Source organism: Periplaneta americana, chromosome 7 (assembly GCF_040183065.1).
Source record: "Periplaneta americana isolate PAMFEO1 chromosome 7, P.americana_PAMFEO1_priV1, whole genome shotgun sequence".
NCBI classification, from domain to species: domain Eukaryota; kingdom Metazoa; phylum Arthropoda; class Insecta; order Blattodea; family Blattidae; genus Periplaneta; species Periplaneta americana.
Genome location: NC_091123.1, coordinates 168,079,168 through 168,151,256, shown reverse-complemented (window position 1 = coordinate 168,151,256; position 72,089 = coordinate 168,079,168). Strand labels below are relative to the sequence as shown.

The 72,089-nt window shown below is 36.8% G+C and overlaps 2 protein-coding genes across 2 annotated transcripts; one reads left to right on the top strand and one right to left on the bottom strand.

The window, feature by feature from the left end:
* Window positions 1-18,255: 18,255 nt before the first annotated feature.
* On the top strand, window positions 18,256-37,903 carry LOC138703683 (venom protease-like). The gene is made up of 7 exons (XM_069831782.1): window positions 18,256-18,384; window positions 22,385-22,564; window positions 27,327-27,421; window positions 30,447-30,565; window positions 33,423-33,682; window positions 35,375-35,553; window positions 37,725-37,903. The coding sequence occupies exons 1-7, from the start codon at window positions 18,315-18,317 to the stop codon at window positions 37,893-37,895; spliced, it is 1,074 nt and encodes a 357-aa protein (XP_069687883.1). The 5' UTR covers window positions 18,256-18,314; the 3' UTR covers window positions 37,896-37,903.
* Window positions 37,904-44,547: 6,644 nt separating this feature from the next.
* Window positions 44,548-49,046, bottom strand: LOC138703682 (cytochrome P450 4C1-like). The gene is made up of 2 exons (XM_069831781.1): window positions 46,970-49,046; window positions 44,548-45,164 (listed from the first exon to the last, which is right to left on the bottom strand). Exons 1-2 carry the CDS (start codon window positions 48,248-48,250, stop codon window positions 44,709-44,711), a joined length of 1,737 nt encoding a protein of 578 aa, XP_069687882.1. The 5' UTR covers window positions 48,251-49,046; the 3' UTR covers window positions 44,548-44,708.
* Between the last annotated feature and the right edge of the window lie 23,043 nt (window positions 49,047-72,089).

The following is a 72,089-nucleotide window of genomic DNA, read 5'->3' as shown; positions in this document are numbered from 1 at the left end:
TAGTAGTTGATAATAACGTGAAAGGTTCTGTTCAGTGTTACAAGAATGTAAGTAACTGTGCAGTGAACACTACATTTTTATAGCTAATTGTACTGCCCACTTCCCTTTCTGTCTTCTTCAATCCCAAAAAAACGTTATTCACAGCTCTGTATCAGTCCTGAAGGGAATGCGGTACTGCTTGAATGGCCAATTTTTATGGTACAGCTGGTTACTTGGCAAGTAAGGAATATAGACTACTTGCAACCTTATTATAACACAAATACATATTTAAATTTCTATCTAATTTAAACACCAATTTTTGCAAACAACAAAGCAATATTATAATTAATTACGATAAGCGAGTAACAATTTTACGTTAGCTTGTGCAAAATTAACTACAACTATTTAAATTCTGAATTTATTAGCTAACCATACCCTGCGACCTCAATTATGTAGAAACACGTCTAAAAGAAAGAGAAACTCTAAGAATTTTATTCAATGCATGTGAAGTTGACTGTTCACTCACTACGTTGCGCGACAATCGACTAAAGCAAAATGGCGACTCCGCAGCAGCGCGCACAATCCGTATCCTAGTATGCAAAGACGAAATCAATCATTACGTGCAAAGAGAATACGGACGAGATGGACCTGATGATGATGATGATGATGATGATGATGATGATGATGATGATGATGATGATGATGATGTTGTTGTTGTTGTTGGCACGTTGGACTGCCGAGATGCTTGGCGAATTGATTTACACGGGCTGCTCTGATATCCCGCTCGAATTTCTTCCATATTCTCTTCTGAAACGTCGACGAGAACGTCCGGATTGTTTTTTTTTAACACTTCCAGTCGCGAGAAACTTCTTACGCCATGCCTTAATGATTATCCCATCGGGTTATTTTTAGTGCTGTTGATCGTTCAAAATATTTAATCGATTAACTATTTGAATTTAATCGATTAATCGATACATTAATCAAGTTTTGATCGAGTTGAACATGTTTTAATATACTGTGATACACAATTATTGTTAAATTTAACTTGTGTTCGGTGATAAGCATAATTAAATGCTCAATATTTGTATATATTGTATCGTTATATTACAAAACAACTATTTTAATTACTTACTAACATATTTATTATGAGGCTTATAATTTATTGTGTCAATTTCTCCGGGAATTTTTTAGACAAACATAAATAACAAAAAGTATGAAGACTCACCTAGTAATACTGCATCATCCATGATTTTAAAAATGTGAGTGCATTCACATGCTCCGATTTAAGTGCCGCTCTACGTTTAGTAACAATGTTTCCTGCATCACTGAAGACGAAAAAACTTTTTTTCTGTCAAGCACTTCTCCACGATCGTTCAATTTAAATCCAAACGTTTCACCGAATTTACCGCTCAAATTCTCATATGACATAGTGGAGTTAACACTTTTCACAAACACACAACCAAACTCAGTACAGAAACTGCAACTGCAAAAGTACAGCGGTCGAAACAGAAGCCTGACCCCTATTGTAATCGAATTACCAGATTTTTAGAAAGAGGAGAAGGTAGTTACGCTCTCACTTGCACACAGTGTAGACATGGCTATTGTATAAGGGATGAGGGGGACGAATCCCAGAAAAGTATGTATTTCATATGCTAGGAAGATGAGCTGACAACAAGGTGGAAGTTTTCTTAGAAAACCATGAAACTTAACAAGGATTTCACATTGTGTTTCAACTTTCAATAGAGGTAGACTAGGTCATTGTCCTCATATCTCCATCTCTTTCTGAAGTGTTTGTGCAAAGATTTTACCTACGCTACCTGGTTTACAGTCAGAAAATAACAGCAGTATTGTGCTATTAAGTAAGCAATTTCAGAGAAAAATACTGTCAGAATTTTTAGTATGAGTTTGTATTAACAAATAATTAATATCAACTGCAACCGATTAATTTTAATCGACTCGATCATTCGATTAAATATTTTGATCGATTAATCTTACAACAGAAATTGATCGATTAATCGATTAGATTAATAGATTAAATCCCACAACAGTAGTTATTTTACGATGCTTTATCGACTGCTCTGGTTAGCTAGCGTCCAAGTGACATGAAGGGAATTATGCCGGCGAAGTGAGTCCATGGTCCAGCGCCGGAAGTTACCCAGCAGCTGCTCTGAATGGGTTGAAGGAAAAAACCTCAACCAGGCAACTTGTCCGAACCTGGATTTGAACCCGGGCCCGCTCGTTTCTATGCCAAGCATTCTAACGTTACTCGACAGCAGTGGACACATTGCTTTAAGACACGCCGTTCTTTTTGTTATTCTTCACCACTCCACGAACTTTTTATCGGCTCTTTTATCTCAAGATTGGTTTTGACCTAATTCCATATGTGAACATTTTAAAATCATTTCCCAGGTGTGTCCCGTGACGACACTCCCTCGGCCAAATATCCACCCAAGGCAGCATTCGAACGTAATGACGTCACCTCAACTGCGCTTCAGCCTTTGTTTTCTATATCACAGTCGGAAAATCTGGCAACTAATTGCTGTTGTTCTAAATGCGGCTCTCTGTCCTGGAGGGTGGACGATCATTGCAGGCTCGTTACTTGAAGGTCGTGTATTTCCTCGGAAGTGCTTTTGTCGTCCATGATACATCGTATTAATCTCATCTAACAGGTTCTTATTTCTGTTGCGTCAAAGCTGGAATTCATGTAAGGAAAACGTTAATGTGGTAGTGAGAAGAAAATAAACCGGGCAAGTCAAACAAGCGCGTGACATGCGAGATTATTATACACTTCTTCAAAGATAACTAATTCCTTAGATTTTCGAGTGATAGAGGAATATAATATAATATAATATAATATAATATAATATAATATAATATAATATAATATAATATAATATAATATAATATAAATATAATATAACATAATATAATATAAATATAACATAATATAATATAAATATAATATAATATAATATAATATAACATAATATAACATAATATAATATAATATAATATAACATAATATAACATAACATAACATAATATAATATAATATAATATAATATAATATAATATAATATAATATAAATATAATATAATATAATATAATATAATATAATATAATATAAATATAACATAATATAATATAAATATAACATAATATAATATAAATATAATATAATATAAATATAATATAATATAATATAATATAATATAATATAATATAATATAATATAATATAATATAATATAATATAATATAACATAATATAACATAATATAATATAAATATAATATAATATAATAATATAATATATAGTTGAAATAAACAAATTCAGTGCATGTATTAAACAGTATTTTAATAAACGTGTGTATAAAACTGTATCCAAACCTATCTTAATGAAGCGTAGGCTCTCACAACAAAGGATAAGAAGAGATTGGAAGTCGCACAGATGAGTTTTTAAGATCCTTGTAAGAAAACAGGATCAGTAATTATTCTGATATCCGACAGCAACAGATGAAGATAACGGCCACAACTGCCTAGTTAATGTTGATTCCTGAATTTGCTCAGAAATTGAAGACTTCCCCGGAAAAGGATGCGACATCAAATTAATGAAACATGTGGCTTTGGTAGAAAAAAGTAATTCTGAAGCATTCATTTGTAACAATAAATTATTCCCTCCCTTCAATTTTTTATTTCTCTATTTCTTTTTTTTCTGTTTGGCGGTTTCCTTCTTCATTCATTTTTGACATCTCCATTCATTCTTTTATATTTTGATATTTTGATCCATTTCTTGATCGTTCTATTTCTTCTTTTCTTTTTCACGTTTACTTTTTTCTACATTTCTTCCTCCATTTCTTGATTTCTCTATTTATTCTTTTCTTATTTAGTGTTCTCTTACTTTATACATTTCTTGATTGCCCTATTTCTTATTTTTTCTTTACATCTTTGCTTCCTTCCCACATTTCTTGATTTTTCTATTTCTTTTGTTTTTTTCATTTACCTTTCTTTCTCCAGTTCTTAATTTATTCATTATCAAACTTGAAAGACACATTAATGGAATTCCAGGATAATAGTGAGCATGAAACAAGAAGAGCCAGATCTCGTGTTCCGGCAGCTACAATGCATTAAACATTTGTCTGGGATACGTAAATACCTTCACTCACTCACACACTCTTTCTCTTTGATATGTACTGCAAATGTAGCGATGGGGCCCATTTTTGGAATTGAAGCTTGGGAAAGATCTGTAAACCCAGGATCCTAATACGTTTGATGTCTTCTCAACTAAGCATATTTGAAAATGTTTGGTAGAAAAGGTGGGCTGTTACATTCCTTTGTTAGGAAACATATTATGGGTGTTTTCAAATCCAGTTTCACCGCTAAGAAAGAATGGATGCTTTTCTCAAAAGCAAAAATGATACGTAATTATCGCGGTAAGTTCGTATTTTTTTTTTCCGAAAAAATTAATTATCTAGCTGAAAAGTATCTTTTTCGCAAAAATTCACGAGGTAATATATTGGGATTTATGCCTGTTGTAACTGAAAGAATTTCAGGGAATAGTTTCATTTATTAATTTAAAAAATAAATGAGTCATCAGATGACTGAATGGTCTCTTGTAGTTCAGCAATTATTCTTGATGAGAGAACTTAGTTGAGTAAGAACATTACCTTGTCAAGAAAAAGTTAGTGTATTCGCCAATATTAGGCCTACATACATTTTTAGTAGATTATTTTACGACGCTTTATCAACAGCTTAGGTTATTTAGCGTCTGAATGAGATGAAGGTAATAATGCCAGTGAAATGAGTCCGGGGTTCAGCACCGAAAGTTACCCAGCATTTACTCATATTGGGTTGAGGGAAAACCCTGGAAAAAACCTCAACCAGGTAACTTGTCCTGACCGGGAATCGAACCCGGGCCACCTGATTTCGCGGCCAGACGCGCTAACCGTTACTCCACAGATGTGGACGCCTACATACATATTTACAAAGCAAGCTCATTATTTATTGTTACTGCGAGAATCTGTGGCTTGTAAGGTAAAATTGCCATGACAACCCCCCCCCTCCACACCGCTGACTACATAGGCGCCGCTACAGCGCAATTTCAGTCCATTCAACAGTGGCTAATTACGCTTTACAAATAACGCATTATTACAGAATGATCACTGATTTATCCTCTACGTTGGTGCTTCAGTTTGTGGCCCAGTTCGAGGCTTCTAGACGTCTTGGCAGGGCCAGTTGACTGCCAGTCAACTCATTGGCTGGGCCATGCTGACGTAGGTCTTGGCACCAACAATTTATTTGAAGCTCTACTCCTCAGCTGTATGTAATTTTGACTCTGTACATCTTTCAGAAGCTCGATGAAACGGTGTATGTTTGGGTTGCGTTTGTTGCCAGTCTATTTAATTTGGAGTGAAAAGATTCGCAGCTGTTTGTCGTGCGATTCAAACTGCTTCAATAATGTGCCCAAATATGGGAAGGAAATATCGTTATCAAGTCATCTGTAAAACAATCGTCCACTTCCTCAGGCCTCAAGAATAGAAATCCGAAAAATAATTTCACGAAATTACTTTCTTCAGAACTTGAAATATAAATCTGCCGAAACCCCAAGGAAGACAACCTATGGTAACAGCTTTGGCCAAGACGGAAACGGCACCAACGAGTTTTTATTCACTCCATACTGAGAATGCAGCAGTCTGTATCGACACCTCAAAGTCGATGTTATGTTTTATTTAACGACGCTCGCAACTGCAGAGGTTATATCAGCGTCGCCGGATGTGCCGGAGTTTTGTCCCGCAGGAGTTCTTTTACATGCCAGTAAATCTACCGACATGAGCCTGTCGCATTTAAACACACTTAAATGCCATCGACCTGGCCCGGGATCGAACCCGCAACCTTGGGCATAGAAGGCCAGCGCTATACCAACTCGCCAACCAGGTCGACTCTCAAAGTCGATAAAATACATTCTCGTTGATAAAGATTGGAAATGCAGGTAAACTGACGCACCAGATTGTAACGGATTACGGACCAAGCTGACGGCGGCCCATGACACAATGCGTTACATCTGTTGAATTTAAAAGTGAATATGTACGAATTGCATCTTTGGGACATTTTTAAGCCTTTTGGTGCCTGGTACAGTGTTCGTGTTTCAAAAAGATTGTGAGATGGTAGGGCAGGACATTAAATGCACCAGAAGGGCGTTTCATTTCAAGAAACTTGCCTACCTGCAGGGGTCAGCACTTCTACAATGACATAGCTCTGGAAGGAGGTTTCGACAGACATGAATTCCCCATCTCAAATGTCCTGTCCTACTGCCACACCAAATTTTTTTACAATCTTTTTGAAATACCCTACATAGGTTTATTCACATCCAGGTGAAAATCTTAACTGTACGACAACTCCTGGAAGGAGGCGCTAAGTCGATACCCGAGTACCCACGAAAGAATTAACTTTGCAAGGAACTCGAAATACCCGATAAACCCTGCTGCACTCCAATCCCCTTTGGTAATCAAGTTGACTTAGGAATCCTGCTGATTTGTATAATTGCTTTCTGCACAGCTGACACGAGTAACAGTGAAATAAGATATATTGGCAGGACACACAGTGTGCCTATTCCGAGATACTCAACCCACTGTAATATATTTATGCACCACAGTTTTCAAAGTATCAGATATTTGAATACAGACCTCTTCCTAGCCATTCAAATCACTGCGGTCCTTTCGAACTTCTGTTAGTTACATTTTTCAATTAACTCCTGTAGTGCCCTACAAATCAGCTGCGTACCAAGCTATTCTTACGCTTTGGAACGAGTTCGCACCCATCAGTACCCGACAGCAATTTGCTGTTGCTAGACAGCGAGATAAATTAATAAGGCCGGTGTAATATTTCTTCAAATGACAGATCTAATTAATTCTCTGAAATTTAAGAAATGAAAGTTGAATTGCACAGAATCTTGGCTCGTTAACGCACAATAGCTCTCTGCTCGTCAAAGCGAAACGTCAAAAGACGAGGCGAGGCGATTTATAGAAAGTGTGAACAATAGGCCTACAGGCTGCCAGCTATCTGTTACACGCAGGGGTTTAGTCGTAAATAAAGCAGTACTAGGGCGTTTCGCGAAGAGTTTATTATGATCATTATTATTATTATTATTATCATTATCATCATCATTAGGTTTTATACAGACTGCGTATTAGGCGGACATTCTAATTTTGACCTATACAGGCCTACAGTATCTATTATAATTTTCTTATTGCGTTACATCGTCCATGGAGAGTAGTACCAAATGATCCCATTTTGAAAACCGTTAGGCATATCTACAGTATCGGTATGTACTTAATTCGTTGTTTTCCTGTTTGTGAACACCCCCTGCGTTGGGTGAGTGGTCAGACTTTCAGTCTGTCACGTAGGCGATCCGGGTTCGAGCCCCGATCAGGTCTGGGATTTTTAATTGAAAAATCCATAGTGACACTTGTGGCGCACAAGGTCGCAGTTGGGTTTTCTCGGGTTCTCCCGCTTCCCCATATTAGGCATCTGTATCATTTCGTCAACATTTCTCCATTTCGTCATCATTCCATAGCATTCCCCGAACGCCGGCTGGCGACGCACGGAGGAGGCTGGCCTAGAGACGAATGGGATGGCTTGCTCGAAACCTGGATACGCAGCGAACCTTAGTGTGGTCAGCCCGTGTGGATTTGGAAATGCACCAAGGTTGAGGTTAGCGCAATAGATCTTAAAATGTTTCAGTGCTGGGTCCCTCCTCCCTCCCTAAAATTCAATTCCATTCCTTTTATGTGAATTCTTACAATGAATAATCATAATTTCAAGATAATTTAAACATCAATTCTTCATCACAAGGAGAGCTTTCCGTTAACTTTCACTGTGATGGGAGTGAGCATCACAGAGACTGCAAGACAACAGAGCGACAGAATTACGGCTGACTGAGGAAGAGGAAGTGGGAAAAGAGGCTAGTGTATGCAGGTTTAGGTGCGCAAGTATTGCTGTTTAGTCAACTGTCCGAGGACAGGTTTGAACCATATAAGGCATATCTCATGAAGCAACTAGGCCAGGAGATAATGGGTAGGGTGGGAAGTTCATTTCCCCCTCCAATGCATACATCGCTGATTAGCTACATATTTCACTAATCAGACTTCAGATACATATAAACAATTTGTTCTTCCTCTGACACATATCGTCAAGTGAGATGTACTGCCTGATAATAGATGTACCTACATATCAGCCAGAACCTCAATCAGAGGTAATGCGCAGGTATATACGGTATTATATATTTATTTATTATTAATTATTTTTATCTATTGTTATTTATTTATTATTATTAATTAGACTATTTATTATTATTTATTTTTAATTATTATAATTTATTATGATTATTGATGTTTATTATTATTATTTATTATTTTATTATTAATACTACAACTACTTATTAATAATGCCACTGCTGTTACAGGCTAGATGCTACTAATCAACATTATACAAAATTGAGTAAGACTCAGATAGACAATTATAATTTTAAGAAGTAGAAATAAAGAAGCAGGGCGCTTCTAGAAGTCCCGGGGGGCGCCCTGACACGACTGCAGCCCTCATTACAGCACAATGTCTTGAACAAAATGGGCCCAGTTTATCTTTTATCTCGTGCTACACTTTTTGTAGGGTAGAGAATAGTGATGATCAGGGAACGGATTTATATGGACTAAAAATATATGAAATATGTAAATATATATGTAGTTATTTTTACCAAAATATGGAATTAAATATGGATTTTTACCAAAATATGGAATTAAATATGGACTTAAAATTATAAAAAAATGACTATGTACGTTAAATATTGGTACATTTTAATCAAACTAAACAAAAAATATAATGGACGTACCTTATCTTCCAATGTAGTTTCAACAAAACACAATTTTTATTGTCTGTTACCATAACAATAGGTTACAAACATTTCTTTCAAGTGCTGAAAAGTGAATCTTCTTCTATTGTCTCTGAGGATAGATTTATACTGACTAAAAGAGCGTTCGACGTCACAAGAAGTAACTGGTACATAATTCAATTTCACAATGTCTGCTGGGGATAAGTCCAAGTTAATCTTCACTGTTGATTCACCACTCATCACAGCAACAACCTTTTGTAGTTCTTCATATCCAGGGTTTTTTGAAAGTACAGTGTCCACCTTAGCTCTTACTGCATCTGCAACTTTACCTCTACCACGATTCAGTTGTTCCACAGTACTATTTATAATTTCAAAACTTTCAGATAGTGAAAGGTGCCTATTTTGGAGACTTTTGAGCGTTTTTATGATGCATGAAAATGTATGCTGAATGTGAGCTAAGTCATTCTTCACACTTATGTCACAGGTAACTGTTTTCGCAGTATCAATTGAGACTGCATCTTCAGAGTCCAATGCAAGGAGAACATTGTTAATAGAGTCTATATGTTCGGCATAATATTCAACTGCTTCTAGCCATGTACCCCATCTAGTTAAAATTGGCTTTGGTGGCAATGGAATTTCAGGGTACATTTCTTTCAACACGTTAACTCTACTGGGAGCTTTGAGAAATACTTTTTTCACTGATGAAATCAACAAATCTACTTTAGGGAAATTGTCTCTGACCACTTCTGCCACACGATGAAATGCATGCGCCACACAAGTAAAATGAGTCAATTTAGGATATACAACAGATAATGCTTGTCCAGCTTTGACCATATAAGGGGCAGCATCGCTAATAAAGAATAACACATTATCGTACATAATACCCTTTGGCCACAGGATACCCATAGCTTCGTTGAACAGTTTAACTATAGTTTTGTTATTGCACTTTTCTAGAACATCACAATGTAAAAGAATTCGTTCAGAATATTGTTTACTTAACAAACCGATAACTACATTACCAACAAGTCTACCTTCTTTGTCGGGAGTCTCATCAATGGAAACCCAAATTGAACTATCTTTAATTTCATCTCTTATCTTCTGTATTGTCTCATCGTAGATGGATGGAGCATACGTCTTCCTAAGTGTTGACTCATCCGGGATTGTATGTTGAGTATATTTTTCAAGGAATTCCCTGAAGACCTTATTCTTTAGTTTGTAGAGAGGAATATCAGCAGAGATGAGAGAACGGCACAGGTCGATGTTAAACTCAGATCTTACATTCGATGTTGTTGGTTGTGTTAAAAACAATTGTCTCTGCTTGGAATTTAGTTGTTTGTTGGCCTGATGTTTACTAGTTGTAATGTGTTGTTGCACCAGGAACTTTTGTGTAGATGATACTGCACACTGACACAAATTACAAAATAATATTTTATTGTCAGTTGATAAACCATCTTCTTTAAATTCTGAAATGTAACTTGTTAGTTTTGATTTTAAATTGACTGAATGACGTACTTTTGGCATATTTACCGTCTTTATAGTATGATTTACAAAACTGAACCTATGTGTACTCTGACTGGCATTTAACTGTTGAGCTGCACAACTGAAGTCTGTTAAAAATTTTAAATTAAATTAATACAGTTTTGTAACTTACTTTCCCATTGTTGATAGGACTGCTAATTTTCAAATAACTCTGATGTTAAAGGGATTACTGAACATGTGTTTAAATCTCTATTGTTGAAATGTATTTTTAAAAGTTAATGGAATTTTGTTTTGTTTTATTGTTAAACCTAATATAATATGGACTGTTTTATATGAAATATGGAAAATATATGGAAATTAACGAAAATATGTACTAAACTCTAAAATATGGAAAAATATGGAAAATAAAAGTAGGATTTTTCAACCCTACACATTGTGAAACATAAAGATAATGCAAAATATAAATTATATTAGCTTTATAAGTAAATATGTATTTACATATAAATCCTTTCCCTGGTGATGATCAAGCTAACGTACAGCAAACCGACGCTGTGGAAAGCAGCTGAAGCGCTGTCTGTCCTGACACACTTCGCCTGTCCATAAATTAATGTCAGTAACCTGTGAACGGAACCTCGCCATGTCCGATAGGCTAGTGACATCCTCAGCCACGTTTAAAGGCTCATTCACAATGAAAATTAAACATAACGTAAGCGTTAGCTTAACGTTACAGTAAAATCAAGAAGTCATACCATCATTGGGAACATAAACATAACAGCAAACATACTTGGTAACCATGGAAACATAACAACGACGTCATTTCCTCATATTCTGTCGTATACTTCAGCGCTCCACGATTGTGTTCTGTTTGCAAATCACGTAAGCATAAGCATGAAAGTTTGAAGTTTGTAAACTTTCATGTTAACGTCTTACGGTAATGTTTATGTCAATGCTTATGTGAATCATTGTGAATGATCCCATTTGGTAGCCTGGGCGCAAACTTCTGTGTTTATGTTACGGTTATGTTTAATTTTCATTGTGAATGGACCCTAACGCTGCCCGTCTATTAGGATTGACTTTGCTCATGGAATTTTCTCAACCCTACACTGCTATTGGCATTTACAAAAACAAAGGACTTTTTGTGTGCACCATTACAATTGGTTCATTTTCAATGACGTGTTTAGCAGTTTACTTCAGTTACATTCTACAGTCCACATTTAACATTAATTATTTTTACTAACGCTTCAATATTAGAAAATAACTTTCTGTCGGTAGAGCGTGAGATAAAATAAAGCTTGAATTGAGAAACCGGTACAGTTCTTCACATGAAAGAAATAGGAAAATTACTAAAATTTTACCAATTAGAGTTTAGTAACATGGAAGCTTTCATTCTCTGTGCACAACAGCGTTCTGTTCGCCAAAGCGCAACGTGTGAAAGTTGTACGTTGCAAGGCCATTGACTTACTGCTAACCTAATGTTCAATATTAGAGGGAAATGACGCTGGATCTTTCTAGTAGCGTTATTGCTAGTATATTTGTATATTTTACTTACGTAATGTTATGTGGAATGTGGACTGCAGGACTAAATACAAATCAAATAAAATGGATTATAAATAACTGATTGCAACTTGAAGCAACTAAACAGCACAAAATTATACTAAACTAAACTAATATAAACAACACAAAATTATAAGGAACTAAAATGAAGTAAAATAAAACTAAGTTGCACTAAATTAAATTAAACTAAAACAAAAAAGGGTAAACTAAAACAAACAAAAGGAAAGAAAATTAAATTAAAGTGAAGTAAAACAAAAAAATACAAAGCTGAATTGCATAGCTACGAAAGTCCAAAAATTTCGCAACAATAAAAGTGGTTTTGCGAAAACTGATGAAATTCCGACAAATCCAAGTTCGTGAGGATTTTTCTCGCGGTTCTCCATTTTTTCCTCCTCAGCATTTCGCCAATACTCTCCACAACATTTCTTTCATCTTCTCCGTCTCGAAAAGTAAGGAGTTCTTCGCGGTTTATCTAATGAGTACAGGACTCACAGACCTACACAAGAAGTGCCCTATCACGTTCATTCTTGTCTGACGACTCATGTAGATCTACAGACCACTTTCAGAGGCCGGTATGTGAATCTGATGGCGGAGAGGGGAATGGTGGAGCCGGCTCAGTGTGGCAGCACAATCAGCACTCATTCAATCAAGGATGCACAAAAAGACTACTTGTGCTGAAATATTTACCAGTGTGTTTTCCTCTCCGTTAAGCGCCTCTGTTTCTTTAGTGTCAACGTGACACACCACAGTCGATTCCAGCCTAATGGGATGTTCGTCTTTGTTGAAGTAATATTTTGTATTCTCCTGCTGACTCATGTTTATAAGAGTCCTTCAATGCAATTATCTACTTAGGTCGAAGAAAACTCGAAGTACAAGTGCAGGCTGGAAGAAACTGTCGACAGTATCACATTGCAGCAGCCCCAGCTTTACATACTGCTAAGAAATGACTTACTCGTTAAATGCAAATAAAAATGTTCTCCAAGACAAATTAATATAAAAGTAGACACGCTTTTCTGAACCTCATACAATAATAAAGTAGACACGCTTTTCGGAACCTCATACAATAATATGTGTAGTGCTCGGGAAAAGTGACACAAGTCAGTTTCCACAAACCTTTTTTGATAATTTATTGACAACTTACGGAACATCTGCTCGCCTGGAAAAAAATACGTAAGTATTCCTCCCATTACAATAATTCGTACAGAAAAAAATCAAATCGACATAAACCAGTGTAAGTTGTCAATAAATTATCAAAAAAGGTTTGTGGAAACTGACTTGTGTCACTTTTCCCAAGCACTGCAGATATAAAACTAGACACGCTTTTCGGAACCTCATGCAATAATACTTGTGCTGTGTTAATTCTGTTGCCTGCACAGACTACTTCATAACCCAGATATCGATCGCTTCAACTACTTGTTTCTCGTGGAAACTCTACAAACTTTATATGAAATTTACACTGAAGTGAAATTTGTAACGTTAATTATTGTGACAATACAATTTATACAGCTTAATTTAATAGACCCCTCTGATTGAGGTTCTGGCTGATATGTACATCTATTATCAGGCTGTACATCTCACTTGACGATGTGTTAGAGGAAGAACAATTGTTTGTAAGACATCTGAAGTCTGATTAGTGTAATATGTAGGTAGTCGGCGATGTATGCAATGGAGGGGGAAAGGAACTGGCCAACCTACCCCAATACCTCCTGACCTAGTTGCCTCATAAGTGGTGTCTTCTTAGTGTCACTTTTGAGGCTCAGACGTGTCTTTGGACAGTTGACTAAACAACAACAATTTAATAGTGTCATTTATAAACTTAGTTTCATATAACATTTTGAAATAAAGAAATCATGTATTACACTTTTTGTGTGTTTTGTAGAATTAATCTGTCCTAGATTTTGATTGAAGTACGTTTTCTTTATGTAATTATAAGTTACATATTTTAATGTATGTGATGCTTATTTCCGTTTGAGAGACGCAAGCACTAATATATTATAATTGTAATAATTGTTATTTTTGTAGTTATGTTTGTTAATAAAGGTCAAATTTGTCGAAATGGTGTGGTTGTTTACATTCGACACATCTTCCTTCTAAGATAGAGAAGGTATCAAGGCAGCTGTGTTAATTATTCGAATGAAATAACAATCGACTCTTTGCATTTGTTAAACAACAACTGCGTCAATAAGTAAGTACGAGTATGAGTAAGAAAACTGAATGACAAATATAAAAATAAATGAAAATGGATATAATTAAATACCAGTAAAGTAAAAGTAATGGCAACACAGTTACTGTTTCACACTACATTCATTTAGGTTATTTTTGGCATTACACATTCAAATATAATCCCTGCCACGTGAACAATGTTGCCAAATCCTTGGTAGACAGCGAACTCCATCCGCAGCATCATTTCTGGATCTCTATCTCACTGATGGATCTAACTCTTGATTGAAAGCGAATGCCTCGTCTCCAATCATATCGCAATAGTTCGTTGTGGTTGAACTTCTCTTCCACAGGCTTCTTTTAATGCCATAAAGCACTGGATTCCATTTTTTCCTCTTACAACTTGTATTGTTATGAAGCATCTTTGTTCATAACTACTGAACATTTTTAGGGTGGAATTACTTAATACAAACAAGAAACAGTCCCTGAATTCACAAGATATGGTTACTTACAGACTTTTAGTATTCCACATTTATGCTACAATCGCTCCTCTATTACTTACTACAAGATTCCGATACTCACCGCTAGGAGCGCTGATTTACAGTATTGTTGCCTACTTATTGACTGCCCTAATAAATCATAGCCATCCCTAGTGAGACGTTGGCACCATACAGGAACGGAATATAAAGTTTCATTGCTTTCCGAGAATGCAACCCGGGCCTGCTGAATTTGTAGCTTCAGATAAAGTGAAAATGGAGGAATAGTATATCATGAGGGACACAGCATAGGTAGACACACACACACACACACACACAATTGCGGGCCACGTAATGACTACCACTGTCCTATATAGTTTATTAAGAGTAAGGTTGCCATATGCGCTACTTTGGAAAATATCACTATCAAAAGATGGCGCTATTGAAACCTCAGGGTGCTTTTTATTTATTTTATTTTTATTTATTTATTTATTTATTTATTTATTTATTTATCTAACCTGGTAGAGATAAGGCCATCAGGTCTTCTCTTCCCCTCTACCAGGGGATTACAACTACAATATTAAGAATACAATTACAATTATAATTACAATTAATATTAAATTTACAAATACAATAAAAATCAAAGTACTAAAAGATTAACTGACTAATAAAAGCTAGACAATTTATTGCAAAAGTTAAGAAGAAGCATTTCTTTTATTGATGAAGTAAAAATTAAACCTACTCTACGCAGTAAGAAAATGCTTAATAAGCTTGGTTTTGAACGCTGCTAAATTCCAACAGTCTCTGATGTCACTGGGTAGGGTATTCCACAAGCGCGAGAGCGAGATTGTGTATGATGATGAATACGATGATGTCTTATGTGTTGGTATGGCTAGTATGCGGCTATTTTGCGTGCGTGTGAAGAGATTATGATACGATGACAGGTAACTGAAACGGGAGGCAAGGTAGGTGTCGTGAATTTCTCAGCTCATGGTTCTGTTGTGACTGCAGGAAAAGGAAGAAGAGTTAATTTTTCTATTCAGCAAAATGGTGCACCACGTCACTTCCCCATCATGAGCATCTGCCTCAACAATGGATTGCTGAAGACCGGAGCTTGATGGACGGAGAAACTGGAATATCGCCAGAGGTTCACATATCAAGATGCTATACAAAGCTTGGAGAGATTGCAGCGTTAATAGGTAGGCTACAGAGATAAAGTATTGTGAAATCGGAGCAATCATTTGGGACATATTGTAGATACACGTCTAGAGATAGCAAGAAGTGTTTGAGCTCCTTTTGACTTCCATGCCGTTGTTAATGTATTGTAACGCTAATTACACTGCAGGAATCTAAGTAGGTACAATATTTCCTCTGACGTACAACAGCGTGCAGTCACGACCACATGGCGGTGAACAACGTCCACACAGATAAACTTTCATAAAGAAATTGTAACGACGAACAGAGCTTTTATTACGGAAGAGTCATTTATAAAGAATGTAATCTGATGTCACACTTGGCGCATGTGACAAAACTACAGATCACTGCTTCCGTTCAACATCCGCGGTGTGAAGGTGCACATGCACATTGTGCTCATTTTCACCTATTTTAATGCTTCCTAGACTCGATATGTAATTTCCTAGTCACACCAAAATTTAATTTGTTTATGAACAAGAGCGATTAAAGTAAATGTTTCTGTTGTATATTTTACAAACTACGTTTCTTATTTTAAATATACTCGTTTTACCTTGCAAGTAATCGGAAAAATAATTGTACAAATTCTTACGTAATATTCTCATTTTTATTTGCAATGAACAGCACCTGGGTAGGAGAGTTTGTTCTCCCAACATTTCCGTTTTCATTATTTGCATTCTTAAATTTTACAGGCATGTTGTATGGGTTCCGATAAGCTGATATAGGCCTAAATCGAAATTATTTATTGTGTGTTTTGCCGTCTGAAAAGCTAAATTAGTTTGATTTATGTTACAAATAAATATTAAAAATATATTGTAGCTGTAATATAAATCAAGCTAATTTAGTGACTATAGGCCTAATTCCCTTAGCATAAGATAAGCTTTTCGGACGGCAAACACACAATAAATAATTTCCATTTTCATTCCTAGTTCTCCCCCCCCCCCCTGCCCTCCAATTCAGAATGGAACACATCCATTATTTTAAATCGAAGATCCACGCAGAAGTAAAAATGAAGACGAAGGAGCCGTAAGCACCTAATCTTCGACGATGAGGATTTTTAATGAACAATTATTAATTACTAGCCATACTCGTGCGTTTCGCTGCATTTGTTAGAAATAAATATAAAGTAATTACATAATTAAAATAGGACATTTTGATCCAGGGAACATGCGAGTTTGATAGAAGGACAAATCGTTTAATATGTCACTTAATTGAAATTGTAGTCTATTTAAATAATTAAAATACGATCATTTTGGTCCAGAGACCACTCAATTGGTGCAGGGATAATTCCTTTAACATCTTTCTAATTGTTATTTTATGCAAATAAATAAAATAAGATCATTTGGTTCAGGGAACATCCGCTTTTGTGCAAGGATAATTCGTTTAACAATTTTCTAAATTAGTCTTGAATGCATCCTTCAATAAATCACTCCAAATTAATGTCAATATAGAGTGGATTGTGTACGAAGATAATTTTTTATGTTGGCTTCACTATGCATATTTTTTCTTTGTTAAGTTTATTTATACACGCTTTAACATCTGTGGTCAAGTCGCGTGTTTAGAATGTGTGGGTATACCAGCAGGCCGTTTCTACTCTTGTAGAGTTCCTGTTTCTATTGTGTGTTGTAGATGGCTTGTGTTCATGTAACTGATTATAGACTTTGATTAATGTTTTTGGTATTGGTAATTGAGGCGGTGATGAATCACGGCATATAAATTTCCAATCTGACATTTGCCTCTATGACTAAGGGAAACCATGAAAAAGTCAGTGAGACTGGTCGCCCACACAGTTTGAACCCGTGACCTACCGAATGGGAGTCTCAAACTCTACCGTCTGAGCCAATTTGCTCGATTATGCATAATTGTTTATGTAAATAAACAAATGAAAATTAATGTTGCACATAAGCAAATGAATATGGATAAATTATGAGCGCAAGAACGCCATTTCGTGACACTAAAATAACTCGGGTCCAGTGAGCTCAACGGTAAAATACTCCATATATGCTGTATTTTTGGTCCAGTAAAAATACTCATCTATACAACAAAATTCTTAAAAATACTATTATGTTCTGTGGAGAAAAAAGAACTGAAGTGTATAAAATTAGAGTATTTCATGTGGACGAAATAAACTTTAAATAATCAAGTTATACAATATTTCAAGAGAACATCAAGTTTTCTGAGCGTAAAGATCTATTTTAATATTACCTCAGTCCTCATATAGCATTACGTCCATCTAGAGAAACTACAATTTCAAATAGTGGAGGAATTATCCAAATTGGTTAATTAGCAAATAATAACTTTCAGATTGGCAACGCATTGTCTCTCGAATTTTGTCTTCACATTTATATACCTTATTTTCTACAAATTTAATTACATCCAGAATAATTTTCTTGTTGCACTAATAACAAACGATATACTTATACAATATGGGAATGTCAATTGAATCTCAAGTTTCTTGTAAGAACGGAAGAACGGTTAACCACTGCTCATGGCACTTCCGATTAAAATTTCCCATCTCGAGCAAATACGATACTTCCAGGCCTAGGTTCGTTTGGGAGTCCACAAAACCAGAGTCAGCAAGCGAGCTCGGAATGGACAAGTGTTTGTATTTATTGTTTGCTCTCAGCTTTCTTCAATTGGCCTTCGCCCAGAAGAAGGAAGGTAGGGTTTTAATACAGAAGAGAGATTCATCATGGCTTATATTTTATAGCTAACCTAATTGAACGTAGTCGTCCCAGGTAGATTACCGTAAGTTCTCTTTGTCCACGGACATATCTTCTTTTTGAGGTAAAATAGAAGTGTCCGGAAAGGCTTTATAACAAAAAATGGTGAAATTTCTCTTTTTGAGGTAAAATAGAAGTGTCCGGAAAGATTTTATAACAAAAATGGTGAAATTTCTCTTTTTGAGGTAAATAGAAGTGTCCGGAAAGACTTTATAACAAAAAATGGTGAAATTTCTCTTTTTGAGGTAAAATAGAAGTGTCCGGAAAGATTTTATAACAAAAATGGTGAAATTTCTCTTTTTGAGGTAAAATAGAAGTGTCCGGAAAGATTTTATAACAAAAAATGGTGAAATTTCTCTTTTTGAGGTAAAATAGAAGTGTCCGGAAAGATTTTATAACAAAAATGGTGAAATTTCTCTTTTTGAGGTAAAATAGAAGTGTCCGGAAAGATTTTATAACAAAAAATGGTGAAATTTCTCTTTTTGAGGTAAAATAGAAGTGTCCGGAAAGATTTTATAACAAAAATGGTGAAATTTCCTCTTCCTCCCCCGTTTTCCTACCACAATGTTAACACAGCACATATGTTTTCGCTTGTAAATGCACAGTGCACTAAGGATAGGAACAGATTCAAAATTGAAAATATGAAAGCTGTAATATGTCTATAATTCAATTTCAATGACTTCAACTGCATAAGTTTCTAGAAATAACTTGCTTATTGGTAAATGAACAAATGACTGTTGGGGAGATTTCTTCATCCAGAAAGCATCCATGACACAAGCATGAAGAAGACAACGGTAAAACGTTAGGTGAATGCAATGATAAGACGTTTTCAGTAATTCACCAGAAGCTTCAAATCAAACTTCATGATGGAGTTTTCACTAGGTTAAGTAACGATATTAAATTAGGACAGCCAAAATTATTTGTAAACTTTGTGTGTCTCTAACAATTTGTCCAATTAATCTTCCATAATAACTTACTTCCAAATGGCTTTTAAGGAACCCGGAGGTTCATTGCCGCCCTCACATAAGCCCGCCATTGGTTCCTATCATGAGCAAGATTAATCCAGTCTCCATCATATCCCACGTCCCTCAAATCCAATTTTATATTATCTTCCCATCTACGTCTCGGCCTCCCCAAAGGTCTTTTTCCTTCCAGCTTTCCAATTAACACTCTATATGCATTTCTGGATTCGTCCATACATGCTACATGCCCTGTCCATCTCAAACGTCTGGATTTAATATTCCTAATTTGATCTTTCATAATAGATTCGAAAATTTTGGAAAACACTGGTACCAAAGAAATAGGTCTATAGTTTTCTGCATTGTCCTTTTTCCCTCTCCATGCACAGGAATAACTTCACTTGCTTTTAAAACATCTGGATAACTGCTGCTTTCAGAGCATTTATTAATTGACCCTGGCATTAACAAGATTTTTTGTGACGTGGATTGCCCACCAAATTAAATTTAAATACGAGTATGTTACTTCTGGTTTAACAAAAGTTGTTTATTATATTATTGTATTATCATTGAATAATTACCTTCCTTTTTAAAAATTTACGATATGTTCAATTACATTTTATCATAAAAAATTTTAACATCGCTTTAAAAAATGCTCATCAGTTTTTCATTCCAGCATAATGCTCCAGCACACACAGTTTTAGTATCTGAATGTTTTTTTTACATAAAACAAGTCCACAATTTCCACATCTGATATGTGCTTAGTGACATTCTGAATAGCTTTCTTGTTGGCAGCTAGAACTTGAAATATACAGGGTGTTTCCGAGCTGGTATTACAAACTTTCAGGGATGATGGGAAAGGGCACATGTATCAATTTGAGATCAGCAACCCTGGTCCGGAAATGACTGAGTCGAAAGTTATAAGCAAAAATAGTTGTGTGGAAATGGAATTGTAATTTCGCACCACCTGCCCTCCTTCCCTTAACCTTTGGAACAGTCGTGGAAAGATGGTGTGGATCGGATGTCTCCTACGTGGGTACTTGTCCGAATACAATCTGTGAGCTTGTCTACTGTTCCCGTTGGTTCATCCCTATTTGAAAATCAGGTCTGCTTATGCCGCTCTCGTGTACTCCTCCATTTCACTAGGACTGATCGACTGGACACTGCAACTACAGACGTGCATATCAGGACCGACCATGTCCGTTACACATTACGCTATCTGCATTGCTTTAGTGTAGTTTCCTGTCCCCATCTCTCAGACAGCGCACTGAATGGAATACTGTAAGTAGACAACGTGAACAACGTCAGATGAATACAGTGTGTGTAAGATGCACAGATAAATACACATAAATAAGGTGTACAGAGGAATAAAATTATTTCATTTCCACACAACTATTTTTGCTTGTAACTTTCGACTCGGTCATTTCCGGACCAGGGTTCCTTATCTCAAATTGATACATGTGCTCTTCTCCATTATCCCTGAAAGTTTGTAGCCTAACACTGGCCCAGACAGACCCTGTATATTACAGTAAATTCACACACAGTGGGTAGAACAAACTGAGAGGGATTCAATCCGACATCGGAACTTGAATCCGGTGTGGCTTAGTGGATTAAGCGCCAGTACGTAAAACTGTAAAACCGGGTTCGAGTCCCGATGACGGATATAATTTTTTTCTCCGTTCTACCGATTCTTCATTGTCAAAGTGGTTCATTTCAAAATTAGGTAGGCTATTTCAACTAAACATAAAGTATTACACCTTAACGCGCCCTGACGATAAGAAAAAATATGACCCATATCAAGTGCTTGCTTACCTTGCCTGGCACATGGCAACAGCGCTTTCCTTTAACGATGCTCCGTAGTCATGAAGGTAGTCGGAACATGGAATCAAAAATGGGAACTCTTGAAAATGGTAGTAAACTCGTTCTTTTTCCTACCGATTTACGACCTGCGACATCTACATCAAAGAAATCAACCAGTCCTAATGTTTTGTTTTTTGTCCATATTTTAATTGGTCTTATGGTGTCTGAGAGAAAGTCGAAAGACCTAATATTTCTTACTTTTTATTTTGTTTTGCGTAGGCCTATATAACTGGGATATAGCTTCATGAGAAGATGAGTCGAGTACATAAGAGTCTGTTAGGATTGGCGTCCGCAGATGAGATGGGACAAGGAGAAATGGAAATATACGAAGCCTTAGTTGAAATCGCAAAGAAAGATAGACATACCTACAAACATTCCTATTAGTAAGTAGTTCCCTGCATACTTTATTCAAACTCAATAAAAACTACGAAACATTTTTTTTAAGTGGGCTGCCATTGTGTACTTTTGATTTCAAAGAATGAAAAATTTAATTTTGATAAATTTATTAAAATGTCAAATTATATATAATTTACAGAGAAACTGTCTCGTATGTACTAATAAAAACAGACCAATACAGGAGAAATCACTTAACACAAACGGAAATAGGGACGGACGAACGGACGGACGAATTAGACAGACAGATGGGACTGCCAAAATAACTTTTTGAATAAGAGGCTTATGTATCTATACTTCGTAAAATAAAGAAGTAGGAAATTATAAAGTGGCGGCGGTGCAAGTGGCAACGCATGAATTAAAAAGGAAACCTTGAATAAAATAAATATAGGTATACTTACTTACTGGCTTTTAAGGAACCCGGAGGTTCATTGCCGCCTCACATAAGCCCGCCATTGGTCCCTATCCTGAGCAAGATTAATCCAGTCTCTATCATGATATCCCACCTTCCTCAAATCCATTTTAATATTATCTTCCCATCGACGTCTCGGCCTCCCCAAAGGTCTTTTTCCCTCCGGCGTCCCAACTAACACTCCATATGCATTTCTGGATACGAATATAGGTATGCCAATAAAAAACGAAAATAACATATGGGGACAGAAAACTCTTCGAGCAAATCCTGTTGAATACCGGAGATGTGTTAAAAGAGAATCAGATTCTGCTTGACAGGTGAAGCTTGCACGTCTGGCCAGGGCTCAGCTGGGGTGTGTAGGAAAGTGTCCAGCTGCCCGTCGGCTCAGCAAGATGTGGAAAACATGAGGCTTCCGATGTCAGCTATCTGCACGTTTGACGAGCGTGACCCGGTGGTCTGCTGCCCCAACTCCAACGGGGGCGGATCAATGAAGCTGGGTGAGTGCGAGTGCAATGATTCCAGTTTATTTAACGAGTCTGTACATGAAAGTTGCTGGTGTGTGACAAATAATTAATAATAATAATAATAATAATAATAATAATAATAATAATAAATGCTTACATGTCTTGAATGCTTGTACTATAATCCTATTATTTCATTTCACTTTCTCCCGTCATCTGCCCTATAAGTTTGTGGTTCACAAAATGTGAGTAAAGAATAGGTAAGTACACAGAGTGTTTAAAAGGCTACATTCAAGGACATCACTGAAGGATAGAGAACATAATATCAATTATTGTACAGGAAGCAATGCTCTACGATCACTGGATAAAGAGTTATCGCACATAGTTAGCATATGTCAAACGTGGCACGTTATAGAATTATCGAAAGACTTGGAAAGGTCTGGTAATAGGCCTACATAGCATTTATTGCTCGTCTATTGCCGGACACATGTCTTGCTACGATTCTGGGTTTATTAAATCATCAATCTCGAATATCTGAGTTACACATTTTAAGTCATCAAAATGCAGTAAGGATGACTCTAGAATAAGTTTTGAAGCGGTCTATCAACATCAAAATATTTCCAAAATAATTCAACATATTTTATACAATTCCAATAAATTGAGTTGTTTCTCATGCAACAGCTCTCTCTCTCTTTGCATTTGAACTAACAAATTTATCAATAATAATTAAGCTTACAATTCGAACTTTTTCTCTCAAGAGTTTCAAAAGATTGAATTACAGATACCGGATGAATGTCGGAACAAGAGAAAGCAATATGAAAATCAGAATGTCCCAGCGAAGTCGAGAAGGTTGACCACCCTAAACGAAACGTGAAAAATAAATATAAAAATAAGACCAGACTCCTAGCAAATTAAATTAATTTCTTAAGGAGTATGTTATAATATAGAAAATAAATCAGAAGGACGTTTAAACAATAAAATAAAATATAGATATTATGTGAATATCACACGCACAACGAATGTCACTTCCAAGACTACCTCAGCAATTTAAAAGAGACATGGGACGTTAAAAAAATTGGTCGAAGAAAATTACTGTACGTATATGTATAACTTTACAAGCAATAAATATTTAATGTACGAGGTACATTATGAACTACGTATTCAGATATAACGCGAGATATCTCAGTTGCATTTGTGATATTTTAACAAATAACAAGTTTCGTCTTCAAGATAACATCTCAGAGTTTCGTTTCTTCCCGTATGTTGGCACGCTAGTGTAATTTATGCGAGACGTTTATTATGAGTGAGGGGTTTGCATAGCCCAATACAGTTTTACCACGATGTCTGATACAGATTTTTCATAGTAGGCCTACTGTTCTCATCACAACACTCCATTCATTAAAGCTGTGAAAATTTATCGTCAATACAATATGTACATACATTACATTACACTACATACATACATACATACATACATACATACATACATACATACATACATACATACATACATAAGTGTTCGCCCAAGAGGAGGTCTTTCATTGCAAACCCGGTATTCTCCAATCTTTCGTATTTTCTACCTTTCTCCTAGTCTGCAGATCGTTAACAGAGCATGTTGGACGAGTTTAGTAAGCAGCTTTGAAGTTCGGCGAGGACTGTCTGTGCCGTGTTATTTTCAAGGTGTTCTTGCGACATGCTCACCACATAAGCAGAGAGTCACGCTATTTGTGAATGTATAATAATGGTTTATATAGTCCCGTCGCTCTAATTTCCGGCAGCCAATCGCGTTGCAGGTCGGCTACATTTAAACGTGTGCGTCTTGTGATTCGCCGATTCATTTCATGAGGCTCTATAAATACTTAATATAATCGCCCGCCATTTTAGCTCTTTCGTTGGCGTTCGCAGAAAGCACACGAGGACGTTATTTGCTGAATTACAGTGCGTTTGATTTATTATCATAGGAGCTACGACATGATCATGTTTAACGGTGTGGCAAATAGGTTCCTCGTATGGTAGCTCGGCAACGTAAGAACAAAAATGGCTAACGATACTACCTACATAGACTTTATGGAGCCTTCACTTTCTAAGACGTAAGCAAAGAGGCGGAGTCACGCCGGGAATAACAGCGTCGGGACTATAGTAAGGGACTAACGATGTAATGCATCAAGAATATAAACTTATTTTTCGCCATTATGAAAAGATTATTTTCATACATCACAGTATTTTAAAATTATTATATTGCATTTATTAGAACTTCATTTTATTACACAATTATCAATTTTTGTAAATAATTTCTCCTCTAATATCTAAAATATAGTAACATATTTATTATGAATAATGTTCAGTTGATGAGAATAACACTTCAGTTTCTTATATTTATGTCCGCTTCATCGTGAAACGTCCCAGGAAGGAAACGGCACAATGAGATTGAGACCAGTTAAGAAGATTAGCATCTTGACGTCACTGTTTCTTTTTATTCCTCGACTGTAGACAGTAGACGTACTACACAATCCCAGCTTAATTATAATCGACCTTGCTTAACAACACTTTTGGCATTGTAAAAGAATCACCACCGTCTTCAGTACTACAAATTTATGATTATTATCATCTTCAAAATAATAACCATAATCTGGTTCGAGAACTATAAGCTTACACCTGGGTAATTCTCAATCACTGATTAATTTGAACCAACAATTGACATAATTATACAGTATAGAGTAACGGGATCCCCTTTATCATCAAGCCAGCACTTAAAGTACTCGGAGTCGCCCGGGTTTTCTTTTCTGCTTCAGTATTTTTAAGTAAACTAATTGTTAAGGGTCGGCAAAGCAACTATAGACAACCAAAACGAATCGTCGTTACTAAGCTTTCCTCGTCCATAAAGAAGAATCTAACATAGCGTTACTTTCATAAATTAATGATGTTAAATGTTATGTTTTTATTTAACGACGATCGCAACTGCAGAGGTTATATCAGCGTCGCCGGATGTGCCGGAATTTTGTCCCGCAGGAGTTCTTTTACATGCCAGTAAATCTACTGACATGAGCCTGTCGCATTTAAGCACACTTAAATGTCATCGACCTGGCCCGGGATGGAACCCGCAACCTTGGGCATAGAAGGCCAGCGCTATACCAACTCGCCAACCAGGTCGACTAAATTAATGATCTTTACCAGAATGTCTGCCAGAGTTAACTCAAAAGCACCGAAAAGAAAGCATTTTATGATGTGCCTTAGGTCCAACTGTTTGAGCTACGGAACAGTCTGGTCTGCCACTGTTAAGAGTTTCCGTCCTACTTCAGATTTCGGGTGGATTTGTCCTTAAATCTGAGTTTTTGGTTGCGATCTGATTATACATAGTCAAAGCGTCCTTATCACTCGCACCATGTTCGATGTCTAAATACCATCCAACTGCGCTTACTCACTGATGCCCAACACTGTTATTAATACTCCTCAAGTTCTTGATAAAAGCGTTGTAATGAATATTCTACAGTTTTTATGTACTCAACAATAGAGCTCACCACCACATTCAAATATGCTGACTCAACGATCTGACGTTGTCCACGTGTGTTCATAGTTAGCTAAGGGAATTCCCTCATTCCCAGTCTGAACCCCGTGTGTCTCACGGTCAACTAATACTTTCCTCTTTATCAGTCGTATCATCGGCCTGGTTGGCGACTTGGTATAGCGCTGGCCTTCTATGCCCGACGTTGCGGGTTCGATCCCGAGCCAGGTCGATGGCATTTAAGTGTGCTTAAATGCGAAAGGCTCATGTCAGTAGATTTAGTGGCGTGTAAAAGAACTCCTGCGGGACAAAATTCCGGCACACCGGCGACGCTGATATAACCTCGGCAGTTGCGAGCGTCGTTAAATAAAACATAACATTTAACATTTTAACATTCAGTCGTATCAAGAATCCAAAGTAGAATATCAAATATCATTTATATTGGAGGACTTCGGATTCTGCATCCCTTTACGCCTACATGCCTGCTTATGGGCTGAAATCAGGGCGAAAACAGACAAATCGATTTTATAATCGTACTAGGCGCCCCGCACCAAAACGCAGGATATTAAATTGTATTACGATTGGAGGACTTCAGATTTTCCTCATCACCTTAGAAGTCATGGCGAGATAATTTTTTTTTTTTGTATCGGTCATACCACAGAGCCAAATATTACTATTTTAAAGTGATAGGTGGATGAAATTAGGGGAGGGTGGTTTGTACAGCCTTGGACACAAAAAATGACCGATCTCCTGTATCGTGAATTCGGGAACACCTGGTCCACACGACTAGGGAAGGATGTTTATTTTGCACCTAATTTACTCCTTCAATATAGCTTCGTTATAGAGTATTCATAAGACTTGTCCTATAAACAAAAGAAAAGCAAGAAACACACAAATAAAAAAAAAAAACAAAGAAAAACAGAGCGGAGTCGTTCATAAGAAATTCCTTCACGTGCAAACCTGAGCTCTCACGGAATCAACCGAAGTCTTCCGAAGGGGACTTAGGGCATAGCAGCCGATCTTGTTTTTTTCTAAGACTTCACTGTACTGTTTAAATATTGTAGTCTGTCTTTTTTATCCTAGTTGTAAAGACTTGAGTGTGCAAAATTTGATAATATCGATCAAAGTGAGTATACATTTCATAGAGCGCATACTTACATACATACACACAATGTATATATTATTTCATTATTATTATTATTATTATTATTATTATTATTATTATTATCATCATCATCATTATGATTATTATCATTATCATTATTATTATTATTTTTATTACTATTTTTTTTCCAGTATGTGAACAAGATGCATCGAGAAACAGACGACGCCTGCAATTTTATAACATTGTCGGTGGCGTGAGAGCAAAAAAAAGAGAATTTCCGCACATGGTTTGTATAAAAAGTTTATTTTCTCTTGTAATCATAAATACGTATTTTTGGTCGAAACGTTATGCTGCAGAAGAGATATGGCAATGCGTGAAAATTTTGAGAAGCATTACGTCATATTTCAATTGCATAGTGAATTGCAGAACCCCACATGTCCATTTGAGAAGGCAAAGAAACTGATTATCTTCAAAAGCGTTTGGTATTTTAAAGTGACTGTTTTGTTGTTGAAGCATAATAATAGCTTCTAATGTTCGACAGTCATTAACTTTAATATATTTTTTTGTATTTTGTGGAAAAAAAATCTGAATTTCCTGTACATGTGCAGTTTCTGCAAGTTACGACCAGTAACAATCATTTTATTTTTTTTTAAACAATGCTTAGGTGAAGAAGACGAGTGACTTTTTAATCTTATAAACAATTTCAGACATATATTTAAGCCAAGAAATTGAAAAAAGTGCACAAACATAAAAAAATATGAAGTTGTGTGAATAGCATATTTAATTCTTGAAATTCCTTTAATCTATAAAAGGCAAAGAAAAACAAACTGGATTTTTGTTTTAGTTTTTAAAATATTACACATGCTCTCAATTCACGTAACTTATTTCCGCTGTGAGTTGTACATTGAGCACTGGATTTCTGTATGAATATTACAACCACAATGGAAAACTGAATTCGAGAAAAATTGTAACTGTGGAGTTTCTTGAACTCACGATTCAATTGTGTAATCAACTGACACGTATTTCTTCTGCACTGTTATCACTACCGCCTACAAATTAGACCCTTCGGCCTGTTTCGATCTCCCTCCCATTAAGACAATGAATAACTCCACAGTCCAACATACAGTCGCACAACTTCGACATTCGACACCTGATGGGACAGCAGCGCCCACGTTAAAGCAACAGGATTGCTACTGCCAGCACGTGGGATGTTAATAAGGTTTCAACAATGTCTCTGGAGAAAGAAAATATGTGTAGTGATGTAAATTTCCGTGACAAATTAAAATCTCGGAGTCTGTAGTCATTCAGATACCCTAGACCAATAGAGGTTTTAAAACTCATAATCATGAGGAATATGGTAGTATTGTGGTCTGTAAAACACTTATTGGTTATCAGTTACCTATTCGAATGTTAGAAAAATATTTTTATGCTCGACCATGCCGAAATGTAGTAATTATGCACCTGGTAGCAGCCCTTTAATGCACCTCATTAAAGTACACCCATTCATTATAGTTCAGTTGTTCAGCCAATGAGAAATCACCATTGTACCATTAACCGCAAGTATCGATTATTCTCGGATATCCAATCGAAAGACAACTAGCGAAAAGTCACGGAGGCTGGAAATCCAATACTGTCGCAGAAGGTTGTGTTCTGTTACTATAATAATTAGCGTTAATTGTAAATTATATTCAAATAAATTCAATTTGTCATCTCATTTTTCAATTCTAAATCAATTTCCAGGTTATATCAAGACTAATGTTCATGTAATTCTCTAGATTATATCAAGGTCAATGGCATTCGTTCCTCGGAAAAAATCAATACTTTCGCGTCTGCGCACATCTAACAATTTAGAAGGTCAGTTCCGCTCTTCATTAGATAACCATAACATGAATACTTATGAATAATTTCAAGTTAGAAATATGGTCGAGCATAAAAAGTAGTATGAAACTTGTCTATAATGGTAATTAAGACGCTCGTATGAAAATTATGAAACTCGCTTGCGCTCGTTTCATAAAAAAACATACTCGCGTCTTAATTACTACCATTATAAGCTCGTTGCATAATGTACTATAAATACATGTGCAAAAAAAAAGTACAATCGGTATAATATTATTTTTAAGTAATACTACAGGTTATTTGCCTTTAGGCCTACTTGTCCACCTTACGTCTTCTATTTTTTCTTTTGTTCTTTCAGGAGTAGAAAATGGTAAGTTTTCAAAGATTAGATTTAATGAATAAAAGTGCCAATTATGTTTACTTATAGGCCTACAATAATATCACACTGTGTTCACTTCATTTGAAGAGTGTAGGCCTATGTTTGTGAATGCTGAAAGCAAGAAACGTCTTGGAATGTTACACCGACGTTGTTTGGCATCCCCCATGCACCAACCTTACACCTAACAGAATGCTGACAATTGTTATGTCAACTACCTTTTATTCTCCCAGCACTGGTGCAACAGCCTCGACTGACGGAGCTTTTCATTTAGCCATTTTAAAGACTGGTATAGTCGGCAGTCGAACCTGGGATTCCATAATACCCCTCATGTCATCATTAGGGTTGAGATTTGGGGAATTTGGGGGCGAGTGACATTCACAACAGCGCAGTTTTTCGGGTCGCGTTGAAAGCTACCACTTCACATAACACAACAAATAAAAGGTAAGGAACTTCTAGTGTGTGATGGAAACCACACGAAAAACGGCAACAACCCACTACACATAGAGCGACTAATGAATTGCAAGTCGGGAACCAATGGAGGCATGGGTTGCTTACCCTGCCTGCCATTTTAAACATCATTCATTCTTTCTTCGTCCCCTTTCATTCATCATCATCGGCCGTGTGTGATGGAAATCTAACCCTGATCAGCTGGATTATGAAGAGTTCTTATAATTTAAAAATCTCCTTTAAAAGTTGCTTTTAAAAATAACTTTTTGAAACGAAATTTTAGTACATTGTTTATCAATCGCAATGAAAGGGAAAATTGGAAGGGAAAAAAATACATGATCGCGCGCCCTTGGAAGGGAATGTGAGCTTCAAGCTGTTGGCCACTTTTATCATTCCATTCCCACCGTTCGTTGAAGGAACTTAGAAGACGAGAAGCCGAAAATGGAAGCAGCACAGCAGAATACGAGCGGATCCGAGCCTGTGTTGGTCCCATCTGTGTAATAGCGAATTGAATTGAAAGAGAAAATTAAAATGTACGTAAAACGCGTCCTCGCAAAGGGTTCGGGGCTGCATATGTGAGCTCCAAGCCTGTTGGCCACTCGTCTCACTCCGGATTACGCTGCGCCATGTAATGTGTTGTACTTCACAGGCCGCCGTTGGTTTCCTGAGAGGCAGCAGAACGCTGTGGCTGTGTGGCGGCAGCCTGATTCACCGGCGGTTCGTCTTGACGGCAGCTCACTGCTTGGAGGACACCTCGTTCAACCGCGCGTGAGTACAGCTCAAGCCGAACACGCTTGTCCAGCCGTTTCGCTTTCACGGAGCGTGACGTGCGAAGGACGGACGGACTGTCCTGATTCAAGAGTCAATAACTACCATCAGCCTTTCGGCCCTTCAGGAATTTTTAATCTTATGAGCTAGACTCACTTTCCGGTCTTCCTTGGCGTGGGGTGATGTAGGACATCATGTTGACAACGAACAAGTATATTTTATGTCGTATGAAATTCCAACACAAAAACGTAGCACGTACCTAAACGTAGATAAAACTCAAGTCAACGATAATATATATATATATATATATATAAATATATATATATAAATATATATATATATATATATATATATATATATATATATATATATATATATATATATATATGGTTTCGACTCAGATGATCTAAATTGGAATACAGAAGTAGATATGTTTGTGTAAAACGTTCTCAATTATGCATTTACTGAAAGATATAACAAAATTACTTCCTACTAAACTCAAACAGATAGTACAGATCCTAGTGATGCCCCGTTCTGACTATTGCGGTGTTCTATATAAGGAGTTAGTAGGCTACTGAATTGTCAACGGTTCGTAATGCTTCTATCAGCTTTATATTTACCACTCGTCTCTAAGATCGTGTCCCTCCTCACTTCCCACAATGTGTTGGCTTTCGCTCAAGACACGTTCTGTGAGTCTGCCGTATCAAAATTTGATACACGCCTAATTATCAGGCTTCCCACTTCACACTAGCTTCACGCTACTCTATTACTGCCTTACCATCAAACATCTCTCTGTGCCTGCTCTTTCACAATAGACACAGCCGGTCCTGGAATTCTTTGTCACAAGACGTCAGGAGCTGTCGGGATCATATATTTTTTTTTTTTATTTTTGCTGCTGAAAAATAGTATTACTGAACAGAACCAGTTCCTTATGAAATAAAAGTTGTGAGGGTGAGTAGAATTCCTGAACAGAACCAGTTCCTTGTGAAATAAAATTTATAAGACTCTATAGAATCTGCATTTTACTGAAAACCGGTTGGGATGGCTTTCTTAATTGTTTGGGATTGTCAAGAATACATTTTCACAGATCTAACGGGGGAGGCATATCTGTTACGTAGTATGGACAGGCTGAAGAAACTTCGAGGTTTTATAGCATTAATATACAGCTGACTTCCATTCATTGCAGTTCAGTTTAGTTCATGGCAACGCAGTGCATATTACTCCATAGAACTACGACTCTTCATTTATAATACGTCTATTACAAAGAAAAGGTTCGCGATGTATTTCCAGCCGTCGAATTCCAGTACTTATCATAAGGTAAGCCAATAAATTACATCTGTAATGTAAAGTACAACTCGTCCGATTTTAATGCCGAAGTCTAACGTGTTGAATTACCGCTAAGCGGGCCGTTGTGACTTTTCGAACGGTACAGTACCGTAGTAAGCGAAACCTGTTTCCCGGCGTACACCCGTTAATTCCATGTGGACGAACTGTCCTGGAACCAAACAAATGTATAATTCTTCCTATCACCCCAACAAAATAAATATACATTTTAAAATAAAATAATTAAACAAACATAATACGAAAATATATAAAACTCTATTGGATCTCACTAAGACATGCCATCGTGTTGTTTTCAATAGCAACCGGTCGTATATTTCGTATTACCAATGCACCCATCTTGCAGCGATGAAGGCAAAGAACAGACACGCCCACGTGCACGACTGTTTTCATGACGGGGGAAATGCACCTGCGGGCTGATGACTCCATTAGAGGTGAAATCCTGATTCTTTCTTTCATACTTTTCTGCCCAAGAGCAAGTTTCACTGCAAACTCAGAAATCTAATCTTTCTTATTTTCTGTCTTCCTCTTAGTCTCCGCATATGATCCACATTTCTTAATGTCGTCTATCATCTGGTATCTTGTCCGCACCTTGGAGTAACGGTCAGCGTGTCTGGCCGCGAAACCAGGTGGCCCGGGTTCGAATCCCGGTCTGGGCAAGTTAGTTGGTTGAGGTTTTTTCCGGGATTTTCCCTCAACCCAATACGAGCAAATGCTGGGTAACTATCGGTGCTGGATCCCGGATTCATTTCACCGGCATTATCACCTTTGTATCATTCAGATGCTAAATAACCTGAGACGTTGATACAGCGTCGTAAAATAACCCAATAAAATAAATAAATAAATAAATAAATAAATAAATAAATAAATAAATAAATAAATAAATAAATAAATAAGTAAATAAATAAATCTGATATCTTCTTCTGTCTCGATCTCTTCTCCCGTTCACCGTTCCCTCCAGTGCACCCTTCTGTAATCAGTTTCTTCTCAGCCAGTGACCCAATCAATTTTTTTTCCTCATCGGTTTCAGCATTAGTCTTTCTTCTTCACGCATTCTTTCCAGCGCAGCATTTTCTATCTGCCCATTTCACGCGCTCCATTCTTCTCCATATCCACATTTCAAATTCTTCTCTTCACCTCGTCGTAATTTCCATGTTGCTGTCCCACACTATGCCACACTCCACACAAAGCACTTCACTAGAGTGTTCCTTAGTTATTTTTTCAGATGTTCCTTTTTCTACTAAAAGCTTCCTTTGCCATTGCTATCTTTCTTTTGACTTCCTGGCTGCAGATGAAGTATTTAAAACTGTCCACTTGGAAACCCAGACATAGAGCGCAATACGAAAAAATCCATTCGGCAGTGCAGATCAAACGTTTGCACGCAGACACACAGTATGTGGACGTTGACAATTTGTGGAACATCCGAAAAAGTGCATTTCTGTTAACACTTATACAAGCTCCCAATAGGTTTTACCTAAACTGAGGCGTAAATTTACCATACTTGTCTTTGACGCAGTGGCAAGCCGCGGTTCGTGCGTCTGGGAGATCTGGACCTGAAGAGCGACGAGGATGACGTCGACGCCAAGATGTACGACATCGTCAAGCGGATTCCTCATCCAGAGTACAAGCAGTCCAAGCAGTACCACGACATCGCTCTCCTCAAGCTCGGGCAGGACGTCGTGTTCAACAGCTTCATGAAGCCGGCCTGCCTGCACACGGAGCACAACATCGCGAGCCCTGACGTCATCGCCACGGGCTGGGGAAGAGGAGCCCCCGGTCAGTATTATATTATGCAGCCATTCGGTTTGTGAAACGACAGTTGACACGGAAGGTCTTCATAAATCTTGCAAGGTACAGCGGTATGGTATTGGTGGCAGCCTTTGAAGGAAACTATTTGAAAAGAGGAACACTAGTTCTACGGGATAAGTGAGCGCCTTTAGTTACCAGGGCTGTGTAGTAACTAATGTAAAGAAAGGGGGAATAGAAAACCTATCAAAAGATAGAACCTCATTAATAGACTCTTAAAATAGAATTTCTGAAAACAAATGAGGAAGAAGATGAAATCTTAAAATGACTATAATAGACAAATAAACACACATATTACATATACATTTAATTATTACGAAATATTTATAGCCTGAAGTAACTGAAACCGTAAATTTATTTGATTATAAACACTACTTCTTGTGTACAATCAAGAGGCAACTTTTAAAACAGTCCTGGTATATAAACTAGTAGGATATAGAGACATGGGCCGTTCGAGATCAAGATGGCAAGTGAAAGCACACACAGACATGGAATTATGTGAAATATACAGCTCCAGATCAATGTACAGATCTTATAATTATTTTATCTCTGCCTCTGTGCAACGTCACATTTGCGGTAGGGAGGAAAGGAGACGGCCGAAAGATTGTAATGTTTTTTTAATACGCTGACTCCCACGACTAAGAAATTTAACAGTTACTGACCGGCAGAGATAAATGTAAGATCTGTAGAACATTGAGATAACGCTAAGTGGGCGTATAGGGACCGAGAAGTGTTTTTGTTTTGCAGCAAGACAATGCCAACTCATTTAACCTGTATAAATTTTCGTTTGGTTTTACTTTATAGTTTGATTGTTCTATTATTTCATTTGTATTTTTTAGTGATGTGAAAGAGAAGGTCTGATGGCCTTAACTACGCCAGAATAAATAGATACACACACACACACACACACACACACACACACACACACACATAGAAATTAAAAAAAAAAACATTTGAATGTAAGGTACGAGATGAAATGTTTTCTTTCGTTGCCTGATCTACAGTTGTTTTAGATTGAGTAAATCCTTTCAAATATTTGGCTAAGAAGTTCATTAATTCATGTAAGTGACACTATATAAAATTCATCTTTATGGCGAGAAAAGCTTAATAAAGACAATTCGTTTTGGTTGTTTATAGTTGAGTTCCTGAGTTTTCCGAAAAGTCTAACGGCCAGTGTAATTATAAAAAGAAGAAAAAAAGGACAACCCGGGCAACGCCGGGTGCTTTCAGCTAGTACTTAATAAAAACGAGATGAGTCCAACAGAAATAAAAGAGACGTACAATGCTGGGGAAATTAGCGTCGCATTCTAGCGATAATTAAGACCACAAGGCCTTCTCTTCCACTCGACCAGTATAAAATACACAGCAAGTATAAATTACATCAATAAAAAAACAATGCAATAATAATAAAAAATTAAATTACGGTTTATTTAATGACGCTCGCAACTGCAGAGGTTATATCAGCGTCGCCGGTGTGCCGGAATTTTGTCCCGAAGGAGTTCTTTTACATGCCAGTAAATCTACTGAATGAGCCTGACGCATTTAAACACACTTAAATGTCTCGACCTGGCCCGGAATCGAACCCTCAACCTATATTTAGTGTAAAATATTCTCAACTGAAAGTTAATAAAATGATTTTAAATGTTTTCTTCCTTATTACAGTGAACGAAACAGGCAAGAAGTTGATGGCCGTGACTTTGCAACAGCAGCCGATGGCGAAATGTCAGGAGGCTCTGAAAATGGTGAATGCGCAGGTCCTGAAAAACGCGCTGCACGAAGGACTGAAGGAGGACTCCATGATGTGTGCTGGGGTGGACGAAGGAGGCAAGGATACTTGCGGGGTAAGACACTCATATTTCTCCGTGGCTGGAAATATAGCGTTTCTGGCTACAATAATCTCAATGGACTCAACTTTGATCCTCGACAAACAAATGGAGTTTTTACCTCCCTGCTATAAGAATTGGGTCAGTTTTCCCGTTCTGTGTTTGAAGCGATGATCTTATGCTACAACCACCGTATGATTGTGAAACCAGGTTTAGAATTCTGGTTGAGCCAATTGAAATTTTGGTCGACAAAGAAAGGCGTTTGGTGGGGGTACTTCCGTTTCTCTACCGGAATTGCTTCAGCATATGCAAAGAATGGAGCCTACCTAGGCCTATTACCTGAATGATGATGATTGCACCATTAATCATCATAATCATCTTATTTGCACGCTACAGACCACCTGCAATGTTGCATCAAGTACAACGCAATAGAGGCATAGAGTACAAATTTGTGGTGTCAGTCCTGAAAGGGGACGAACGACGGAAGTCAAGTGCCAGCCATTAACTTCACTATCGGACAATTTAAATGCATATGTTGTCGATCTACACTTTTATGTCGCGAGCAATTAACGGCAGTGTTGTGCATACCCTTTTATCGATACTGCTCACCTCAGTTCTCCCAAAGTCGCAGGCAGGCCACATAATTCGTTACTTACACACTGTATCCGCATAGGAAATAAAATCAGTATATTAAATTCTAAACAGTACCTATACGAAATAAAAGCGAACAATAAAAACTATATTAATAATAATAATAATAATAATCATAATAATAATACTTTCATGAGGGAAAGATAAAGCCATTCAATATAAAATATTATTACCGTTTGCCATGAAAAAATTCGCTAGTCCAAAATATGACCGGGCATTAAATTAGGCCCACATACGTGGCAAGCTTGAACATTATTTTAATTACGTAAACGTAGTGCTGAGAAACAGGATTTGACAATACAATTGTGTATACCACTGCCACCGGGTGCATGCCCACTTGCAGTATAAATAAATACATACAATTTAAATTTCAGAATTAAAGTTGGTACTATTGATCTATTGTTATCTTTTGTCCTGAGACCCGAGAGAACTTTGCATTCGCTTATTTTATCTAAACTTCATTATTTGGATCTTTCACACCCGAATATTTTACTGATTGCTGTTATATAAGATTAACAGACATCCTACGTGTGTGGTCTTTGTTTGTTTGTTTGTTTCTTAATCATTGTTTAGAGCTTAAAGAAAGTCCAATTTCATTAGATATATATGGAATTACCTTGTTGGTAAAGAATTTGTGTAACAGTATTTTTGGTTTGTTTTTGCATTTTACTTACGCAACAATTAAATAGCCACAGATTCCTGTTAACCGTCACTGCATCTTATTTTATTCATTTTCAACGTCTTTTTCTTCATTGAATACGACTTCACGTATTTTTGTGTCAACTTGTCTTACATTTTATGTTTATGTCCGTACGATCATACATTTTTGTATGGATATAATCAGCATTTCATTTATTACATTAATTATATTTAACTCTGGAAAAAAAGCCCTTATGCATCCTATTCCCAAAAATACAACTCCATCCTCTTCGGACGTCTATATACCTACATTATCAAAAGTAATGAAGCGTACAGCATTACTTCAACTATTGTGACGATTACTAATCAGGATTTCGGACTGGCCACAGCACCACGACTGCATTACTATAGTCCCATCGCTCTAATTTCCGGCAGCCAATCGCGTTGCAGGTCGGCTACATTTAAACGTGTGCGTCTTGTGATTCGCTGATTCATTTCTTAAGGCTCGATAAATACTTAATATAATCGCCCGCCATTTTAGCTCTTTCGTTGGCGTTCGTAGAAAGCACACGAAGACGTTATTTGTCGCTCAATTATTTGCTGATTTACAGTGAGTTTGATTTATTTCCTCGTATGGTAGCTCGGCAACGTAAGAACAAAAATGGCTAACGATACTACCTACCTAGACTTTATGGAGCCTTCACTTTCTAAGACGTAAGCAAAGAGGCGGAGTCACGCCGGAAATAACAGCGTCGCGACTATAAGAATGGATGACAGTAAACTGACTTTATGACTTCTGACATTGACCTCCTCCTTGTAAATTGAAGTAGTGAGATATCGCCAATCCTTGGTTACCAGGTTGTTTACTGGAGTTCATTCTTGCTCGCTTTTATTTTCAGGGCGACTCGGGCGGCCCGATCCAAGTGAAGGTTAATTCACGCCAGTGCGACTACGCGGTGGTGGGGCTGGTGTCGTTCGGCATCGGCTTGGACTGCGCCAGGCCGGGCGTGCCCGCCGTGTACACGAGGGTGTCCAGCTACGTGTCCTGGATCGAGCGCGAAGTGTGCTGATCACGTACCTACCGCTTCCATCTATACTAATAATAAATCTGTAGCCGAAATTTTTCTGGTGATTTTCGATTTTCCAAAAATAATTGGTCCTAACATATATAATTAACCACCCTGAAACCGAAAATCGCTTTTTTGAAATTTTTGTTTGTCTGTCTGTCTGTCTGTATGTTTGTTACCTTTTCACGCGATAATGGCTGAACGGATTTCGATGAAAATTGGAATATAAATTAAGTTCGTTGTAACTTAGATTTTAGTCTATATGGCATTCAAAATACATTATTTAAAAGGGGGTTATAAGGGGGCCTGAATTAAATAAATCGAAATATCTCGCTTATTATTGATTTTTGTGGAAAATGTTACATAACAAAAGTTTCTTTAAAAATAATTTCTGATAAGTTTTATTCCTTGAAAAATTTTGATAGGACTGATATTTAATGAGATAAATGAGTTTTAAAATTTAAATAACTGCCATCTAAGGCCGTGTAATGAATTAAAAAACAAATGACTTCGTCTATAATGGGCCTTGGACAGCAACAATCGAAAGCTATGAAAGATAGCCTACAGAGAATGTTTCTGTGTTTGTATGAAGTAATATCGGGAGTTAAATTAACAGATTTGTATAATTAATTATTATTTCACCATTGGAAAGTGTAGTTTCTCTAGATGGACATAATGCTATAATGTTATTACAGTAACTTCTGATATAATATAATATAATATAATATAATATAATATAATATAATATAATATAATATGTAATATTATATAATATAATTCAAGTTATTTATTTGAAGGTTTCAGAACCATAGTGGGCCAAGCGCCATTTACTGAATACGTAGAAAACAAGGGTTAACATTAAGTATTACCATAATTCAATGGAAACCTATAACAAGTAAAATAAAATATACACATTAAATCTAAATGATGTCAATCTTCATTAAACTATGGTTGCATGTAATAACAATTAAGAAACATGTTAAAGGAATTGTCATTGCACCAAATGAGTGTCTCTGGACCAAAATGATCGCATTTTAATTATTTAAATACAATTTAAATTAAGTAACATATTAAACGATTTATCCTTCTATCAAACACGAATGTTCCCTGGATCAAATGTCCTATTTTAATTATGTAATTACTTTATATTTATTTCTAACGGGTGCAGCGGAGCGCACGGGTACGGCTAGTTTACAATAAAATTATTAGCCATATTTCTGATGTTTTTCTTTGTTTCTAATGCCCAGGGGCGACAGAAAAAGACGCCCTTCGGCAACATCTCCTTCAACTCCATTCACTAACTTCTTTACAGCGAAAATAAACACACCAGCATTACGTTCCACTAGTGCCGCACTATTGTGGCGTAACACAATACCCCCCCCCCCAACCGCGGTTAACTTCCGCGACTTTTTTTTAATACATATTTAGCGCCTAGCGTGTTAATGTGAGGAGTTTCATAGCAAATCTAGAATTTCGTCGCAGCTCTATTCATTACCCCACTGTTTACTTTTCACTTCCTGACACGTGCTGTACTGGCAACTTTATGTTGTTTGTTGTTTAGTCAACTGTCCGAAGACAGGTTTGAACCTCTGAAGTAACACCAATAAGGCATCACTCATGAGGCAACTAGGCCAGGAGATAATGGAGTAGGATGGCCAGTTCCTTTCCCCCTCCAATGCATACATCGCCGATTAGCTGCATATTCCACTAGTCAGACTTCAGATGCATACAAACAATTGTTCTTCCTGTAACACATATCGTCAAGAGAGATGTACTGCCTAATAGTAGACGTACACATCAGCCAGAACCTCGATCAGAGGTAAAGTAGCAACCTATAGCGTTTGATATTGTCCCAGGTTTGTCGTGGGTTCCAGATTACTGTAGTACATCTTGGTTGGAATGGATGCTTCTCTTTACATACTCCGCAAGTGCTAAGCAAAGTACACACAGTTCCTATGCAGACCGGTCCCAGGTAGTGATGTTCCGCCGGTTTAATGGCGGTAGTGCGAAGAACCCGTCCCAGGAAGCTAACATAAGCGGTGAAGAGTGGAGTGGGATCGGTCTGTGTATACACAGCTACAAATCACACGATAGGGCGAAGTCGGCTAATTCTGTAACACGACTAATTTCATGATATTTGTATTTAAATCTATCACGAATTTATTCCAGGGACAAATGTAATTCCGATGGTATAGTATAAATGGCAGAAGATGTAGCTACTACAACATAGATTATGCTCTTGCAGTGACGTGAGCGGATTTTTTTAAACTACTTGAGTTGTGAGATCTATAGCTTTGGATACACATCCGATTTCCTTTGTTAAAAGAAGAATTTTTTGCTCTGTTTTGTGGCCCAAATTGTTTTCAATGGTAAGTACTGACATTGTTATACTTCTTGATGAAAAATAAACTTATCAATGCACAGATTATGCAAAACAGCCTTCTTGGGAAGTTATTTTATTAGCGTTATCTCATTCCACGAGGCCATTTCTTTCTCTTTAAATTTTTTTCTATGGTTTAACAACATTCTCTCGTGGAAGAAATATCAAATGCATGAAACGTAAAACATTTGTGTGTAGGCTATTCAGAGCATCTCTGATAATTGTGCATGTTGCGGATAGCAGCACAGTTGTTAATAATATTGGAAATGTTGATTGTCGGTAATTGTCGGTAACAGATAGCAGAGATGTGATAGAATGAGCATTGTAGTGTCTGAGTAATCAGTTTCGTATTGTAGAAAAAATTATACAAGTTGACAATTTTTAAAATGCATGAAAATATACATTGTAGGCACTAAAACCGTGAAATAACTGTGAACAGCCCAAATAATCATTTCGAGATAATATGAAGTTCTTATCATAATTCTTCATTTTTTCATGAAACGTGGACACATTTAAACAAAATGTGCATTCTTGCTTGAGGAGGAAAATGGATATTCGCCCTAACATCTCAGGTTTAGCAACAATACATTTGTATATAATCCACAGCGAGTTACGTAATTCCATTGTATCCGGTTTACTGCATACCTCCAGTCGTGTGTGTTCATCTACTGTCTATGTGATACAAGCAGTTACAATGCTGAGCCGAAGTTGCAAGAGTCTCACTTGTTTTCATATCGTATTACAGGACTTCTTCTAAATCCCGACATGAGTATGAAACACATCGAAATATAAGCATTGTGCTTTATATTCGTAAGTGGTTATTGATAGGAAATCAGAAATTTCGAAGCTGTAACAATATAAAGTTCTACAGATCAACGATCCCAACACATCAGTAAAATATGTTGAAGCTGTAAGTTATATTAATGGTTCAAGAGAGCACTGTGAATATTTATTTGTTATAATTTTCATTTGTTTTCAAGGTTACGCCCTTTGGGCCCCTCAGTCTTCATTGGAAATTGTAGACACTTTTAGATAGACTCCTGGGCCATGTGGTCAACGTGACGCATGTTCACTATGTAAGACAACACAGGAAAAGGCCAAGCCTCATTTCCAACAGGAAACAGAAAGATCTCCACTTCGTTGCCGGGAATCAAACTTGGGTCCTCTAAGAATAAAATTAACTCGAAGCATAATCAGGTACAGACATTAGAGCTTTTCTCTGGCACCCGTTTGCATAATTTCACTTTTCCTCCAAGATAAACCGAATTCTACTGTACTATATCTATTTTTGTTGTGCAACGTTGTTCTCAGATTGTGTGAACTTGCTGTAATGGTGATCTTAGAACACAGAAATAATGTGAAAACAGCGCGAAAGCTGTGTTTGAAGAGTATCCTATGATGTAATGAAACGCCTGTGCTGCTCCTGATTGTTATTGTTGTCATGATAGGGACTGTAAGGGATTTTAAATAAAATTTTGATATTTATTCTCATTTCTATAATTATACTCCCCGCTTTAAAATTTTACAAGGCCAGTCTCCTCGTCAACTATATTTCATAATCTGTTCCTCGTTCCATTAGAGCTAGTCTCAATACAACAGTGCAGCTGATATTCACTCATCAATATAACGCCAATGAGTTGTAACACTAGCCCAGAAATACACTGTACCTAACCTAATCTAACCTAACCTAACAAGTCATTACTCATTACAGTGAACTGGATTTACTTACTTACTTACTTACAAATGGCTTTTAAGGAACCCGAAGGTTCATTGCCGCCCTCACATAAGCCCGCCATTGGTCCCCATCCTGAGCAAGATTAATCCATTCTCTATCATCATATCCCACCTCCCTTTAATACATTTTAATATTATCTTCCCATCTACGTCTCGGCCTCCCTAAAGGTCTTTTTCCCTCCGGCCTCGCAACTAACACTCTACATGCATTTCTGGATTCGCCCATACGTGCTACATACCCTGCCCATCTCAAACGTCTGGATTTAATGTTCCTAATTATGTCAGGTGAAGAATACAATGCGTGCAGCTCTGTGTTGTGTAACTTTCTCCATTCTCCTGTAACTTCATCCCGCTTAGCCCCAAATATTTTCCTTAGCACCTTATTCTCAAACACCCTGAACCTATGTTCCTCTCTCAGAGTGAGAGTCCAAGTTTCACAACCATACAGAAGAACCGGTAATATAACTGTTTTATAAATTCTAACTTTCAGATTTTTGTACAGCAGACTGGATGATAAGAGCTTCTCAACCGAATAATAACAGGCATTTCCCATATTTATTCTGCGTTTAATTTCCTCCCGAGTATCATTTATATTTGTTACTGTTGCTCCAAGATATTTGAATTTTTCCACCTCTTCGAAGGATAAATCTCCAATTTTTATATTTCCATTTCGTACAATATTCTGGTCACGAGACATAATCATATACTTTGTCTTTTCGGGATTTACTTCCAAACCGATCGCTCTACTTGCTTCAAGTAAAATTTCCGTGTTTTCCCTAATCGTTTGTGTATTTCCACCTAACATATTCACGTCATCCGCATAGACAAGAAGCTGAGGTAACCCGTTCAATTCCAAACCCTGCCTGTTATCCTGAATACAGTGAACTGGATTAATTTATTTTTTTTTCTAATGGTTTATCTGTTTGTTATTCATTTCGATTATTTTATTACACGTTGTGTGGCGACTTTTGAAAATTAATACCACAGTTAAGTACCGGTACTTTAGAATTAGATTATGTTAAATTAACTATTTCTGTCTTAATACTCTCCACATCTATAAACCACTCCCGTTTGTGTACGAATAATAATGTGTTATTAAATTAAGATTAAGTTTAATATTGGATTAAGCTTTCAAACGTAAAAAAATTAATTCATTATAGTGTCATATTCATTTGTTTTCCCTTTATGCTGGATTCCAAACTAGTTTGTATAAACGCATAACAATTTCAATCTCCAAAGGCCTATTGTAATTAATGACGTCACCATATTAACAGACAGTGTGACCTGATTTCTATAATGTCATGCGCACAAACGCTTCACTTTGAAAATATTCACAAGAAGAATCTCTGCGCGCAGCATATTTTAAAAATGAGGATAAAAAGTATAACTGAACTGAACATTGTCTTTTTTTTTGTAATTTCAAAATCGAACGTACATTATCGGTATCTGTAGATGAAGAAACAAATTCCAGCAAGAGTAGTGGAAATATTCAGAAACAAATTGCTGCAGATTGTAAGTCCACGAGTGTAATTCCAAAATATTGGAAAACTTTGTTAAGAAAACAAAAGAAACGTAAAATCTGGAAATAACAGTCTATAATCCAACATGCATTACAATACATTAAGCTGTAGCATATCCGCATATTATATCGACGGCCCAGTTCAAAAGGGAAACAACTCAACATTCAAAGTCTTGAGAAACCTGCATTTTAAAACTTCATGCTACCGTGAAAAATCAAAGGATCGTTTAAATTTCTCCAAATTCTGTTAATAATGTTTTATTTGTAGACTACTGTAAGTTTCAAATTAGAGTGGTGTTAATTGGATTTTTCACAGCAACACAGAGTTTTAAAATTCAAATTCCTCAAAACTTTAGATTTTGATTTGTTTCTCTTTTGAATTGGCCCGTCGATATGTGAAATATTAATGAAGACGTTTCTCTACTGACACTTAAAACAAACCTCACTCACCACTGCATTTGCAATAAAACTATTTATTTACTCTTCTTTATTTTGATAAAGAATTATTTAGCTCCTGATAACCTGAATTCAGCCAGCTTCAAGGTTCATTTCATTTCCTGATCTCAAATTAACTGCTACTGAGTTATGTTATTGTCAAAACAGATTAGTGTTATGAAAAAGAGCAAATTCATAATTACATTGCGGTGGAGATGGAAATGCAGATCTAATTGTAAAGCCAACGCAAATCTATACCGAAGAACTATCGATGCAAGTTTGTATCCTTCCTTTTTTCAACGGTCTCCTTGTAGGACAGAAGAACGCTCTTCTATACCATGGACTAATTAAGGGATTTTAAGGTTGGAAAGTCTTTTTCTGGATTGGGACAAAATCCATTATGTTATTGCTGGAGAATTGGTGGCTCTCTCGTTGTAGTTTAGACGTGACAGAAGTGAGTCAGAAAAGCTAGAGATGATATCTTCATCTTTTCATCAGACATGTCGATAACCTGTCCTGAAGGAAAGTGTCCCAAACCACAAGCGATAAGATGATGGATTTCGATTGGAGTAGAAACAGCTACACCGTGAATATTATGATTATTTACTAAACTTGAACATCTCTCTCATTTCAATTCCAAATTATAACATCAAAGGAGCAAACTCTTATTCTTAACATGGAAAACAAATTTATTTAATGTGAAATCTGTTTTACAGTCTCCAGTCCTCAAGAGCAATATCTGAAATAGTTACTGGCCGGGGAATATGCTAGGAATGACTTTGGCAGGCCTTGGAGTCATCTGCACGGAGAACCCGCTGGCCGGCTTCAGCACGATGCCAGCTTGCAAGTCCTGCTCCAGTTCCTGCACTGCCGAGGACTGCGTGACGCGGAACTGCCTCAGCACTGTGGACAGGATGGTCTTCGCCTCCAGCATGCCGTACTTGTAAGCGACGCAGATCCTGCGCCCCCCGCCGAAAGGGATGTAAGCGTAGGGGTGCCTGTCTCCTCCCTCAGAGGAGAATCGATTTGGGTTGAAGACTTCTGGATCGGTGAAGTGCTCTGGGTCACGGTGAGTGACGTAGTTGAATATCACTGCACAGCTGTCCCTGGGGAGGACGTAGCCGTTGTCCAAATGTGTGTCCTCTTCGATGCTTCGGAAGACGAACGGCACAGGTGGGTACAGACGCAGAGTCTCCTTCATGACCTGGGAGAAGGCAGCCAAATCGTTACTCACATTCACTCCTGTTCAGTCCACAAGATTACCTGTCAGGTAACTTACTTTGTAGTGCAAGAAAATACGAGTTTTGTTAACCGGGGATGGTGGGCCAGCGACACAGTGATTGTGTTATTCAGTTTGCTTCTTGCAGCGGCATCCAAAAATGCATATATAGGGTGTTTCACAAACTGCAGGGGTGAGTAGAGGACAAAGAAACAATGAAAACTATCCAATAAACATAGCCCAGGAAACCAGCAAATTCAGAAAATCTACGAGTTTTATTATACCTCGTCAGTACAGGTACTCTGGGGTAACATAACATCCGACATTAACTGGAGGAATAGAGCTTATAACATGTGTTCAATATGGCCACCGTTCATGATAAAGCAGCATCAGTACGTTTCCTCATCGACATAAAATTATACACGACCGAATATCCCTGATTTGTCTCTAATGCGCTGACAAGTATTAACAATGTATTATCGGAGTTCATTAGCACTACCAACAGGATGAAATACATGAAACATTCTTAATATCCTCAAACAAAAAATTCAGAGGTTTCAAGTCGGGGAACCTAGGAGGCCATGGTATTGGTAAGCAACATCTGTTGTGCGAGATTATGTGTTAAGTACTCTCGAACGTTCAAATGAAATGAGCCGGTGAGCATGAACAACGTTTGTGATGGCCACCAACTGTTGGTTTCTGGACCTACGTTTATTAGGATTCTTTTTGTCTTGCCCTCTAGTCACTCCTGCAGTTTGTACATATAATTGTGAAACACCCGGTATGTATATAAAATAAATTTAAGTACGGTTAGAAAGAACACCTTCATACTCTGCTATCATGCTAATTTGACATGGCGCAGGATTCTTGGTTTTCCTTCGTAAGACCCGCAATAATATCTTGCGGTTGAATCACAGAATAGTTCAAATCTTATATGACCAAAAACTTTAAATAATTTTTATCTAAGATAAGAAGCTAGGTGCTCAATTTACATACATATGGCAGAAATTCAAATTACTATTTTAACCAACATTATAAAAATATTGTTTGTGAGTAAAGTAATAGTGAAAATGAGAATGGTCTTTCGGTATTAAATTTATCTTTCCTGGATTTAGTATCTGTTTATATCAACTTACCAGAATTTCTTTTACAGGTCTCAGCTAATGGAATATCAAGTTAAACAAATTTTTGACCAGAATTTTCTTAGGCAAAAAATACGTTTTCCGTTTTGTTTACAAACATTCAACTGCAATGGAAGATTTCTTTACTGAAAGTTGTTTAAATACGAATTCTGAACATACAATATTTTTTTCAGAATTTTATTTGCATTTTTTTTTACAAAAAAGTGGTACTTCTAAGTACCGTCAGTCTCCTTGATGGATTTTATTTATTAGGTTGCACGTGATGTCTGGCGGTTTGTTATTCTTCCAGTAAGCAAAATAAATCACGATACTTCCAAGTACCATCAGGCAAATAAGGGTTAAATAATCACAGAAAAATTAGGATTACCATGAGAATAGCTGCCTCAATGCCGTTTTTGTCCAAAAACAAATTCCATTTAGACACCACGGGATTTGAACCTCGGTTTCTGGTGTTAGAAATCACTGTTTTTCGTTCTAATAAGTATGTGCCACGCAGTATCTCTAAGATATCGCTTTGACATTTTTGGTATTTCAAATTTTCAAATGCAAACAATTAAACTAAACTGTCCTAGCCTCTCAACCATCCTGCGCCCACAATTCTGCGCAAGAGAACAGATTAGGCGAGAGTTCAGTCAAAGTTGTTAGTACCTGTTCAAGATATTTCATGTTGTTCAAATCCTTGATGTTAGCAGGTCTGCCATCATCTGGTCCAAATATCTTCTCTTGTTCTTCCAGGACCCTGTCCTGGACATCCTGGTGGACGCCCAGCAAGGACAGCACGAAGCAGCACGTGACGGCGACCACCTTGGTGCCCGCCACGATCAGCGTGCACAGCTCGTCCCTGATCTCGTCCGCAGTCAGCTGGTCGTCCTGCACCAGCAGCTCCAGCAGGGACAGCTCGCGTCCCCGCACCCACTGCACGTACTCCACCTGCTGCTTCTGGCGGAATCCGTTGCGCCTCGACTCTGCCTTCTCCGCCATCACCCTGTCTACGAACTCGTGGAGATACTTCATGGCGGCCTGCTTGTCACCGTCTTCTTGGGCCTTGCGGCTGTGAATCCATTCGGATATCATCCAGGGCTTCTTGAAGGTGTCGCCCAGAGTATCCAATGCCTGCAGCAGCCTGCTCTTGAACTCCTTATCGCCTTCCATCTGAATGTCGACATTCGTGCTCATCGTGGTCTCGCAGATTACGTCGAGTGCACACGAGCAGATGTGGGCGTACACGTCGAAAGTGGAGCCATCAGCAACAGACTTCAGATTGTCGCACAATATGAAGCTGTTTTTGGTAAAACTCTCCATGAACTGTTCTAGCACGTTAGTGTTGAAAGTTGATGAAATTATTCGTCGATGTATCTTCCACTTATCTTCATCGGGAGCAACTACACCATTTCCATTAATAATTTTAGATACAGAAGAATTCTTTTTAATAAGAGATTTATTTGACAGAATATTTTCAATGGTGTCTGCATCTGATATAACGATGTATAATTTATTTCCCATCCAGAAACGGACTATTGGTCCATATTGTCCCATCACCTTGATCAGCTTGTGGAAAAACTGAACCAAATTACAACCCGCAAATGTTGCCACATTCCCCAAGATCGGAATTGTTATCGGTCCCGGTATGTTGGAAGCGGGTGAACTCTGCCGTTTCTGTGTCCAAAGTCCCAGATAAACTAGAACAGGCATTACAATTAGCATCAGTAGAGAGACAACCCACCAGGTCGATGGGGCGCTTTCCTCATTACCGAACGTTTGAAAATACGCCAGTCCAGATTCGAGCCATTCTGTCGGAGAAAATGTAATGTTTTTAATTACGTCACTTTGCAACTGCGTCGTCACTTGCACACTCGTAGTCCACCAGTCTACCAAAGTTCGTGGTACTTCGTTGAAGATTTTTCCAGCTACAACTGTAATATTCTCCATACCTTATTTGTAATAAAATTTGAATACAATGTAGTCGAATAGTGTTCGAAACACGGCGCCACTAGTTCACTTGCCAAGCATTGTTGCAGATCGCTTTTAATTTTTCTCTCTTGTTCATTATAAAAACACTGAAATTAATTCACTGAGGACTACACAGAAATGAGGTAAACCATCAACGAGGGAGCCGGTGTTCACAGTTCTGTCTTGTGAGTCGCTCACTATCACATGCCGGCCATCACAAAGCAACTACGTATTTCCAAGAGCACCGGAGAAGCGAGACTTGGGCATGTGAAACAGACCGTGAGAGTAAACGAGTGGCGCCCTCCCGCTACCACGTCACGCTCGTTTCTGATGGACCTGCATACTCATTGTTCATAATACGCCGACCTTTATATAGATTCAATGACGTGGGTTGTGTCAACTCTCGACACGCCACTTATGTAACTTTAAATGCAAGGAAGGACGCGTGTCTTTTATTATTATTTTTCCTTAATCGCATAAAAAAGTGGATTTTAAACGTTCTGTGGTGTCTTGGCTTTAATTTACATGACATCTATGGCTGCTTTCGAAACCTGTTTAAAGAAGAGTGCGATTGCGTCAATATCACCCGGCATAATAAAAACTGCAGCAGAATGGAATTATTAAGTACATACAAGTAGTAGGCCTACACATTGTGCGCCTGGATTATATTCCTGGTAGATATTAGAGAGTTTGTTTCTATTTCATAGCTCAAGGTTTCTAAAAAAGTTAATGATAATAATAATAATAATAATAATAATAATAATAATAATAATAATAATAATAAGTAATTTGAAAATTTATTTATACAGGATTCGCATAGGTTAACTTCATAATAGACCCATGAGTGATCAGTGTTGGATTTAACTCCTAATTTTGTAATTAGTTTTGACTTGAGGAATGACGTGAAATTGTGAAACCTAAATGAGTAAACAAATGAACAATGAATTAAATAAATAAATAAATAAATATTTATTTATTTTCTTATTTTCAAGCCAGTTCAGCAATTTGGCCCGTCCTTGCACCGACTTCAGTACCGTCACTTCCATGACCTGCAACTCGCGTAAGAGAGAGAATATTTAATTTGTGAAATTTTTCACTTTATCTATTCATTTATTTAAGCAAGTAAATGAATATGTAGATAAATAAACTGACAAAATGAAAATAAAAAGTTCTCTTTCTTGTTTAGGGTTGTAAGTTACGCACGTGACTGCAATGAAAAGCCTGACCGGGTTGTTGAAATGGCCTCAAAACAAATTTTCTTGTGACCAGAACCTGGAATCCTTCTCCTTCTGACATTGAACAGAATGTTACCCAACAGTACACTTGCACAAGCTTTACGAAATGTATCAGCACCAAAGACAGCCAGACATCACCTACATTTGTGTATTTTATAAATTTTAACAGGTCACTGAACATAAAAGAAGTGCTTGCTTACAAAGGGTTTAACTGCAAACCCTGATGCGTTAGAAAGCGAAACAGAAGAACACGCTTTGTGTTGCTATCGTGTTCTCGTGTAATTAAGAGGACATTTTGGCGGAGATAAGCAGCACTCTAATTTAAGGATCCTCAAGGTCGTCTAACAGCTCTTGGATTGTTTAAGTGATGTTGGATCCATGTGGGTGAACAAGTGCACACAGATCTTTCCTTTCAATCCAACAGACAAATGAATGAATGAATGAATGAATGGAATGAATTCATTAATTAATTAAGCCACGAACAATTGAACATATTAACAAATAGATAAGTACACAAAACAGATGTGTGACTACATTATTATAATTTTCGTCCAGATAATTCGAATGACAATCCGAATTCGACTAGCGGAAAAAGTTTAAAGTTCTCTCTTTACCCTTGACATTCTCTTAAGGCTGGTCGTGAAGACATTGTTGCACTTCGGTCATTTGTTGGCGTACTAAGCAGGGCTGCGAAATATGGGTTATTTCACGAAAATATTAACTTCCGTGTCCATTTTCGAAACTAATCAAACCGCATCATGTATGAAATCCTCAAACTCTCAACTTTTCGGATATTAAAACCGTTTTTGCATGAGAAAACGGATATTGAAGTAAATTTGAAGAATTGTAGTGGAAGTAATTTATATTGCGAAAGTTGACAAAAATGCATTAAGTTTAAATGATCATATCTGCAGTGCTTGGGAAAAGTGACAAGTCAGTGTCCATACACCTGTTTTGATAATTTATTGACAACTTACACTGGTTTATGTCGATCTGATTTTTTTCTGTATGAATTATTGTAATGGGAGAAATACTTATGTTTTTTTTTTTTTTTTCCAAGCGAGCAGATGTTGCGTAAGTTGTCAAATTATCAAAGAAGGTTTGTGGAAACTGACTTGTGTCACTTTTCCCGAGAACTGCAGATATAATGTTTAGAAATTACGATGTAATGACGGGACCAAGTTAACGAGGAACTTTAAAACTTCCCTTGTCATTAGAGTGCCAGTTTGATTCGAAAATCTTATGGGCTGCAATTTCAGTCTTTGATATCTACTGCGTCATGTCCAGAAAGAAATTGACTTTTTTCTCTATAAAAAGTAAACTGTTAGATTTTTTTCTTTAAACTTTATTTCCTCTTAGAAAATGTAATTTGTCATCGAAAACTATACAAGCTACTTTTTAGATTTTTTTTCACTTAAGGACACATTTTGTGAATTGAAAGTGCGCCATGTTCGGAACGAAAATTCTGCATTGATTTTCGAGACAGAGTAATTGCGTCGTACTTACTTTATTTATTTAAATGAAGTAACATAAAAAGGACCACGCATGTCAATGCTGCGATAACGTCACTGCCCACCTTCCCTTTTCCACCACTTGTTCATTCAAGTTATCCAGAGTTCAAGCAAATACGGCAAGATGAATAAATACTAGGCTTACACGAGGAAGATGTCAAAGGTAATGCAACTGACATCTCTTAGCTGGCTGTGGGAAAATGTGAGACGAATACCTTCGATACATGAACTATTAAAAAACATTATATTGAGCCTATAGAAATAATCATAGGAGAAGGCATTGCACTGTACGAACATATCTCTCAATGCAAACACATTAATATCTGGCATTTGAAGTAATCTTAGGTAGGTTAATATTTTGAAAAAATGACCTTAAAACAAGAATCGTTATATTTTAAAGAAAATAAGCAGTGAATTCGTAGTCCTGAAATTTGAGAATAATACAGTTTACAAATGAATTACCGTATACTAGTCGAGCTATTGAAAGTAACTGAATTTCATACGTAAATTATGTATTTACGTACCTAATTTGTTAACAAAAGTGTTTTTATTTAATTGTAGACGCCTGAGATAGGTTTTTCACATTTTTAGTGTAATCTTTATGTAATATTATAACAGCATGTTAAGAAATAAATACAATTTTATAACTTTTCTGACGTCATGTCCGGAACGAATTTCTCGCGTCATGTCCGGAACGCACGTTTCATTTATTTTCTGGCGACGTTTTCTTGGTATAATGTTCCGAAAAGTGTTAAAATAAACCTTTAAGAATGAGTAACGTCCCATATTTTTTAATTTGAAAAATCTTAAAAAAATTCGCAGGGATTTAGAATTTTCCAAAAACGGAAAATAAGCGTCATGTCCGTAACGAAAGTTTGACCCAAATTTTCGTCGCTACCGAATCATAAAAACTATTTTTTTTTGTCTTAATGGAAAGAGGGCAGATTCAAGAACATCTGCCATGTTTTTCTCCGGGAAAAATAGCACAGAATTAAACGTAAATAACTGGTTTAACCGAAAAAAGTAGCCCCAGCGTCTGTCCGGAACGATGGACTGACCCGTATACAAAAGTACACACAGTAGCATTTTCTATCATGTCTCCTGCTTCCATAACAGATCAACATGCAGCAGCAACAGCAGTAAACCTATTAGAATAGAATCTTGCTAATCCGACCACTCCTTGCACAGAGAAGTGCCGGATTAGCGACAGTGCCGACTTGCTATAGTATATAAAAATGTTGTTTAGCTCTTCATTATAGTTAATGTTATAAGCTCTCCACTTGCATTTCTAAATCGAAACTAGAACGTTCCACTCGTGGTCGGCGCAGCGTGTCTAACAACTGTGACGTCACAACCCGCCTGTCCTACGCCATTGCAGTTACTAATTACTATCAATTGCATTAACAATTAATACAAGCTAGGCTAATAATATATCCTCAATTTTATTTGCTTAGGCTTTCCACAAAGTTCCTGAGTTGTTTGAAAAAAAAAAAGAACTGTAGTGTACAGGCCTTGCACGAGCACCGGTGCAAATTCCTCGCAAAACTCTCACAGAAGAGGAGCGGGATTAGCAAGAGTCTAGTGTATAATGGTAAATGACATACATATCACTCTCACTTATGTCTTTAGACAATATTTTAGGTACAGCCCACATTTAAGTGCAAGTGGAGTGGTTACTACGGGTAATAAAGGAGTGGAGACGAACTGAAACTGTAACATTGACGAGAAACTTGGATAGAAAGAAATGATCATAAATAAGATGATGATGATGATGATGATGATAATAATAATAATAATAATAATAATAATAATAATAATAATAATAATAATTTAAGTATTATACACGAATAGCTTGTTACGGCCTCTTCTCATTTTTCCTCGATTCCTGTGTTCTCTCAAGGTATAATGGAGGATTAATTTGGTCTTTCGTGATGCATTCTGTTAACACGATCTTCCTTCTATAATCAAGTGTGCATTTATTGCAGTGTACTTTCTATGCTCCTGTTTGAAACTCTTTCAAGATGTGCTGTTCGTCCAATAAATTTAATCTCTGCAGCTGTCAACCGACTTTCACCGCCTTTCTTCGCCATCCATGCGTCACTGCCAGAAGCCAGAACTGGTCATGCAAGGTGCTGATACACATTTAATCCAGCCTGTCTCTGTATTTTGTATGGCTTAAAAGCATGGCTAATTGTGCCTCTAATTTTAACAAAATTTCATATTGTTATGGCCATATTTTTCTTATGTATGTATGTATTTATTTACACTGGAAGTGGGCAAGCACCCGGTGGCAGTGGTATACACAATATAAAGAATACACAATACAATGATAAGAAATACACAATAAATTTACAATACACAATACAATTATACAATACACAATACAATTTTATACACAATACAATAAGAATACACAATATAATTTAACACAATAATAATAAAACATAAATAAAATACCAATTTTACAATACAACCTACATAATTATGTATAGGTCCTATATAGCCTAAGTTTCAATAGTCTTTCACTTTACTCTCATCTCACTCACTGTAGTGGCACTATGACGCATTTCACTGACACACTATAACACATTTCATTGACACTATAGAACACATTTCATTGACACTATAGAACACATTTCATTGACACTATAGAACACATTTCATTGACGATATAAATTATCACTGATCGGAACTATTCACTGCACTGTAAAACCATAACTTCACTGACTCACCTCGCTTCACTGATACAACAGTTAAAATAAGACAAATAATTACACCCTTATGCATACTTATAAACAGAACTACATTTAAACTAAACATTTCTAGTCTAAGGTCCTCTTACACGCTATTTTTAAATAATTTACAATTCAAACCAAAGAAGTAACTCGTCAGGCTAAATAAATACATGTCACCTTAAAAAATTAAATGTTAAATGTCACCTTAATTTTAATTTGCACTTGATACACAACTTTTTAAATTATTCTTGAAACTCCTTCAGGAAGGACAGCCCTCAAAGATCGCTGCAGGTAGGTCATTTCAATCATTTATAGTTCTATTTAAAAATGAGCATTTAGCTACATCCGTTTTCTGTTTCCTACATTTGATTTTAAAATCATGATCGTTCCTACCATAGTACGTTGGCTTTTCTAACCGAGCCGTTATGTCTACCCATGCTTTCTGACCTAGATGTGCTCTATACAATGATGTTATTCTAGTTTTCCTACGTCTGTTTTCCAAAGTTTCCCATTTAAGTTCTTTTATCGTATCGTTTCCATCTTCTCTTTTACCTTTAACAAATTTAGCTTCCCTATACTGGATTCTTTCTAAGGAATTTATCTGATATATTCTATAGGGATCCCAACATGTAGTTCCGTATTCCATTAACGGTCGCACTAACGTTAGATATAAACGGTCGCACTAACGTTAGATATAAAAGAAAGATATCAAAGAATGACAATTAGAAACACGAACAATTAAATATATTTACTTATACAACTTTAATATTGCTAATGAATATTTTACTTGTAATTGGTTCTTTTCCTTTAAATGTCATAATCCTCCTCCGGTAGGTCTTGAAAGCTATTATAAAGAGATGTCTATCAGTAAATTTTTAGCAGCTCCGACTTCACCCACGAATTGTTTTCCACGGCGGCGATTGAAATATCGTCCACACCCGAAGTCCTGTGCTTAACTACGTGTTTCACAGTCCACCTCTTTCCTCAGCCTGCAGACAGACGCAACTTCGGTTTATCGCTGAATCTCTGCGCATAGAAATCAGTCTTCCGAGGTTTTCCCCAGCCGTGGGACTGAAGCCGGATGGTCTATGGCGTGTCCTCGGCCTCACTTCATTTGGTCTGATTACCTGCTTGGGTTTTTTTCCGAGGTTTTCCCCAACCACAAGGCAAATACCGGGTAATCTTTTGGCGAATCCTCGGGCCTCACCTCATCTCACTACATCTCGCCAAAATATTGTAAAAACTAAAAATTGTAGAATATTGTAAAAACTGTAAAATATTGTTAAAATTGTAAATATGTTATTGTAATATTGTAAAATTTTGACTTGTTCCACGTCTTAAAGCTTCATTGCTCATTTAAGATCTATAGAATATAATAAATGAAATTTTAAAAAAAGTGTGAACACACGAAATTTAACGCTGTATATGCCAATAGACTTCAAGTTAAAAATTAACACAGGCTCGTGAATACTGTTCCAGGAAGGAATGAACGTGTGCAGCTTTCAAATTTCTCATCAGACTTACAAATCGCAAGTCGTAATCATATCGTTATTAACAATACAGACAGTCTTAAGTCTGGCAACCCCTGGGATCGCATTTGTATGGTGGACCCAGCATCCTGATGAACCGAGTTTGTATGGAGTTCAGGGCAGAAGAAGGTATCAGATTACAGACGACATTACGGATCATATGAGAGACAAAGAGGAAGGCAGAAACTAGGAAATATTGGAGAAAGCTGGATTTGCAGTGAAAGACCTGCCCTTGGACAGAACCCTAAATGAATGAAATAATTTAATGCCCTAAAATGCAGTATACTGAATGTCTTGAGATCTGAGATGAGCTTCAAAATTACAGCCCAACATGTGACGACTTCAACCACATTGTCAGTGACGGACGCCTGCACTGGGATCCCGTTGAAGTTCAAGTATTAAATCAACGAAATGACGGAGGTACTTACTCTATCAAAGAAGAATATGGTCAGTAAGGAGGTGGAGAAATACGTCTTGAACTTCATGAAGCATTTTTAAATACCAGAATCGGCTAAAGAATTTTACAAAAACATTACTGTACATTAATGTTAAACTGAATGACTGATTGAAGGAAGAATGTCCAGGAAATTGCATTTTCCGAAAATTGAGAATAATCTGCCTTATTTTACACAACGAATGTTTTGATTGGCTCTCACTATTACCAACATATTTCTCATATTTTATGCACGAAATAACATGTGGCTACTTCAGAAGGAAATGAAGTATTTCAGGTTATTTTAGCAATTATAGACTTTAGGTGTTTTTTTATATAAGTGATTCAGTTATCGTTTTTGTATAAATAGAGTTTATTTCCAAAAAAGGATGTGTAATATTATTGCATTTATTACTTTGCACTTTGTTCCAACTCGTATGTAATGAAGAAAAAATATTAATAAAATATAAATTTCAATATAAGCTTAGTAATATAGCTAAATATTAAAAGAAACTAAAAATAAATTTTGAGCAAGAAGTCCGTTAAAGAGCAAGAAAACACTTCAGATTTGAATATTAATAAACCTGTTATATTGTTAATGTCTTGGCGTTTAGCGACTTTGGAAATAAAACTAAAATTTATGCTGTCATTTTTCTATTTTCAAACTTAAAAATATGAATTACGTAACCACATTAGTACCTAAATATACAATATGGCAGTAAAAAAATAATGAAGTATTTTTACTACTTTTCGACCACATAAAATCACATTTTCTGAAAAATGTACTTAGAGACGTTTAGCGACTTAAAAAAAAACGCTCCTCAATTTTTTCCGAGTGGTAAACAGAAGAACGTTGCATGTTAAAATGTAAAAGTGTGATGGAACTTGAACTTAATTGGGGAGTCAGGGTTTACAAATACAGGGACATCATTTTATTTTTACTAATATTTTTAATATTAACCTGGCTATACCTTTGGATCAACGGTTAAGAACCAGAAAAGCCGTTCGCTACTCCCTTCCACGACTGGAGTTCGTTGATACTGGCGTAATATACAAACAAATCACTTTACTAGGTATAGGAGGGAAGAAAAGTAGTTCATCCATTTACGTAAACTAGGAAATATCGCGCTTTTGAGTTTGATAATTTTCATTAGGTTTTTGTTTAATCAAAATACAGTACAGTATTAACAATGAGTGTTTTTACTCACGAACTGAGCTGTCCATGTGGACGTATTCATTATGCAGTGTATATTATACTGTCTACAGCACATTAGCGTACAATATAGAGAATGAAGTTAAATTGAAAAATAATCATAATATGGATATTTAAACACATTTTTGAAAATGGTGGCCGTTCATTCCAATTACCAGTTTCGTCCTTCGTACCAGTAACTCATGTTGAAATAATTCTGTACCTACTCTATAAAAGAGTACATTACGTACTGTAAATTCAATCTTCACTTCTGCCCGATCCGAAAAGATAAAATTACTCAGACATGCTATCTACTGTCCGTCCAAGTGGTTATGTAGCAGGGTATAGAAAGGGGGAAAATCACGTGACAGTTAATTACTTAACGAGGCCCTTTTATTTAAGTTATTTTAAACAGTTGTATAATATTACGTAGACGTCCAATTCCTAACAGAAATTAATGTTCTCAGAAAAGAGCTAAGACAGCCCAGCCACTAGCTGGCGAATAAAAGCTGGTGAAACCGGGAAACCGGGATACGACGTAGGCAAATGGACGACAGTACCTGTGCGAAAATGATTCAATATTGAAAGCTCTTTCGTCACTGGAAAACGTGAACATATTTTTGGAACGTACTGTTTACTATGACCGTAAGGCTACTATGACTGTATATGCGGTCTTGGATATGTGTGGAGGACGGTTGAACTTCATTAGTAGAAGGGGTGGGAGTGAAGTACATTAAAAAACTCAGGTACAATAAAAATTGAAGTAAAAATAAAATGATGTCCCTGTACTATTCTGATACAGTATTTGTCACCTAAAGTTCCTAACTGCATGCTTATGTATTTTTATTTGTTTTATGCTCGACCATGCCGAAATGTAGTAATTATACACCTGGTAGCAGTCCTTTAATGCATGACATTAAAGTACACCTACTCATTAAAGTACAGGTGTTCAGCCAATGACAAGTCAGCTTTGTGCCGTTATAAAACCGCAAGTATCGATTATTCTCGGATATGCAATCGAAAGAGAATTAGCGAAAAGTCACGGAGGCTGGAAATCCAATACTGTCGCAGAAGGTTATATTCTGTTACTATGATAATTAGCGTTAATTGTAAATAATATTCAAATAAATTCAATTTGTCATCTCGTTTTTCAATGTCGAATTCAATAATCAAGGTTACAGGTATATCAAGTTTAAAGGGATTACATCAAGGTCAATGACATTATTGTTCCTCGGAAAAAATCAATACTTTCGCGTCTGCGCACATCTCACAATTCACGACCTTGAACAAGGTCACTTCCGATCTTTTCAGATACAAATAAAATGTATACATCTGAATAATTTCAAGTTAGAAATATGGTCGAGCATAAAAAGTCCAATGAAACTTGCCTATAATGGTAATTAAGACGCTCGTATGAATATTATGAAACTCGCTTGCGCTCGTTTCATAAATATCCATACTAGCGTCTTAATTACTATCATTATAGGCTCGTTGCATAATGTAGTATTAATTTACATTGTATGGCATCATGCCAGAAGGGCGTATCAAGAAATGCAGCGTTATTGAAATATTTTAATGAAACCTATTTATGTTTGAGGAAGAATCAAAGCAAGCACCCTGTTAAGTAGAGAACAAGAGGAAAACTTATTCTATGTTTAAATTGCTCTAATGCAAACTTAAATATCGTTGATATGCCGTCTAGCACGATCCCATCAATATTGGATAAATAATAAATGTTTCTTTCTTTCTAATTTTACAAATATTTTTTTGTGAAGGGAGGGATATTTGCACCTGGAAATCTCTCAAAATATTCCATTGTGCACTGCTGACGCTCTTTTACAACCTGAACCCAAACTATACTTCGAAAACGTGTTTTAGTTCTTTTTGTTATAAAAATCCCGAGTTTAATAAATAATTATACTGGCTTTAAGACAAGAGTAGGATTTGTTGTACTGTGAATCTTGTGGTACATCTTGCAACTGTGACAGTACGTAACACAGACTATTATTATTAATATTCTTCCTGCAGTTTGTTTTACAGCCACTCATGAAAGATGTGACAAAAAAGGCAGTGGCCATAATACGTCGCTTACGCCACACTCAACCAATGTCCTTCGACATGTTTTTGTGTAGTGGCCTGCTAACACACACATCAGGCGCAATCTGTCTGATTGGAGTGTGTAAGCAAGAAACACTTTCAAATCAGAAATCGATAAGTCAGTGATAGGGGATAAAATAATGAATACAACAAGATTTTGAGAAATCTTGACAAACTCAGCTTCTACGCAACTAATCTAGAAGTATGGAATCGAATTTTTATACATTTAATGTACAGTAAAACAAATTTCGTGTGTAACAACCGCTGATTGGTCCTCTGTTCACGCCGCAAATGAGAGATGCATCGATAGTGTGGGGCATTTCCAGAGACGTGACGTAGCAAACAATTGAGCCGTTCAGAGCAGAAATGGTGTAAGTCAAAGTGGGTAATGAGGTTTAAAGTATTTAAATTTAAATTGTTAACTGCCTCCCATTGGAGGTAGCCCAGAAGGACTCAGTATACTCTCCTACATGAATTTTACAATATTAAATGTTTACATAAATTTGTTGACAGAAAATTAAAATAAACATATATGAATTATAGAGTGAAGAAAAAGAAATTAAACAGAGTGAATGTGATGACTCAGAATTTGGCTTCCTTTTCCTTCGTGCTATCCACTGACTACTAACAGTTTCAATAAATTGAATATTAATTGCTGCTTTGCGCTGTATTTTACAGAATGTTTATTTTAACCTTCATTACTCATTTTTGACTTACACCACTTCTGCTCTCAACAGGTGAATTATTTCAGACTAACAGCTTAACATAAAGCATCGACCACGTCAGCTAACGGAATGTTTCTAAAGGGGTTTCTCCTATGATGATTGAGCCCTGAATTACCGGCAATTATAGTCTGAATCATTAGCATACAAATGTCGCAGGAGTTAAATTAACACAACACAACACAGACACCATATTGTAATGCAGCACAAGGAGCAAACAGTAATAGAAAGTCATCGAGTTGTGACCACAGTCTAGTATTTATAGTCACGAAGCTTGAGTTGTGAGGGTGCTAGGCACAATAGACTGTGCCGGTACTATTTCGCATTGTTTGTAATGAGGCGATATTAGCGATCCTAGTGGTTAGCAACTATGTATGGATGCATATTTACTACGTATTGAGCTTCGTGACTGTATACTAGACTGTGATTGTGACGCAGCCATAAATGAAGTATACAACCTGCTATCGCGCCTAATTGTCAACGGTACATTATCGGCCCCCTACAAATCACATTCTTTCTTGATAGCATTAATTAGCTTCACAACAGCTACAAATGCCGTGTTTTGTTCCCGTGTTTAGAAAACAGCAAACTTCCCATGAAGACTTCGGAACTCTGTGGCCTACTGCAACATGTATGCTTTCAGACACGGCACCAATCAGCGCTGTATTGGACCTATAGCTTACTAAATGTTACTTATAATGTTTTGTTAATCTTCTTTAAATAACAAATTTATGTCAAGTAACAAAGAAATGTGATTTTCCCCTTAATTTTATATAAATAATATTATTATATCATGACTTCATTTGTAACTTTTCTTTTTAATAGTATTCGGTTATATTTAGGATTGTGATGAATGAATTTTAATTTACAAGACATCCACGTTTTATTATTAACTACTATAAATTCTGAAAAAATTTAAAAACTCTAAAACATAAATGATTAACATTTTTCGTTACATTTTTTTAAACATTCAGTTTATATGAAAGAGTGGGAAAAACTGTTTTCATCTTAATTATTTTGTACAAGTAGTTGCTAGTTTGCAACTATTTTTGTAACTTTTTATGGGATTAAATAATTATATTTCATGTTTCGTATGTCATTGGAACTTGACAATTTATTGCTGCTGTTTGGGCCATGTTGTAATTGAATATTGTTGTGGATTTTAGGGGAAGTCAAGCAGCAGTAGAAGAAGTAATGATTGTAGGGGGAACCTCGCATTCCAAAGGCTTTTAAAGAAAGGATAAGTTTATTATCAGTTAATTTGCATTCATGGAAAAATTTCGTATTAGAAAACATTCGCTGAAAATATAATTAGCAAAATAAGAGGTGTGCTGCACAAGCAATAACGAAAAATAATGTGTTCTTGCACTGATGAGAAATGGAGCTGAGCATCACGTAGCTAATAGAAAGCATTCCACAGGTCTCCATGAAAGCTGCCAATTTTCCAAGAGTTTATGAAATTATCTACGAATCCTAGATAAGAAAAATGGATGCTACCTTTGAAAATGAGGCTGCATTTGCTGTCATTGTTTTCTATGGGTATAATCAAATTTAGAGTTTTAATTTTCTCGCTGTTCATAATTGATTTTCTAATGGTGGTTACTAATTTTAACAAATTCAATAATGACTTGCACCATAGATCATCCAATCAACTCGTCTCATACCGACCTTTATAAAAATATGAGATTAATAAGAATAAATAATTGTTATCGATCTTGCATGTTTAGACATACTTCATCTGTAATTTTAATGTTTATGAAACGCTGTTGAAAATTCACATATTGTATTTGTCAAAGCATGTAAGAATTGTCAGAAAACAAATGCTACAATATCCCGACATATTTGTGGACTTGTCATGATAGTAGGACTTGTCAGCTTTATGAAACAGGGCTCTAGCAGAGGCAATGAACACTCTTTGACTTAAAATATTACATATGTAGGCTACAATGTTCCATGACCGCTGAGAGTTAATGTCGTTGTATACAATACATCGTAGGCGATTACAAGCGCGGGGACCAAAGTATTCGTGGAATAAACACAATTTGCAAGGGACGGGTAGTCAATCTATGAACTATCTTCGCCGCAAGATGTAAACAAACAATACTACTTATTACCCGTCCAAGGCTGTTAAGAACGATACCGTCCTGCAGGCGGTACAGTCAGATTATAAAGGCAACTGAAGCACCAAATAATAACTAACGTCCTATGATGCGACCGTGCGACGCGACGTATTCGTCTGGATTTCATGGCATCATTTTTGTTTGGGGATAGCCTAAGAAAAAAAATCTTGTATCGTTGTATAAATAAAAAGCATTTTGAAAGTTAATAATTTTTAGTGATACACTTAGTTACACATAATTTTAGTTACTTCTTATAAAAAACATATTTCAGTTAAACACGATATACAGACTTCCACCGATGAATTTATCCTCGTGACACAAAAAGAGTATAACTATCACTATCACTATTATGCAGTACTTAACTTTGAACGTAATTCACTGCAATAATGTTTTATGTTTTTATGTAGGCACAATACCTCTGATTGAGTTTCTGACTGATATATGTATCTATTATCAGGCAGTACATCTCGCTTGACGATATATGTCAGAGAAAGAACAATTGTTTGTATGCATCTGAAGTCTGATTAGTGGCATATGTAGCTAATCAGCGGTGCACTGTATGCATTGGAGGCGGGAAAGGAACTGGCCACCCTACCCCATTATCTCCTGGCCTAGTTTCCTCATGAGTGATGCCTTACTGGTGTTGCTTTTGAGGTTCAAACCTGTCTTCGGACAGTTGACTAAACAACAATATAGGCACAATAGTTTCTGACACAACAATAAGAAAGAGAAATTGAAGAAAATTTTATGCAGTAGACAAAAAATAAGCCACACGGGATCAGTTGTATGTAGTAAATAATAATAATAATAATAATAATAATAATAATAATAATAATAATAATAATAATAATAATAATAATAATAATAATATCATTCACTAAAATCGTGAGTTTAATTTCATTCTAATCTATAGAGCGAGTCAATTTGCCTAGAATATAAATACAGAAAATACTCCTATTAAAAATATTTACTTACCTTCATTGCTTCTGTATAAGAAGAACCATTTTTTTCTGCTATAGAACATCTTAACAACACTTTCAGTAACTCATTAATGCTATTCTTCCATATTATAGAAAGTAACAACAGTGGAAATATAAATCTTACAAGCTGCCCCATTATCATTATTGAATTTCCAAGTTTATAGAACCCTGTTTTACCCGAAGATATATTAGGGCTGTAATTAAATCATACATAGCCCTGTACAAATAGTTACATAAAATATATAATCCTCATTAATGCAGTGTTGGCACCTGTTAGTTTAAGTACAGACGTATAAAATCTTAAGTGGTCAACATAATATTTCTCTAATATATCATATAGTGATTATAGTAAGGACATATGTCGACAAATATCATTAATACCGACAAAATGTTGGAAAATAAGACTTAAGCAAAATGATCATTTTACTGTTTTTTTAGTAGCTTATTTTACGACGCTGTATCAACATCTACGTTATTTAGCGTCTGAATGAGATGGTGATAATGCCGGTGAAATGATTCCGGGGTCCAACACCGAAAGTTACCCAGCATTTGCTCATATTGGGTTGAGGGAAAACCCCGGAAAAAACCTCAGCCAGGTAACTTGCCCCAACCGGGAATCGAACCCGGGCCACCTGGTTTCCCGGCCAGACGAGCTAACCGTTACTCCACAGGTGTGGCTTTTACTGTATTATGACTTGCATTCCACCCAGACAAGTCCGTAATACCAAATGAAAACTTAAGTTTTTCTTTTTAATAGCTTTTCATACACTAAAAATTGTAGAAAAGAAGTCACTTGAGTCCCATTGACCATGCACCGAAGAATTATAAAACTAAAAGAACAAATAAGAGTTTACTTTAGATAGGCCTATAAAATAATCTTTAGATCTCCTGCGGTTCGGTGAAAAATGTAATCAGAGACCTAGTTTATAGTAGAAACTACAAGACAACTTTTGCACACCCTTACGTTTTGAATTTCGAATTTTTTTCGATATGCCGTAGTGAACAGGCCGAAGACGACTGTGCTCACAGCCTCAGCAGATAAGCAGTTTAGTTCGCAGAACCGCCGCGTCGGGTCCTCACTCGCTTTGGACGGGCAATGCAGCCGGAGTGGAGGTTCATTGCCGCCCTCACATAAGCCCACCATCGGTCCCTATCCTGAACAAGATTAATCCATTCTCTATCATCATATCCCACCTCCCTCAGACCCATTTTAACATTATCCTCTCATCGACGTCTCGGCCTCCCTAAAGGTCTTTTACCCTCCGGCCTCCCAACTAACACTCTATATGCATTTCTGAATTCGCCCATACGTGCTACATGCCCTGCCTATTTCAAGCGTCTGGATTTAATGTTCCTAATTATGTTAGGTATAGAAAACAATGCATGCAGTTCTGTGTCGTGTAACTTTCTCCATTCTACTGTAACTTCATCCCTCTTAGCCCCAAATATTTTCCTAAGCACCTTATTCTCGGACACTCTTAACCTCTGGGTAAAAATAGAGTATCCACCGGCCACTGAACGAATACTGCTCACTTTTATCACTGTGGATGTGTGCTATAAACGAATTTTCAATATAATAGTTATTACTACACTAACACATTTAATATATCACAAAACATACACCGAACGAACTAAATGTAGTTATTATGAAAGTAACCATATTTTCTTCCTGGAATTATGGTCCATTTCCACTAGATGGCTACCGACACGAGTAGCAGGGCCGGAAATAGGTAAATATTACTTATGTCCCAGCCACTATACGAACTTGATAAAACACCTTGAAAATGCCTTAGATTTATAGTATTGATTAGTAGAAATTGATGTGATCGCTGGGAGAGCTGTGAGCCCACCCAACCCGTCCTAAATATCTACCTTACTTATATACGAAAATCGTCGCGAGTGAATGAAGAATATAGCCATATATCTTTAATGTAAGACTGAGTTTCAATATCGCAAACATTGTAATAATACTATGCACCTAATCAAACCTAACATAACCTCTTAATACTACACACCTAACCTAACCTAACCTAACCTGTCACACACCTGTAGTAACATTCCTCACATGTATTGCCGTCCCTGCTTCTCGTGTCGGTAGCCTCTAGTGCAAGTGGATCGTAATTCGAGAGAGGAAATATGGCGACTTTCATAATAATTACATTTAGTTCGTCCAGTGTATATTTTGTGATATATTTTGATAGATTTGATAGATTTATTGATATTAGTTCACAAAAGTACAAAACTTAATAATTTAACAAAAAGATCTATATACAAAAGTAGTTATAGGCTACATAATAAATATACAATTTCCTAAAATAATAAATTTATCGCAAATCTCAGTAATTTATTGGTTCAAACTTGCACTTACGTCTGGTTTTAGTGCATGTTTAAACCAATCGTGATAACCATTAAGACTTTAAACCTTATTTATCTGCTCCTTTTCACAATTTAATTGTAATTTTTAGGTCTTATTTTACATAACAACTCATTATTTCAAATAGGTGAGCAGATGTCGACATACTGTAAGTCATGAGCCTGAAAATAGCTGAATCGGTACATTCCTTATGTAGGTTAATCTTTATTTCTTGCAATATTTTCTTGTCAGCAGAAATTTTGTGATATAATGTGTTAATGTAGTAATAATTACACACACACAAGCACGCACACACACCAGTAAGAATTGAAATGTGTTGTGGTTGTTATAAAAGTATTGAAAATTGGTTTATAGCGCCACATTGGCAATGACAAAAGTGTGCAATATTCGTTCAGTGGCTGGTGGATACTCTATATTGACCCGGAAATACAAGCAAACGGATGTGAGGAATGTTAGGCCTACTACAGGAGTTAGTATTATGCGACAGGTTAAATTAGGTTAGGTTAGATTAGGTGTGTATTATCTGATACGTTAGGTTAGTTTTGAGTAGGTGTGTAGTATTCTTGCTATGTTGGCAACAATGAAACCCACTGTTACAATAATGAAATATGGCCGTATTCTTCATTCACGCACGACGATTTTCGTATATAAGGTAGGTATTTAGGACGGGTTAGGTGGGCTTACAGCTCTCCCAGTGATCACATCAATTTCTACTAATCAATACTATGAATACAAGGCATTTTCAAGGTATTTTATCAAGTTCCTATAGTGACTAGGACATAAGTAATCTTCACCATAAATTCTATCTTTCAGCTTTCTTGAAAGCAAACTGGATGATAAAAGCTTCTCAACCGAATAATAACAGGCATTTTCCATATTTTTTCTGCTTTTAATTTCCTCCCGAGTGTCATTTATATTTTGTTACTGTTGCTCCAAGATATTTGAAAAACAAAACATTACCGGTACGAAGCGTTATCCACGTCTGTCTAGAAACTGTCTTCGCCGCAGAATGTAAACAAAACATTACCGAACTTAATATTTTTCATGTCTGTGAATCACTCACTAACAATTATATCTACAGTGCTTAGTACTTGTAAAAGAGAGCTGAGCAGTGAAAAATATCAAAATTATGTTCAAACGCTAGCCTTCATTAAACATGATAATATGAATTTCAGCAATTGCCATTAATTTAAGTGCCTGAACTCACCTCCAGAAAGTATGAGAAGAGCTTTCCAGATAAGATGTTCCATAATATGTCCACCATTCACTTGTGATAGTTCTGATTGTTCGTGATGCCGCATAACGTGAAACAAGCCTTATACGTCACCAAGACATTCTAAGCACGTTGATGAAGTAGACCAGGAAAACACCACATGTGAATGAGATCGTTGACAGCCCGGGCATTATACGTAGCTCGTTTCCCATAAATTAAAATAACATCAAGATAATACATATTCTGAATTGGAATATCTTTGCACTGCCTGACAAGTTTGATTCACGATAAACGAACACACACTCCGCTGGATTGCTCGTAATACTGGCATAAGACGGCCTGCCTGCAAACATTCACCCTCACCCCTCTTGGAAGGGAGTCTAAAACAAGTAATCCTGCGTTGCCAGCTCCTGTCTCGTCAAGCAGCCATCAAATTTGCGATTGTTTTTAATTTACATGAAAACTGTTCACTCTAGTGACAAATCATTCTTAATTCCGAGTACATTCTCTTCGACATTAGACAGAAATCAAAATCCTATAGACACTAGTTATCCAGTAAAACAGTGCTAAACGTTTCTGACAATGTATTTAGAAAACTATAAACGTTCTATTTGTGTGGTACTAGTTTTGTTGTCTAAACATGTTCAATTCGATCTGAATTTCTGCAAGGCTATTTCATTGCCGTCCTGTATTCACGAACCTTAGAGTAAGGTAAACTAGAAAGGGCAGGAGAAATATATGTAATAATATAAACAATAGCCTCCAAATTTTTCTTACAGAATCCAAGCGGCTTTTGTTATAAAGGTTTACTAAAAACATACAATAATATCTACAAAATTATCCTAAATTAGGTATTTTTTAAAATAATGAACAAATTTATAATTATACATACAGTAATATTGTCAATCGACCAAATGCAGGTATCAGAAATACCAAAGTAGATATTACTATAAACTATGCCTGTACTCATTTTGTTTATAAAGAAAATAGTTTTTTTAAACAGCAACACATTTATTCTGTAAAATAATGTAATCCCTCACTAAGCATTGATCGGACATAATTGGCTAGTCTATGTAATTACCTTTGTTACATGATTATTAATATTTTGGTGTAGGACTTCACGACGAGTGATTCTTTAGACCAGGCATGTCAATTGATGTCCACAGGAGCAAGCGCGCGCTTTAGAGCCCAGGAGAGCCTGAGCGCTTTACAGCGGAAAGGTCCCCTGACGCCAATCCAGGACCATTTCCATAACTTGTAAATTGCTAACGGAATTGTAAGGGATTCCGGAACTTTAAATAAATAAAACTTATTCGAGTTTTATACATTCTGAAATAAGAGAATTAATATTGTTTATCGTTCATGAAGAGATTAGTGAAGTGCTTTGTGTGGAGTGTGTCATTTTATAAGGGAGTAACGTGGACATTACGACGAAGAGAACAGAAACGATAGAAGCATTTGAAATGTGGATATGGAAAAGAATGGAGTTTGTGAAGTGGACAGACAGAATAAGAAATGAAGCTGTGTTGGAAAGGATGGGTGAAGAAAGAATAATGCTCGAACTGACCAAAAAGAGAAAAAGAAATTGGATGGGTCACTGGCCGAGAAGAAACTGCCTACTCAAGGATGCACTGGAAGAAATGGTGAACAGGGTAAGAGTTCGAAGCAGAAGAAGGTATCAGATGATAGACGACATTAAGATATATGGATCATATGCGGAGACTAAGAGGAAGGCAGAAAATAAGAAAGATTGGAGATTACTGGGTTTGCAGTAAAAAATCTGCCCATGGGCAGAACACTATGTACCGTATGTATCGTTCATGATCATCTGCATGATTGAGGATTTGAACCTAAGCAATATTAAGAAAAAAAAAAAAATCTGTCGTTTAGGGGATTTATATAGAGTGTTCGCCTTTAAGTTGATCGGAAATGGTCGAACTATGTGCCCGCCCGCCTGGCGTATTCAAGGTCGATCGCCGCAAGCGATGCTAGCTATCGTAACTGATTTCACACAGGTGAGTCTTGTATGGAGATAGTTTGACAAATTATATATCATAAGAAGGGAAACTGAAGCAACTAATGCTGTTAATGTAGGTAAATGTCCTTAAAATGTGTCAGAGATGTGTGGCGGCACAAGACATCATTTCCAACATCTTCTATGACAAAGCTACATATAAACACAAAGTTTTCTTGGGTTAAACGAGCGTTGAGCGACTTCCGCCGATTTTGGAATAGACATCGACGCGGTTAGGTTAGGTTAGTTTAGGCATTTATTATCCCGTCAAGATGAAGGTGAAAGCGATTGAGTATGATTTTTTTGTTCTCTATGTTGGCAGTTCAAGTGCGTCGGTGTTTATTCCAAAATCGGCGGAAGTCGCTCAACGCTCGTTCCACCGAAAGTTCATCTGAAGTTTTCTTCATATTCGGTTAAAGAAAAGACAGGATGAAATCAAACAACACTACAAATACTTACGCAGTATCTCCACATCGTTGTCACTACACTCGTCTTCTGCTGTGACAAGTATCAACCAGTTTCTATTAAAACTCTTCTCCCCAAATGTGAAGTCGTAGCCCCTCTTAGCAGATGCAGTCCTTCCCTTCAACACAGCACTGAACACATAGTGCAGGCATGTCAAACTGAGCCACAGATGGCATTTGCCATAGCCGCGGTTCGACTCGTCTACAGTGGCCAGATGATAGACATCTCAGCTGGAGTTCGATTGCTCGAAGTGAAGTTGCTAATCTCTTGTCACAGAAAACATGCTGAAAGCATTGATTGTATTCTGTTTCAGAAGATACAAAGTTTTTTGTTTTTGTTTTACTATCGGTTGAGTTTACTTTTTTAAAGTATATCATTATTCGGGCGCGCTTCCGAACAGGGGCAGCGGCATTTCCCCTAAGGTTAGAGCCCAGTTTAGGTGTGTGTATTAATCGAAAATTAGGGGCTAGAAAATATTGAGAATAGGACGCATGTTTATGACATTTTTTTTCGATTAATACACACCCCTAAACTGGGCTCTAACATTAGGAGAAATGCCGCTGTCCCTGTTTGGAAGCGCGCTCCATTATTATAATATTATAATACAGTTTTCTAGTGGAAGCGAAAAGTACAGCAAAAAGTACGTGCAATCTTGATAATTCGTGAATACCGAAAGTTTTTTTATTTTCTTTTTATTTTTTTCTTTTAGTTCTCAAGTAAAATTACGTGCTGTACAATATTTACGAAGTAAATATTTTCTTCTGCAATGTATGAAATGTAAGGTAATGTAATTTCAGTGGTTTCAATAATCGAATATTAATAAATGTTTCTTCATACTTCAAAATATTAAAAATATCAATAGTTTAGAATGCATAATCTATTACGTGAGGGGAGAAAAATAATATATTGTGTAGAACTAGTTACATGTTTTAGAATGAGCAGGTTTAATATTACAGTTTCGGGGTAAGCCGCTTGTATGAATCTGTTTTAATACGATCATTTTGCACACAGAGTTCTGGATTTTACGTACAGTATCTTAAATTTTAACATTGAACGTAAGAAGGTTGTAACATATGTAAGTATGTAGTTCGTATAGATTATTTTTATAGGAGAGCCACGATTGCTATGCGAGCCCAGTCCTCTCGTAGTGGCCGGTGAGCTGCACAAGATGGCGTCATCGTTGCACTACAACATGTCAGTAAGAGCAAATGAACTTCTGCACTCTACTTAAACACACATAACGCAAAATGATCGGGCACTTGCTCATAATATTATACAACGCAGACTGATACACCATTTTAACTGTCCGTCCGAGTGGTTATGTCGCAGTGTCATCGAAACGGGGAAAATCACGTGACAGTTACTTATTTAACGGGGCCCTTTGCTTGAAGTTATTTTCAATATTTCTACAATATCACATAGATGTCCAATTCCGAACAGAAAATGTTTTCCGGAAATAGCCAAGACAGTCGAGACACTAGCCTTTTTAGAGGGCGGGCAGAAACGGCTACTGGAAACCGAGATGTGACATAAGCACTCGGAGGGAGGACAGTAGGGGAAATAGGTATAAAATGACATACCCTAAGGAAAATATGAAAAGAAGTGTACATACGTGACAAAAATGATTTAGTTTTTATTTGCACATAAGAGTATAGTTAATTGGCAATTATTCTTTACAAATATAATGCAAAATTGTTTATACTTTTTTGTTTAGTAGTGTTTAAAAAATAGTAACACTATGTCATTTTATCCTAGCAAGTTGGGTAATACGACACACTTAAATCAGTTTTCACACAATTCGCATATGAAATTCTTTGTTCTCTTTGAAAGTCCCGCAAACTCATTATGTGCCCATAGGCAACATTTCAAACACTTTAACCACACTTCTCCAGCCTTGGATCTACTAAAAAGGTCATTGCAATAGATGCAGGCTGCATCACTGTCATCTTCCGCCACTTCAAAGTCACAATTTTCATCCTCTTCTGACCCTTGATCAAAGTGGAGCTGTTTCCATGCTCTCTTTGCAGCACCTCTTTCTTCCACAGCTCTCTTCTTATCTTCTTTGGCCTTTAATGCCGCAACAAATGGGCTGGATGTTAACACTTGTGATCCTTCAGCTCTTCTTTTTCTCTCTCCAGATCGTGAAGCTGAGGGGATAGGTGAGATTTCTTGTGGTTTGACATAAAGTGGTCCTTCCATTGCTTCTATAGATCTAGTTGAAGGTTCTGCTGTAGCCTCAACAGGAGGTTGAGTTGAGCTCGTTATGGGAGTGCTAGTGGAGTCATTTACGTTCTCCTGTCTATCTGTGGGGATTGCAGGGCTAAATAAATGCTCAGGGAAAATATCGGGATTGAAAGGACTAATTCCTGTTGATAAAAATCCACTGACAGCAATAGAGACTGTAGCTGCTTTCCCATAGGCTTCTGAAAATAAACTGGCAATTTGAAATTGAGTAACTACTCTGCCGGGATTATTCTTCAACCATTGTTATAGCTTGGATGTAGTAGGTCTTCAATGGGCCGAAGAACGAAACATCGAGTGGTTGAAGCCTATGGGTGCAATGAGGGGGAAAGGCCAACATGACAATGCCATGTTCCTTGGCATAATTCAGAACTTCTAATTGTTTATGACTTGAGTGTCCATCCAAAAGCAGAAGAACCTTATTCTCCTGGCTTGCATTTACATGTTTTTGAAAATGTTTCATCCAGGACAGGAAGAGTTCGCCAGTCATCCAACCTAATTCAGCACAAAGCCCTAGAGTTCCTGTCGGTGCTCCATCAGTGGGTTCATTTTTCCACCTCTTGCGTGAGTAGATTAGGGCTGGTGGTAAAAATGTTCCTGTAGAGCTCATACAACATACCACTGTGACATGTTGCCCCCTTTCGGCACTTGTTAAGGATCCAACCTGCTTCTTCCCTTTGGTAGCAAGCACCTTCTGTGGTTTTTGGGCAGATGTAAGAGCAGATTCATCTACATTCCAGATTTTTTTCCAGTGGAATGTTATTATCTCGAAGAACCTTATCCAAAGTTTCATAGAATATCATTACTTGTGGCCTATTGAAGCCCTGTGCTCGACCAGCTGAGGTAGCTTCAGGTGTTCTAAGCGAAATGCTGGGATTTCTAAGCCTGGCTCGTAGCCAGTCCCAGCCAGCCATTTTATTTTTTTTGTTGAATCTGTGGTCTAGATTATTTCGTTCA

What these genes read in the sequence shown, in the direction of transcription:
- LOC138703683 (XM_069831782.1), top strand. Translation starts at nt 18,315, where the DNA reads ATGGACAAGTGTTTGTATTTATTGTTTGCTCTCAGCTTTCTTCAATTG. An exon ending in AAAGAGAATTTCCGCACATG is followed by an intron (nt 27,422 to 30,446) that starts GTTTGTATAAAA and finishes TGTACTTCACAG; the next exon opens with GCCGCCGTTGGTTTCCTGAG. An exon ending in GAGGCAAGGATACTTGCGGG is followed by an intron (nt 35,554 to 37,724) that starts GTAAGACACTCA and finishes TTTTATTTTCAG; the next exon opens with GGCGACTCGGGCGGCCCGAT.
- LOC138703682 (XM_069831781.1), bottom strand. Translation starts at nt 48,250, where the DNA reads ATGGAGAATATTACAGTTGTAGCTGGAAAAATCTTCAACGAAGTACCA. An exon ending in ACATGAAATATCTTGAACAG is followed by an intron (nt 45,165 to 46,969) that starts GTACTAACAACT and finishes GCCTTCTCCCAG; the next exon opens with GTCATGAAGGAGACTCTGCG.